Raw genomic sequence first — 72,089 nt, forward strand, 5'->3', positions numbered from 1 at the left:
GCTCAAGGAAGCAATTTCATGTTGTGACCTTAACATACTGAGTACTGTGAAGTTTTGAAAGCTTTTTAAACCATAATTACAAAACCATGTTTAGGTAAATGATTTCTGTATTAGATTTTGTCTGGATTCATGAGACTACACCGTGTATTTGATGCACTAAAAGTTGCTTTCCACTCTTGAAACATTCATGCGCCAGCTTGACTGGAAACCTGGTCTTTCAGTAGTGAGCTTGAAAATGATTTGATTCACTATGTCCTAAAGCATAGACAGCATGATACCCTTGAGTGTTTCATGCTATTCTGAGGAATGTAAATGTTATATTCATTTCAGCATAAATTATTCTTCTCTACTGATACCACTTGTTCTCTACCTCTTGTCTATATATTCTTTTTTTTTCTTGTTATCACAGGAAGTTAACACTAACAAGAAGCATACTCTGTGCTTAGGGAAGCATTAGAAGAATCAGCTGCAGTAACTAAGTACAGGAAAGCCCAGGGCCAGAAAATGCCTTTACCTTATTAACAAAAACTTAATATAAAAGAAGACTGAGTAAACATTTTTTTCATTAATTAACTGAATTATGATTATAAATTCAGGCTCATACTTCTTCTTGGATAATTCAGTGAAGAGGGGGGATCCTTAGCACCTGAATCTGGAACCAAATGGTCTCTGTGCTGGAATCACACACTTCAGCCACTTTGTCCTGGGGACATACTTTTGCACAGAAAACTCCTCTTTCTTACCATAACGAAGTGCCTGCTCAGCTAGAGCAATACAGATCTTTATATATTTTTGTGCTCAGCAAAATCTGCGGAGAGATATATTATTAAGTGCAAAGCCATTGGGTCTCAACCCTGACCTGAACATAAATGTTTTGCTAGTATATAACACCACCACAACATGAGTTGTACCACTCATGGTACAACTAGGATTAATTAAATGGGTCATTCATATTCCTTAAGAGGGGACAATCACCTTCTTATGCAGGGCAGACTGTGAACCTTTACTCACTCTGATGTACTCCGATGAGTACTTTCTAACATTATTGACTTCTGTGAATAATTGCAGAGGCAGAGGTTTTTGGGTCCAGCATTTAGGATGTGTTAATTGCCTTTAGTTTCACTTCTGCCAGCTGGAGCTGAGATCCCAAATGTTATAGAGAGGATGTTTTATGATTGGGCCTTACCCTTTTGTAGTTGCTATAACTGCTCCTTTTAAGGAGAAGCATATACTGTTTTATTTTGCTACAAAATATCCTTGTCATTTAATTATAACATATATGCAGAAAAAAAAAAAGGACCAAGTTTATGAAGGAGAATAATTTATATACTTGGAGCAATACTTACAATTAGTTTAAGTGCTGAACTGTAACTCTAGTCAGAATTGCAGAATAATGGGCAAATTCACAATTCTTTGACAGTTTTACATGAAAACCTTTCTCCATAGGTTTATAAGCAACATGGTGTGGAAATCATTATTTTTGCTTTCTTTAGTCTTTTTTGACAAATGCAAAAAAAGATTTTAAATTTCATCTTTGTGACCTAAATGCAGAAATTACTTTTTAAAACAGCTTCCAAGATTTTTGCTTTAGGTTCTTCTATGAAGCTTCAAATAAATTACTTTTTTTTGGAAAAACCTCTAACACTGTTGCCTAAAGTTTGGGGTTTTTTCCAGACATTAATTATCTCAAATGTCTAGATTTGTGCTCTTGATAATGTAAACAATTATTTCTGGTGTTTCAGAGGGATATTTCTAAGGATATGTTCCATAATGTAGGAGCTGTACCTATTTTCTTCAGGGACATATTTCCATGATATTATGCCTTGTGGTACAAATTAACCTCTCTTGAAGAATTTCCTTAGCTTGCTGGTGGAAGTTAGTTGAAAAGTGCCTCGGGTATGAGGAATGTTCCCTTACCAGAGATTTTTGGTGAGAGCTTTGCAGAAGAAACTTCCTGAAATTGAGGTGATTGATGTAATAATAGAAGCTAAATATTTTGGGTGGATTCTGCTCAAATCAGATCTCAGACCATGGCGGGGTAGGAAGAAGAAGACATATAGCAGCGTCTGGTGTAGCATCATAATGGCCAGGGCAGGGTAGTGGACAACTGTCCTACCTATAGTGTCAAAAATGCAGTAATTTGTAACCAGTGCATTTGCAAAAACAAATTTCTGCACATTTTAATGCCTGTGTGCTGGTGCTATATACAAGCTGATTTCTCCACACTAGACTTTCATAAATGAAATTTTAATCTTATCTTCTATATGGTATTAAATAAGACTTCATGTCTCAACCAAATCCTTTGTTTAAGACAGAAATCTGAAAAATTTAGAAAATTTTGATTGCTGAAGTAATCTATCATGATTGAGTCCGTTCTTTAATGTTGAAAGAATGAGTGCAGAATGGTTACTTGCTCCTGGTCCTCAGAAAAACAGATATTGACCATGGTTTTAATTTGATCAGGATGGTACAGAAAATTTAACAGTATTACAATTGCCCAGGTAGAGAATGGTTAAATCATAAAAACATGATGCTGTCCTCTCAAATCACTTCAGTGTACTTTTCAGATACATTTATCCCGAAGTCATCAGTGCTTGATTATCAATACAACAGTTTCATCATAGATGACAGACCTTCCTTACAACAATTGTACGTAAAAAATTAATCTTCACTGGTGTTCTGTGTGGTATTCCCATGCCCTCCGAATAGAGAGAGATTTAGCTTTCTCAGGATGCTCCTGAGAGAAGCTGTGAGAGAAACAGAGGAAAGAATCATCAAAACAATTCTTATCTCCTTTGCTGCTCCTGTGTTTGTGCCCATGTGGAATGTGTTCCGGAGATTGTTTACCGAGGTGATCGCTTGGTTGCATTCTGGTGATGGTGTTTTGGATTCACCAATTGGATCCACATGTGTCTGTCAGGACTCTTGGGCAGAGAGTCATGGGTTTTCTAGTTAGTTAGTTAGTGATAGCTCTTGTTAGTGGAATATAGTGTAATATAGTTATAGTATAATATAGTATAATGAAGTAATTAATTAGCCTTCTGATATCATGGAGTTCTGCACATCATTCTTCCCGACCATTGGGCATCGTAGCACTGACAGTTCTGCTTTGCCATGTATAGGATATTATGTTTATTCTCAGTTGAGCACAAAAGGAAGTGCGTCAGTATCTCTGTATACACACTGATGTATAGTTGCTGTAAAGATTGACATTCTATAGTTGGCCATGGCCCTTGTTCTTGAGAGATAAATCATCACATAAATTAAATAGCAGCACGTATTTCAGACCAGTTACCTCACCTTATGCTACAAGTGTTGTTAGCATTTCCTTTAGTACTTTGCCAAGAGCTATATTTGCCACGTTGCCTTGAGCTATACTCTCATATATCAGATACTTTTTTTGTGTAATACAACTGAATATTGTCCACAACTAAATTATGTATCTAAAATTATATTTACAAATATATATTGCGCAGCCTGATTCACAAGTACAGACATACTCCAGTAGTTATCATTTGTTCCTTCACCTTTCCTCTTTTCCTCCAAATCTAATGAATCCCATTTCTTGTTAATAAGTAAACTGTAGGAATTACTACATTACAAGAAAAAAATATATTCACAGAATGTTGAATGCATCGTTTTGATGCCATCATTAAATTTATTTCTCATATCTATGATCTTGTTTTATGAGAGAAGGGTCAATTTTAAATACTCCCTGACAAAAAGTAAATAAATATTACTGGACAACTAGTAGTTAATCCTTGTGAAAGTGCAATGTTATCTCCTCCTTTTGCAGTTACTTAGATGATAGAAATATTTTGAGCTGTTCTCATTTTAACTTGAATAAATGAGTAGCCTTAGAGGAATCAGTAAGCAAAAATGCTGCTTTGAAGACTGAACCATACTATAATGAAATATACATGTTAAGTAAAATAAATTTAAATAAATAAATAAGTAAATAAATAACAATAATAAATGACAATAACAATAATAATATTAATAAATAAAGACCTAGTAAACATTTTGAATTCTCTTATCACTAAGATCTTCAATCCTTCTCTTCATTTCCCTGGTTTATCCAGAATTCCCTTAGGCAAAGAAAGACGTAATATCATTTATTTTCTCAACGAAAACATAAAGCTTGACATCATTTATCTCCTTAAGAACTCACACTATTTTGTTTCAGTGTTATATGGATATAGTGAGTTTACGTAGCACAGATATTCAGAATATTTTATGATATGTGACCCTTTGACATGTGTATTCATGATATTCTCTATAGGAAAGAAATTTTTAGCCTTTTCTTTCATCCAGAGAGTTGGTGTCTGGATAGAAATTAGGGCATGGTCCATTGTCCAGTGCATGAAGAATAGTGATTTTGGGGTAAGCTCACAGAAGTCTTGTGATGCTTGACTGAAACGTGCTTTTCTGAAAAATGTACCTGCAGGGTGCCTTGGAGAAGGTATTTCATTGAAAGGGGAATTCACAAAAAACTTCAACCCGAAGAGAAATCCATAAATTCTGGTCAGTGGGAGGGGGAAGGAGGAATTTACTGAGGACAGTATATTCCAGTAGGTGGGATGGTATAAAATTCATGTTTTCCTATGTACTTTTGAGACTAAGCTACTTAATGTTATGGTTAGAGATTAGAGAATTGAATCTCTTGCAGAGATGTGTGGTGGGATATGACTATCTTAATGGCAACCCACAATTTTGCCATCAAGATATGCATCCAGAGAAGCAGGAGTTCACTTCAAGTTTTGCTCCATGAATAATGTCTACATGATCTAACAGTAAATTGTAGATTAAAACTACAGGAGGTTTTGGCTTGCCAAACTTTTATCCTACTCACTTTCTAATATGCAGAAAAACACTGGAGTTATTTATGTTTGCTATTGAAAAATGAAAGACAGTTTCACATGAAGTGTGCATGTATTTTCTATTTATGGATGCAGAAGAAAACACAAGAATTAAAGTGCTTTCTACATTGTAAAAAAAGATACAGAGGCTGGAATGGCAGATGTAATCACCAAAGACAAAAGAATCCTAATGATGTTGAGATGCTCGAGAGGAATCTTTGCTCTAAAGGGAGAGTGCTAGCAGAGAGATACAATGAGCCACTACACAAATGATACAGAGGTGAAAATGATGTAAGGCAGTGAAATGTCAAAATGAAGAGAAAGGAAAAAGAATATAGAAATAGCTATATAATAGTTTAACATTGATATTTACAAACTCCATTTTGTGCCATTAAAAACGTGGGGAAATAAATTTAAAAAGTGCACAGCAGACTCAGGAGAACAACTGACTACAAGCTGAATTTTTAAAGGAAGGAAGTGAAGGAATGAGGGAACTAAGTAATTATAGTTACTTAATTGCAGAAAGACGTTTGAGTCCTAGATTAAGGAAACGGAATAATACACTGCCCTTTACATATCAGCAAAATGATATCACAGTAATACTTCTGGATGTCTGAAAGAAAATACTTGCAATGTGAGTGAAGGATTCACACATAAATCCCTGATATGATTCTTTAATCATATCCACCATTTCTGGACCAAAAAAGGTCTTTTGTGCTAGGGGCAATGCAGGTGAAAAGAAACCATGAATGTCCAGCCTCTCTCCCGCGGCCGCGGGGCTGTGCGGGAGCCCGGCTGGGTGCCCCCGGCCCGGCCGAAGATGGCCACACGCAGTGCCACTCCCGGATTCCCTCCGGAACCCTGGGTAGTGGTTACCGTCTGCGGCGTGGGTGGCGCAGGGGGGATCTCGGCTACGAGGTACCGAAGCAAAGGAAGGAGGAGGGACGCCTGTATAAGTACCAAGGATCTTTTAATCGTCTTCGCCGGTGGGTTCAGGGACAGGTGACAAAGCGGGTGTGGAGCGGGGGGGCGCTGATAAAGGGAGTGGGTGTGATAGGAGGGGACACAAACCTTACCAATAGCAAGGACCCAGGGAGGAGTGTGGGTTACAGCTAAGCCACTGAGGATCACACAGGGGAGGGGAAAAACCCCAGGGGCAAATCATACATCAAATTAAGGAATGACTGACACAGAGAATTCTCGAGATAAGGGGGGTGGTTACCATGACAGGCAGGGCAGGGGAGAGGGTGGGGGGGGGGGGCAGCTCCAATAGGGAGAAACCATTGTGAGGGAAGTACATGGGGGGAACCGAGGACCGAACCATTATTGAGATACAAAAGGAACAACCGGTTCTAAAAACACACAATGCCGCATGAATGCAGTATCTAATGCACAACGTAAATGAGTATACAGATAATTTGGTAAACAAGCATTGTTCTTAGAGAGTATACACTAAAGCACCTTAAAGTAGTAGTATAGCAAAAGAAAACTAACGGTGGTATTAAATAATATTAATTATTATTCTAATGTTGAAAAAATAGCTGTAGTCCAGGTGCAAAGCTCCCATATACAGATGATTTTTTTTTTTTTGTGATAGCAAAATCTATGCATGAAGCAGACATTCAATAAAAAGTAGAAACTTGAAGAAATGCCGGAAATTATTCAGTGAGATGTAGAATAAGAAGGGAGAGTGTTGCTGAAATTCCAAGGGTGAGGATAAGTGTTCTTTCTCCTTTATTACTTTACTTGCGTATTTGCTAGTTACTATCAGAGATACTGGACAAATTAAAGAACTATTCAACAATAGGCAGCATGATAAAACAGAGATGGAGACCATGGGTGAGTTTTCTAAAGGAGAAAGGCTCAAATTTTCACACATAAATGGAGTAAACAGTTCCACTGTAAAAAGATGTTTGAAACTGTTGCTAAAAAAAAGTCTCCTCAGTTGGACAGTAGAGGTTGACATTTATGGAAGAAAGACCTCAGGCCAAAAATTGCTTTTCTGTTGTCCTGCAAAAGCACATTCAGACTTGCTGAATTGTAAATAATAGCTCTTTCCTACTTAGTTTAGAATATGCAAGAAATGTTTGGTACTTTGACAAAGTAATAATAATATGAAGCACACGGGGTTTGGGTTCCCACTGAAAAGCAATGTGGGTTCTCTTGCAAAGCAACCTGAACTAATAAAAAGCACACGAGGATTTCTTCAAATAGATCTAATAATTAGACAATAATCAGGTACATATTTCAGGTTTTCATTCTCAGTTGTGACCTTTGACCCCAAGATAGGTTCATAACACAACTTGTTTTTCTGCTTTAAAGATATCATAAAGATTTTTGGGTCATTCAAAAATCACAATGATATGGACAAAGGGGATTAGCATATACACGTGTGAATCTGGCTTCACTCCCATTTCAATTAACTTGTTCTTTTATTTTAAATAAAACCCAGACAATTAAAATCAGGTAAAGAAATGGAAAATTAATCCAGGAATATCTTGGGCATCCCAGTAGCTGTCTGATTCTCTGGGAAAGCAGGAGATGCATTTTCAGCCCACTGCTCCAAACAGGGTCAATCCATAAGATTTGAAGTGACCTCTTATCTCACCCGTGTGAGTACTTGGCTATCGAAGAGCTTTCTTTGTTGGAGCACAGTTAAAAAGGAGCTAGGGAAAGCACAGCTCTGCAGATGTGGGGTCATACAGGCAAGAGAGCTGATGACTGCATTTGATTTCAGAGCTGAAATCCCTTTGATGACGCTGATCTTCTCTTCACAAGTGTTTTCTTCTTCTTCCCATCTCCTCTGTGGTCTGACTGGGTGATGCTATGGCAGCATTACTGACCTAACCTTTCAGCAGCTGCAGCTGCAGGGCAGATTGCTGCTTCTGGTGGCCATTGCTAAACACTTAGGCAGACTGAGCCATGTCTCCTGATGAGCTAAACCAGCCCTTCAGTGGATAGGTTCCTCCTATTTCTCTTATTCCTATCACTTTGCTGTCTGTTATGTCTCCCTATGGAATTCATTTTGTTGGTTATCAATACAGGTGAATAAACATGCAAGTTTACTCTTCTCCATTTAACCTAACCTGAAGCTGACACTCTTCTTTAAAGTTAGACGAGTGTCTTAAAGAAGGTTAATTTTGAAATGTCATGGGAATACAAGAAGGTTGTGTATGACTGAGAGCTTGTTACACAGAAAGCTTCACAGGAAGTGGTAAAGGCAGAAACAAAACAGAGTAAAACAAACTGGATTGCTGAGTACAAAAGCTGATGGTTTGCCCTCTCTTCATACACTAATGGAAAAAAAAAAATTAGTTTTAAGATTTTGTCCCAAAGGATTGACTCTAGTTTACAGCATGAATATATATAACCTCAAATATAACCTATAAGCTTTATATAACCTTCATCCTGGAAGAAGCTATGATGTAATTTCTGCTTTAAAAAATTTGACAGGATTTGTCCATCATTGGTGTATTGGTACTTGAGTTGAAAGCGCTACAATAGTGCATCTCTCTATTGTCCCAACACTGATTTGTTTTGTATACTTGTGCATGTTGTCCATTGCAAAATAAATGATCCTGTAATAGGGATTTTGACTCTCCCTTTGAAAGGATGTCTTCTGCTTAATAGTCTGGACATTTTGTTAGTTTTTATAGTATTTAGTCCAGATTTTCTACACTCAGTTTCATTTAGAAAGTCTAGGATAACTTAGGGGAACTAACATTTGCACCAGCCTTAGATGTTAATTTGGGGATTTTAAAAATCCCCAAAATAACATCCAATAGATAAGAGAAGAGGCAGAGGAAGAGAAAGGAAAATATTTTTGATTATCAGTTATCTGCAGTCTCAGAGAATTAATGATGACAGATTCCTTTGAAACACTGCTGAGAAGAAGCAGTAGTTCATTTCTTTGCCATATTTTGGCTGAAACCTTCTGGATCAGCAAATATGATCTGAGGTTGCAAATTCTACTTAATGCCTTTACAGAAAAGCATGGGGCATAAGCCAGGAAATAAAATGTAATACTGTAGGGATTAAAAGATCTAAGGATGAGAATACATTTACTTTCACAAGAGTATTAATATTCTGGAACATAGTGAGAGATCTATGCACTTAGAATAAAATCCTGAGCAATAGCATACTTTAAGGTAGGTTATTGAAGCCTCTTTTTTCTTAAGATAGCCCTTTTAATCTGTTTTCTTTTTGTTCATTGGTGCCAGGATTTTCAGACATGAAGTCAAGAGCCTGGAAGTGTCTTGTCATGCTGTCGGGCCTCAATAAATAGGTGTGAAAATATGGGTGTAATTTTACTTAAAATGGTGGCAAATTTATTTAAAGCATTTAAATATCTTTCTCAGTGGTCTTCATGATAGAAATAGTATGAAAATTTGTCTATATAAAGATAGTTTATGAACTATATATGTTATATAATAGAAATTCTTAGTTTGCGTTCCCTTTTTGGGTGATAAGTCGTGTTCAGGATGGACAAATCATATCCTATATTTATGCTTCTAATTCTAAATACATGCCTGAGAAATGCACTTTAAGTTGGTACGTGATCCCATTCTAGTTTGAAATTTTCATAATAGATAATTTTTTTTCCCCTCGGTGTTTCACAATAATATTACATTTGTTCATTTCATGCCAGCTGCTCATGATAGAAGCAAGCAGTGAAGTTCAGATCCTCTTGGGAATATTTCTGGAAGAATTGAACTGTGGCTTTTGCCTTCAACTGTGATGCAATTTCTATTCCAGAGAAATTTAAATTCCCCTATTCACTTCTATGTGTGCCCACCGCTACTCAGTATTCAGCCACAGAAGAACTTCAACAGAAAAGGAGAAGGGAAAAAATCCAGATACGTACCTAAGCCACTAATCTTAAGTAAATTTTCAATTTTGTGGTGCAATTAGATGCTACCAGAATGGAGCCTGGCTGTGGCTTATAGGAAAGCCCTGTTCCAAAGCAGTTAGTATGCAATTTTCATCACATAGCTCTGACAGTAAAAATGAGACCAAATTTCCTGAACTCTCAACTGAAAGACTTGGGACCAGCTTTAAGTAAGGACTGACTGGCAGTCATCTTTAGGTGTTTGGTCACTCAGACAAGTGGAAAATGCTCAAATACTATTTCTAAATTTCCTGGTTGAAGTGCCACATATTCCAGTGCATCATGTCAAGTCATTTTGTAGCACATTGTCTAAGCGAATGTGACGGATGCTATGCCTCAGAAACAGAAGTAACTGACAGTGCCTAATCTAATTCATGGAAACATGACCTTCAGAAGATGTACTTTGAGATATATGACATGTAATATTTTCATATATCCTTTCCTTTAATTTCAGCTGACCTGACTGCAGACTTTTCTTAGGGGCTTGTTCCTCATGACAATGTATTCAGTGTCATTCCTTTTCAGAAATATCTTTTAATTTCCATAGTCTTTGAATTGGTATTTTAATATTTTTCCATGTTGCAATAACTTGAACAATTTATCTTCAGTATTTCAAAAATTTGGAAGTGGAATTCTTAATTTTTTCTTTGGAACTAGAAAAGTTTAGATGTGATAAACTAAGGGCATATAATCATTAAGATATGAATGTGTACTCTGCATACAGTTTTCTTTCATGCGTACTTGTAAGTTGTTATATCTTTAAAGAGTTCTTTAAAAATCTCAATGAGTGTGGTAAATCAATTCATAAACTGTAAAAGCTTTCTAATGATTTGGCTTCAAAGGGAAATGAAATTAAAAGAGTCTTGGTTAATATGTTTGATTCCACTGTATTGTGCTTATCTATTATCCTTTCAATATTTTGTAATCTTGAAAACATAAGTTAACTCGTGTGCTGTCACTTATATAAAATTGTCAATAGCTAAATTATTCATAAAATGAGATAGTAAGCACACAAATAGTTCATTCATTCTGTGTCCTTTAGTCTTTGATAAAAGCTGGTCAGTGCAACTTATTAGTCACAAAAGTTCAGTTATTCAGGATTTTATGAATATGAATAATAAAATTTTAAATTATAGAAAAAAATTTCCATTAAATAATGACAAAAGATAGTAATATGTGTTTTGGACTTTAGTATAAGATTTTTAATCTGAACATCAGGTAGTGTCAAGAAACTGATAGCTTTCTATGGTGACAGCATGTTATTTTGACAGTTGCACTGAAATACCACATTCAAGTACTAAGCGGACTGTAATGGCTTTGTTGATCTTCCTGTGGGAGAATTATTTCTCTGCATTGCTATAATCTGCTATTGTACTTTAGTTAGATCTCAGCCTTATGAAACATCACCCTGAAGGTCAAAAATAATTCTGTTATTTATTTAAAACAAGTGTTTGAAGGGAGAAAAAGTGGTTTGCAAGCATACAGCTCTGTCTCCTGCAAATCCCATGGGGATTCTCAACTGCTGACTCGTTATCTTAACATGTAACATAATAACCAATTACTGTCAATGTGACCAGACCCATCAGGCTCCTATTGCATTAACCTTATGAACTGGTTCAAGAGAAATGTAATCAATCCACTGATAAATTAATTACTAATTTTAAAGTTGTCATTAAATAATATGATTCTGAAATTGGCATAAATCTTGTGGTTAAGTATCGAATTAGGTTTCAAGAAAGGCAAGTCCTATTCAAAGGATTTCATTATATTCATTTGCTCATAGCACTGAGAGGTCATAATTTTAACCTTGTATGGGTCCAAACCATATGAAAATTATTCATGTCACCGAAGGCCAGCAATAATTCCTTTAATTCCATGGCATATTAATGACCAACAACGAATGGGCCCCTTAAGTGTTCCATTTATTGTCTTAAATATGAAAATGTTTTAGAGATTAGAGGGGAAATTGTTTGAATTAATTAACTGAACTGATGCTCAGGGGAACTGGTACAAGATTTTCAGACAAAGGCTGAGAATTTACAATAATGACATTTCTTTCATGGTTATAAAATATAGTACCAGAGGGACTTTGAGGCACTCTTAACATTTTAGCTGATGTCTGTTGAGGATTTGAGATTCCTCTGAAAGCATCAATTATGGCATGAAGACATCACATGGAAATAGCCATGAGGCCCACAAATTCCACCATTGAAATGAGATTGGATAACCAACACAATGAAAATTCAGAATGTAAATGGAAACTATTAAAGTAATAGGATCATTTATTAAAAAAAAAAATCTTTTTTTCAGGCAAGGTAATGTACAAAAGACAAGCAACACTACTGGCTTCAAAAGGAAAGCTACAGAGTTTTGTTCTGGAGTTACTCCTGAGTGAATGTACTCTCCCAAAAGCAATGGGGAAACAGCATCATGGATAGCAGAGACAGCCACCATCCAAGCTTTTGACAGGTCTGTGGGAACTTACAGCCCTCGATTGCTGCCTGCTATCTCTTCTTGGTTGTTCATGGATCAGCAATCACTAAATATCCTGAACTGTGTCCTGATTCTGTGATGTGAACTAACAAAAAATTACATCAACTTAACTTCAATATTTGCTGGCCTACATAGAGTGGTCTTTCAGCTGGTATTTCCAAAGGAAAAGGGCTTCAGTACTCATGTAATCACACATGTAACAGCATGATAGTTTTAAAAATGGAGTTTGCTGTGATAGTTTAGGAAAGAAAAAAAAAGAAACTTGAAGAGTGTAAAAATGCCCTCTTCTGCTCTTCATATATTTTTTTACTCTTTTACATACATTTTCTTTTTAATTTTCCTGTATTCTTCGTAGGAATTTCTTATGGTCTCAGTTTGATCCATCCCACTATTAACAAGGACATTTCCTCTTCTAGGACAGCACTGGCCAATGAGGCCTGCAGTGTCTCACTAATACTGATTGGCACTCACTCCTGAAGCTGGGTCATGCTTTGTTTCTCAGATCTGCTGAAAGTCCAGTCTCATCTGAATTTTAAAAAAAGATGGCTAAAACCCAAAAAAAAACTTTAAAACAAATGTATCTTGTCTGTGCTAACAGAGCAGCTGAGAAAGCGTGTGACAAGAGCATACAATTTCTACTGCAGAAGTCAATATATTGCAAATGGATTTTTCATGACTGGGTTCCTGATGACTTGTATAATCCAGGGAGCTATGTAATTTAGTCTAATTTACACTGAAAAATGAATAACACTAAGGATTGGCCACATAATAAAAATAAATGGAAATTCCTCATCACTGTAAATATCATAAATTCACCAGCATGATGTGGGAACGGAGAAGCATCCCAAATTTTGGTCATACCATAGAGTATCTAATTTATAGAAGCTTTGTATCAGACATCTGCTCCTATCATCCTACAGATTTTAGCTTTTCACATATTTTTTCTCTATGTTTCAGAAAACTGAAATATAAATTATTCAGTTTGGAGTTGCTTGCATATTCAAAGACATTGGCTGTGAATACTTATGAATATGATGGCTGCATGCACTCACAGACTAAATAGTGAGGAATACAGCTGATCACATATGCACAGGGATTTGCAATAGTGAGTTTAAATTGGGAATATGTTTTGATCAGATTATTAATTCTATTTATAAGATACAATTTGATATATCAAAACACTTTGGTGCATGAGAGAGGAAGAGAGAATCCAGAACTAAGCAGAAGAGAATATAATCTGTAACAATTAACCTTTTCCTAGTAAAGAGTAGAGTCCACCAGTAAAGAAATTAGAGAAATAATTTTCAAGAAATAAATTATTACACTAATTATATATATTATTACACTAAAATATTATGATTACACTAATTAATTATATATTATTATAATAATAATTTATACTATTAATATATTATTACTATGCTAATGTATCAATATGAACATTAAACATTTATACACATAAAACACTTCTATGCATCAAAAATTTCATTATTCTCTTACTTCAGTCTTTATGAAAAATTGCTGATAGATATCCATAGCAATGAGGGATTGTAGCCTCCTGCGTACATTATCCTCCAATAAAAATACTGAGGAAACAGCTCCTTTTACCCTATGAACTTTTTATTTTCATTGAGATTGCTTTGGTCTCATTTTTCAGTCCTCTGGTCCTTGAAACTTTGAATATCTATGCAGAAAATTTTAAAATTCCCTATGATTATCACTCAGGTTTTAGCTCTGAAATTCAGCATTCATTTGATTTCACAATACCTTTTTGCCAACTTGATTAAAACATATTTATATAAGAGTCAGGTTTGACATAAAAATAAATTACTAGACTTGGTTTTGAAATTTTCTTTGCAAAAAGATTTTTCAGACTCTTTTTTTAATCTAAATTTTTCTATTTTTTTTAACTGTTAGCTAGGACAGTGAGATTTTTAATTTCTTTTTGAGGATAAAAATATTGATCATTTCATTTCAGCCACAGTGAACCTTTGGAATTTCAATCAAATAGCTTTGAAACAAAAGTAAACATTTAACAGACTACAGTAAAATTACCCACAGCTGATTGTGTCTCAAGTTTCTATGCTTCCACTTTTTGAAGTAGTATTTTCAATAGCTTACATGATAGAATTTGCAATTGGGAAGATCCCATACTTATCAAATGTTAACAGATTTTTGAGACTGTGGTGGGTTGACCTTGGCTGCATGCCAGGTGCCCACCAAGTCATTCTATCACTTCCCTCAGCAGGATGCAGGGTGGGGTGAGAGAAAATAAGGTGAAAAAACCCCTTTTAGATCTAGATAAAGGCAGCTTACAAAAGCAAAAGTGAAGGTCATGTGAGTGCAAGCAAAGGGAAAAAAGTCAAAATATTTATTCTATGCTCCCCATCAACAAGTGATGTGCGGCCGCTTGCTGGGATGCTGGACTTTACCACAAGTGGTAGCTCCAGAAGGGAAAAATTGTAGGTGATGAATGCATCCAGAACAGATGCCACATGGTATGGAGCATCCATCCCTTTGGTCAGTTTGTGTAGGCTATCCTGGTGATGTCCTCTCCCAGGATTTTGACACCCCTGTCCAGCTGGTGATGGGGGAACACTGGAGAGGCAGGGCTGACACCACACCAGTGCTGCCCAGCTGTAGCCAGAGCACTGGTGTGCTATCAGCACCTTTCCAGCCATCCATGCAAAGCACTAGGAGGCAGACCCAGCACAAAGGGCAGCTTAAAAATCATACTGTGTAAGTCTGGAAAAGCTATGACTGGGGTAGCTTTAACTTAAATAAGAGCATCTGCCCTATTCTGTCTCCAAAAAGGGTCAAATATTGTTCTCATGTTACACCAGCATGGATGTGGAATGTCACAGGTAAATATGGCAAGGTTTGTTTTCGTACACACAAGGTAGGCTATAACAGGTTTTCATATAGACTACTGTAGACTTGTTGATTAAATATGGAAAAGCAGTTTTCAAATTTCTCATTTTTAATTTGTCTTCAAGACTCTTGTAACTGTGCAGTATCACAGTAACACAGTTTAGACTGAAAACACGTTTTGACTGTTGGTAGGGTTGATTGAATGCATTTAAATTTCCAAGATACTGCTGTAATGCCTGGAAGCAAGCTATTAATGCAGTGACTCATGTTTTGATCTAGTTATGTTCATCCAGTTTCTAGTGTATGTGACATGCATCGTATTTCAGTACTGAGAGAAAAAATATAAAAGAAAAAAAAATTATGAATTCTATGACTCTGAGATCTTATTTTGTAAAACACATACACACCCTGGGTAGGAAAACAAAGACCTAGAAATACATGTAACAGGGATGACAAATAAAACCCCCCAAAATTCCATAAAAATGAAAACCAACCAATGAACCAAAAAGCAAATTCAAAACCCCAAGCTTAAATGACTATACATTTCTTACCTGGCCACTGAAGAAGTTGAGTTTCTTGTCATCTGCACCAAACTTCAACAGATAAGGATTCATAACTGAAAGTTAGACCTGTGAATGCTGTTGTCCAAGCACCTGTGTGGCAGCTTCATCCCAACATACTAAAATGTACTTTATAAGAAGTGGCAAAATATTTGATCATATTAGCCTAAGACAAACTTTCTTATCTTTCCAATGTTAGGGTTCTAATCTTAATTTCTCTTGAATTATTCCAATGTGGTCTTCATCCCCTACCTGTATAGAATGAATTAATCCATTTGAGAAGCATCAATCTCTGAACAAAATATTTTGGACACAGCAATTGGGTTTTTTCCCCAAATGCAGCAAAACCTAAGCTTCGTGAGCAGAAAAACCATTTCTGTCAGCAAATTTCCATGTGTATTTGTGTACATACATACAGATGCACGAATATGCAGTCAATGAAAATGCCACATACTTTCTTCAGTTTCTATATGTTTTGATATATGTAAACTGTTTCCAACCAGGGGAGTCTGATCTGGGAAAAAAATTTAGAAAACTTCATATTGCTGATATTTTTTCCATGTGATAACATCACCCATTTCAGGAACTCAAGATATGAAGGCTCTGGAATCACATTTGTGTAGGGTTTACATTACCAAAATGGTAAAATACACCAAAAAATGCTGTTTAGTGGAAGCAATAAAAAAGAGCGAATAATTTACAAATGGTCCTCCTCACAACATTACTTGAAGACTTGAGAAGTAAAAGATAAATCATGTTGTTCTTCTTAACCTGAAATATAAGGTGAAAGTATTAGCCAGATTTTTGTAGAACCACTTTCAGTGTAAAATCACAGTTTTATCCAAATGGTAATCCACAAGAGATGTGGAAATCCTGTGTCTGGGTCTTGAAAGTGCTATCTATTTGTTCTGGATTTACCTAATATAAAATATTCAAATAAATTAGCTTGACAGTAATGCATACAGGGATCTTCTGTAGTTATGGTAGTTAAGCTATTAAAGTACTTTGCTGGAAATTTAATATATTTCAGAATCCATATTTTAATTTTTTTACTTGTAAACTAGTATATACTGAGAAGCTGCTCAATATTGCATCTACTGGTTTTCTTTTGTAATAAGTTAGATTGCATGCTGCATATCATCTTTGAAGTTAAAGAAATGTAATTAGAAGTGATGGAAATACCTTTTCTCCATTTAATAAACCTATTTTTTTAAATGTAAATAATAGAAGACCATGTTAAAGATAATTTTTAATGTGTCTTCTGTGTAGATTTTCAATGCTCCACTTTCCTTAAATAATCATATATTAAGCTTTATGAGTTGCAGCAGAAATTGCACAGATCCACTCTGAGAATTGTTAGCCTGTTTTTTAATCCTGTATCTTTCCAATAGACAGAAATAATGCTGGGTTTTTTCTTGGCTAATCCAATTACATCCTGGCAAATTTACAGAAGATAAAGGGTCAAGTTATTATTTAAAATGCTTTGTAGTGTGACTTTCAGGAAATAGTTTTAGTCCTTGTTACAGCAGAGAAGTTAAAATGATCCTTGCTGGAATGCAGCTTTGAATGTCACCTAAAAGCTGAAAACTGCTGTTAGGCTTTCACCTTCTGTTAATTTTTCATTTAAAGCGCAGCACTCACACAAGTCTACCTTTACTTAGTAGATGCCATTTTCTGGAAGTAAAAATAAGGAAATCAGACATCACTAATATTTGAAAATGGAATCTAATGGAAATCGAACCATCCCACAAAATCCATTTGGTGCTTATTTATAGAGTTTGCTATGAGGTTATTGACACTTAGGAAAATAGGGTTTTCTCACTGCCCTCAAATGTAAACTGAATGAGTATTTGCCAGTCCAACCACATATCTCTAGTTGCAATGGTGTTTTGATAAGGGCACATAATTTATAATAACACCTTATGTCTCCTGAATGTCTGGTTGGTACTTGGGAAAAAGCAGGCTTGGGGTTTTTTTCTTATTTGCCTGACTTGGGCTTGATGAATATGAAGATCTGCCAAGTGCAAGTCTCTTGCCAGGATCTTAGGGCATTCCCTACTCACCAAGCTGAAGCTGGAATTTATTTTGTGAATTAACAAGCAGCTGACTGGATGGCTTGCAGTCAAAAAAGACCACTGTCCTAATACTTGGAAAAAATAACTCACATCCACTTAAACCTGGATTTTTTTATTCTCTACTAATTCTGTGTAGATTTCAAGATTCTTCAATTAATGGAAAATGTATGAGGTTAGTACTTAAGAATAGGGAAATTCTGGTTTGACCCCTGTGATAGCATCTCTGTCACTGACTTGAGTGGACTTGGGATTTTCCATGTAATTTCATTGAAAACATCTCCAACCTCTCTGGCTCAGAACAATCCTGTCTGGCTGCTGGGGCCCAGCCCACTGCTCTTTGAACTGGAGATTTCTGACCAGGCTAAGGCATGTCACATTCCTGTTTGTAGGTCCAACCAGAAACAAACATGAGCAGGAATCTCAGAGACATACACAAGTGTACTTACAGTTTTGAGAAGAGGTAAAGGAAGCAGCATTTTTTCCTGTAGAGGTAAGAATTGAAGCACTGAAAGGTTTTGGTACTTGTCCTGCATATTTCACATCCCCAGGGCCTTCAGCAGCTGTCAAGGCATAGAAGATTTAGTGTGCTTGCTCCAGCAAAAAACCTCAGATCTTCAATAAGCTAGTCGAGTGACCTAACTATACCATACATCCCTCTTCTCACAAGATTATCTTGATTATGCATTTGCACTTCTCACCTTTAGTTCAGCACTAGTCCTCATATTTATTTTACATCTTTCAAAATATTGCCATTATTCTTGATGTCTCTTATACATTGGTCTAGTTACTAAGTTACAACTGTATGTCGCACTGCGATCTCCAAAAAGAGTTTCACATAGGAATAATGTTGGTTTTTTAACATTATTTTGTTCTGCTGATGCTAGAGCTTTAGAGTATTTAATACAAGAAATATTAACTACTTTTTCATCCTGAGAAGTCAGAGTTTTATTGCATCATTTTAATAACCAATGATCCATTTATTTCAGCCTCTTTCTTTCAAATTCCTATTTCTAGGGAAGAAAAAGAGTGGAAATTTTCTCCCTGGGTTTTAGGTCAAATAAACCTATGTCCATGTTATTAATTTCGGTCATTATATCTGACCTGTTTTGAGTCATCTATCCTTGATAATGCTTTTATATTTGAGGTCTGTGGTACTTCCTACTCCTGCATCTTGCTTTGTCCTGTTGTAAAGCTTCTTCTGGGCCCCAGTTAGGGTTTTGTGTTCAGCATTAAAATGACTAAGCTCACTCAGAATCCTTTTCTCTGTAAAAAAATAGCATTTGTGTTTTGTTTGTTTGTTTTTTTTTTTTCCTCGAGAGTGCTTGAAAGTCAGGGATTCATGACCAATGTGCTACCCTTCACCAGTGGACTCTTACGTTTTAGAATTATAGCTTCAATTCAGAGTTAGAGAGCTTCCTTGCTGTGGCAAGTTGGATGATTCAGGATGTCCAATGGAAAATTATAGCCATTCATCAACTAAGGCTAGGAAGTCACCTTATATTATAAAACCTTCAGTTTCTGGATGATTGTAAAATACACCAGACAGAAATACTCCTATTGTACTCCTAAGGGACTTTTTGGTTCACAGGAAAGAGAAACAGGGATACTGATTTTTTTTTTTTCTTTCTTTCTTCCCTGTCCTCCTTTTTTTTTCTCCCTCCTTTTATTTTTTCCTTTTTCTATTTTTTTTTCATTTGAAACCACATTCCTCCAGGATACTTTAAACAGGAATGGGTTGAACATACTCCAGAATATATTCTGTGTTTATTAAGTGCCTGCTTTAATTTCTGAAGAATTTGACAGTTACATTGTATACAGGCTTCCAAATGCGTAGGAAGACTGGGAGCTGTGCTCTCTCTATTGGTTGATTTGGACAGAGATGGAAGAGACAGTTGGCTTTAGGCTGTTTCCTAGTGAAAGGATGAAAAGCACTGGAAACAGGTTTTTTTGACACAACTGTTTGATTCACTGCAGGACAATAGGAGAGATTTTATATCAATTGCAATAAAACATACGGTTCAACAATCGTCCTACACAATGCGAGATGATTGTTGTTATCTTTGCTAACTCTTCATGCGTTTAATCTATTTCTTTGTATTTGTGGGGAAGATCACACAGAAAAATGGGAGAGCAGAATTTCATGAATTGAGTCTAAGAAGCAGTTACTTTTAGCTTTTGTCAGTCTGTTAGCTACTATTTTCATGGTTCTGCTAAAGCATTGTGTGGTTTTTGAAAACGTGTTTCAAGCAACTAGAATTCTGTTCAGTTCGCACTGTGTGTAAAATTTTAAGGATTTATGCATTGCAGGGAGCAGGACCTCAAGTAGTTACCCAGGTGTGAAAGTAGAATTCTCAAACTTAAGACAGTAGAGTGGGAGAGATGCTTGCATCAGTTAAAGTACATACTGGAGGCTTCCACCTAGATCCCTAAATTGCTGCTTGCACATAATTGGCTACATTTTCTTAGGTGGTATAATTTTGAGCTAGGACACATGTCTAGAGTAGGGACATGTAGGGATTAATGTCTTGTTTTCTTTATTTCATTCACCTTTTTTTTTTTTTTCAGTATACGCTAGTCTTTAGGCTTGCAGGAGTGGAACAAATTGGCACAGATGATTTTGTTCTACATTGCATGAATTAAGTACCTGAATGACAGAGGAAGGGAAAGGGAGGAAGTGTATGTGACTCTAGCTTTCAATGGGCATGGCCCTCTTTTGGCAGAAGACCCTTCTGGATTTATTGTCATCCTCATTTTACACTTCTGTAGTGATGTAGGAAGAGACATTTTCTCAATCCACGTCCTCTGCTCAGAGAGTTTTACAATACAGTAGTGAAGGCATTCAAATAGAGGGAAATTGTGGTGCTGAATCCCTGAGGGATAAAGATTCTAATGAAAGGAAAAAGAAAAGTAAATTCTGCCTTCAAAAGGCAAAAGAGTTAAAGCAGAAAAAGGAAATTGCTAGGAACTTTCTCCCAAGAGCTAGGAGAAAATTATCCTAAATAACTCCACAGAGATTAAAAATAACTTCCAATTTACTTCTCCCATATGCCTATGGTAAAGGTTACTGAATCAGTTATGTTAGGTGTATCTGGAATCCTGAAAAGGAAAGGATAGAGCCTTTTCAATATTTTGAAATTTCTTGTAATTTATTTTAATATATTTGTTTTTTATTTTTCTGGGTAGAGCTGTACCACCTCAAAGTTATGGCATCGTATTCATTAGATAAATGCAACACAGAGATGTTCTGATTATACTCAAACTAAGCTTGTGAATTAAGGATATTTAGACTTAAAGTATACATGTGAGAAACCCCAATATTGTCATGTGGAAAAGAACACTACTAAGGCACTGCACATGAAACACCAGAGACTTTAGGAGTCAAGTAATTATGATGAATGCATTAGTTCTTAGAAAATTTTAAAAATTTGGGCTTTGACTTTCGTACATCCATGCTTACCCCATTACATGAAAAACTGTAACTTCTGTCCAGTAAAAATCCACTTTTTTGCTGCCATTGGTGTTATTTTACTTAAAACTGTGTAAGTTTTATCTGTTAAAACACAAGAACTGTGTAAGTTTTATCTGCTTGTGTGTTTGAAAAAAGACTCACTTTTCCCTTTTCTCTTACCTTTTTTCCCCCCCTCCCTCTACTCGTGGTGGAACTATGTAAAGGAAAAACATTACTATTTTAATTTCCCATTTACAGGTTTTTTTATCTCAGCTTTCATTTGAAGCTTTAGTCAATAACTCTTTGCTGATGTCACATAAAATTCCTTAACGAAAACCAGAATAAAACCCCCTAAAACTGCCTGAAAATCTCCCAGAGGAGATTTGAAATATAAATTGCAGCTGAAAATTCTCTTAGATACATATTAAACTCACTTCTTTTACTTTGTAATTATAAGCTATACATGTTTCTTGTTTAGGTAAAAGGAAAAAATCCCATTTTCATTTGAGACTCTGAAATAAAGATGCTCAATATATATTTAAAGGTATTTTTTGTCTCAAATTATGTTTGGATGTTTATGATGGGACAGCATATCTCTCCTCTAAAGCATGATGATTGTAAAACAAATGAAAAAATTATGAAATCATCACTGAAATGTCTCTAAGCTGAAATTAAGTTCCAAGAAACCAAATCCTATAGCTGATTACATACATCCTATTATGTTTTTGTTAATGGTGAGTAGTAAGGTAATATCTTCTGGGTGTTGTTTAGCCACAAGTTTTTGTGCTCCAAATTTGTTTATAGGAAAAGGCAGCACAACTGATATATATATATATATATATATATATAAAGAAATGAAAATCATTTATTGCTCATATAATGGAAATCTTTAGAATCTAATATCTAATAATTTTTAGTCCAGGCTGAAGTATTGTTGCATAAAGAAACACTAATAATGTGCTTCAATTGTTATACATGCATTTAGTTTTTGTATCTTTTCCTGATGAGCTCACCCTTCTTCTCTGGGTTGTGAGGTTGGAGGTGTAATTCTAGCTGTGGGATTTTAAAGTGAGTCACTGGCATCCAGAGTCTTTCATCAGCAGGAGGAATGTGGAGTTCTTGCTGATGGTTCCTTCCTGACTCTAGGATTCACTAGGGGTCATTTTTTGTGTGTTTGCCTACACACTTTCACACATTACTCTTTCTTCCTTATTCTGAAGCTCCAGGTGAAACCCAGTTTTGCCATGATTAGTGACTTCCAGTAGGTTTGACATCAGTCTGATGTTCTGCTGGAATTCCTAAATGCAGTTCTGTGCAGTTCCAGGTCTGTATTTCTTTAACTGACCGAGGCTGAGTAGTTTCTAATTGTTTGGCCAGACTGTGCCCATCTCTCTGTGTTTGCACTTCTCAGTGCTCCACCCTGCACTGCCTCCTCTTAAGTCTTCTGATATCCAGGTCTGTATTTCTCTACACTAGAATATAATGTGAGACTCATAAACACCTCACTATGCATGAAGTAACTGCTTGCTACTGCTATGTGCATAAAAATTATATTATGATTCTACAATTCTACAATACAAAGATAAACGAAAGTTAAACAAATGAGGCATAGACACCTGCTCATTCAGAGAAACTCCAGTTGCAGGAAAAGCAAATAAAAACAAAGTTGCAGGCAGAGAAAGTCTAGCAATTCACCATCCTGGAACTGTGTAAATTAAGTACAAAGCTTATAGTCAATTAATAGCTTTGACAATACTTTATTACTGGCTATGTTCTTACAAAATGAATGGTATACCTGTTTTTTTTCATACAGATCAGCAGTCATCTTAGTATCTTTATCTTTATACATCATTAGAGTACAAAGTGAATAAAACTAGCACTTGTAATAACATGACAGAGGTACTGTAAGAAAGAAAAATATTTTTTCCTCCGAATATTTGGAAACAGTAGAATTATGCTTGAATTTCTTACCAATGAGCCCAACCCAGATTTTACATACTGTTCAAATGGACATGAATTTGCAGAAAAGAGTGTTCCTAAATGTCATCCTAGAGGATTAATCAATGCTGAATGATAATGACATGGCAGCACCATTCAGTATAACAGACTTTATATCATTGTTCAATGAGTATTAACCAAATTATGTTTAGTTAATCAAGATCTGTTAAGTAAGTAGGTTAAGAAACAGATTATTCTTTCTATAACTTCTAGTTGTCAATAATAAGCAAAAGAACTGTAGGATAAAGGGATCTTTTTATGACAATTTTGAAAGTGTAAAGATAAGCGGGAGAAAATTTGAACCATCCCTGTTGTAATAAAGCATAGTGGCAATACGTAGATAATTTTTTTTCTGGTTTTCCGAAAAATTGGTAAGAACAGATCAGCAGCTTTCTTTCTCAACATTCTCTCTGATTTGATGTGCTCAGAAGACCTGGTCTACAAGATATGCCTTGCTGCAGTGCCCAGAAGTATGCAGGAGAAAACACCTAACAGCAAAAGTTTTTCAAATCTAAGAAAACTGAAGAAGGTGAGTTAGGTTTGTACTGATGATTCACACTTAACCTTCGTGGTTTGCTTGCTTGCCATATGCCAGCATCACTAACAGAGGGCTGCAAAAAAATTACCATTGATCAATAGTTTGAAATTGCAGCACTTGAACTTTCACCTTTAATTTTGCTGTGCTGTAGCATGTGTTGAAACATCAGCCTTTTAGAATTATTCATTCTGGCTGCAGATAAGCATTACATAGACATCTGCAGAATGTTAAATACACATTATTTTCCTCCATGAAATAAGAAAGCCTGTTTCAGTACAGAAACATGGTGGAGCTCATATATTCTCAGTTTAAGCAGGCAATCTGGCAACATTAGTATCTCTGAGTGATCAATTTAAAATTTCCTTCAAATCTGATATTGCAAAACTTTTTTTGAAAAAAACATAGTTATCTATATGAGAGGTGTCGTAGCTGTGATTTGACCCAGAGGCTTTTGAAATACATGCAAACATTTACAGCGACCCCAGCAGGCTCTGGAAAGGAGTCACCAGACTATATTTTTAAAGAGTTTAAATCTTCAAAGACTCCAGACTTACCTTTGTAGTTCTGAACTGTAATGCTGGGCTTTTGCAAAGTCCTGCCTAATATGTGAATAAGATCAGTGAGTAACAAATGAGTTTGCATGGCTAAGGCAGAATTCAACTTCTTCAGTAAAAAAAGAAAGACAATTCTCAAAACAGACTCCCTATGAAACCTTATTGTTGTTATAAGAAGCAATGGTTGAAACATAAGGTGCACAGTATAATAAAAGTGATTATTTTCATCTTTTAAGGGATGTGGGAGAGGGAAAAAAACTCTCACTAAATTAAAGCAAATTTGGTCATAGAAACATTGATACTTCAACTTAATTTTTCCTGTTTAGTGTAGGTATTCTGTGTGAGATTCACTTCAGTTGTCTAAAATTTGGAATCTGGTCAAGCTATTTAATTTATTTTCTCTTTTGTCATTCAAAAATGTGAGGCATCTCTAGCTATTAATTTATCCCCAACCAATTTTAGACAGCTACACAGGAGTCTTCCTCTGTGTTTAACTCCTACTGACTCTGCAAATTTCTTAGATAACCAGATTAGATTGAGCACCTATGCAGGATAGAAGTAGATAAAATGAAGAGCCACTTTTAATGACCCTACACCTTTAATATGCATTGCTGTAGTAATTTCAGAAGAAGTTCAGTAACATTCAAGCACAAACTAACTGTGCACCTTAGTTGCTAGAGAGGAACTAATATCTCTAGACCTTTTTTTTTTACCTAAGTGGTTGCTTATTAAAAGCAAAAGAAAAAATAATTAAGTTCTTTGCTTTCCAATGGAGTTTAGTCTTCATATATTGCCTGTAGTCCAACATCAAGACATTCTTTGTGTGGTTGGCAGGCTTATTAGGAAAAGGAATTCCATGGATTCATGAAGAAATTTTAGAGAAATTTGTCAGTTCAAAAGTAGTGTTCTGCAATTAGAATTTTTTTTTTTTTTTGATAACTGATGCAGTGTAACATGCAGAAAGCAAGAGAAGACAGAGAAAAATAGTAAATACTAGCCAGAACAAGAATTCAGGACAAAAGTCATTAACAGTGCCAATCATGGGAGTCATTACTCTGATCCTACCTAGCCTGCAGCTTCACAGTGCTATCTGCTAATAGAGGCTGGCTGGCCTCTGAAGCACCAGTGCCTGGAAAGTTTCTATTTCAAAGAAAACAGAATCTCTGCAACAAGACTAGATATGCCAGCTTTTATCATCAGCACTGCTACTACTGCCTGGCCAAAAGAAAAGGCAAATAATTGTGAGCATTTGAAGCTTCCCACACACCTTTCAGTGTTTATGGTCAGTGATTGTTACTTTAAAAGTCTTTTATTTCTCATAGCAATCATAACTAGAAAAACCAAATTTTCTGAACTTTAAGACAGAGTGTACTTCATGATTGCAAAGTAAAGGGAAGAAAGATGGCAGATTATTTCATGTATAAGGAAATACATGTTATTTGTTGCTATATTTTAGTCCTTATGTCCCACAAAGCTGGAAATGTCATAGATCTAAATTCTAGAAGTTCAGTCTATATTTGGACCTTGGTAACTTTCTTGTATTTTCTTCTATTTCTTTTCTCCATTCATAAAATTTTTTCCCCTCTAAATAATATCCATTAAACATGAAACACAAAATTTTTCAGCATGAATTTTCTTTGTCAATTCACATTACTATTTGCAAGTCATGTAGACACTATTTGAAATGACATATTATTTTGAAGTATGCCTGGCATGGCACCTTTTTTAATATTTGAAAAGACAATAGTGTTTCACAGCCTTTCTTTAATAAGTGTTTTCATAATGTATGTTTGTCTTATTTAGGCTCTCATCCCAGCTCCCAGATATAAGTGGTTTCCTAGCCTGATCAGTTTTTAACTCAGCTTAATTGCATCACTAGTTTGGTACATTTGGTAGAGAACTTGGCATACCATACCTACAATAACCTTCTGTAAAGGACAAGCAGAACCTGATATTTTTAAAATCATACAACTCTCTTTCCCTTTAGAGAGTTTTCCTTTTCTTCTAGAATATTGTATTTATGTTTTTCTTTCTTTTCTCCAGCTGTCTGCTTTCTTTGGGTGTTATTTTAAACTGTGGATTTGTTTTCATTTCCCCACCATATGTTTTGTTTTTTCTTTTTTTGTGCTATATATATATTTTTGTGCTATATACTCATTCCTACTTCTTCCTTCTGAAGCCCTTTTACCTCTATCTTCCCCTGAGACTGTCTGGTAAGCAAAAAACAGTTTATTTACAGTACACGTGATATCTTTTGACTTCCTTAAGAGCCTGTTGCTTCTTAGGTTTCATCTAGCTTTTATGGTGGAAAGCCATCCTAACATTCACTTGAATTATCCATTCTTTAATTTTATATTTGCAATAGTTACCATGTGTTCAGGTTAGGTGAATAAGGAATTGCAGCTCAAGATTTGTAGAAGCAATGACCGGCCACTAGGAGTACTGACTGAATAAGTCTAGACACAAACCTACACACACACACAGAACATACCCCCCCTCCTCTGCTGGGTTTTTTTAATACTGTGTGTATTTTAATATAAAGCCAATTAGCAATGCTTGGCATGCCTATATTCCCAGGTCCCTCTTTATCTTTATCATTCACATGGAACTTCATGTCTGCAGAGCTCTACCAGCCTAAGATGTGGATGTTACAATAATGAAAAAAAAAACCCAATTAAAGAAAAAAAATTTTAAAAATTATTTCAAAAATAATTTTAAACAAAATATATATTCCATTTCAGTGCTTCTCTTTCCTAGATTACATTTCAAATATTTGTTAGACCTTTGGCATATCAGTTCCACATGCTAGAGAAAAAGATTTTCAGGTTGGAGGAGAAAAAAAATCCCAAAGCAAATTATTTCATCATTTTTCTGCGAGTGTTGCTCAGGATACTCTTTACTATGAGGCTTTTTTTTTTTTGGTTTGTTTTTTGTTTGGTTGGCTCATTTATTAGTTAGGGATTATTTTACTTAGAAGGTTTACTAGAAATTCTTAAAGGCCATTTCACTAATTAGACAAAAATAAAACAAGCCTGCAGTTCACATATGGCAACTCTGTCTTCATTCTGACATGTATTTTGCCATATTTTGCTTTATTTTCTTATAATTAAAATCTCTTTCACAGCCTTGCTGGCTAATATTTTTCTCTCTGCAGATGCAGAGATGTATTTTCTGTTGCACTTGACTTCTTCAATCTCCAGGTCCCTCTCAATTTCATCATATTCAGTGGTGATGCCAACTCTTCTTTCCAGGCCTCTCTTTATAAAAGAGAGGCAAAAGACAGTGCTGAAACACTGCCTAGAGAACCTTTCTGACAGAGATAAGCACCAGCCGTTGCATTACTCCGCTGTTTTTTTTTTTAAGGTTACCTCTGCTGGAGAGCTCAGAGTCTGACTAGAAAATATCAAAAGAGTAATGATTCTGTCAGACTCTGTCTGGTGTAAGGAGGTAGTGCAAACAAAGGGCTCACTTATGCATATTTTATCTAACCCAGTGGTAATACCCTTTCTGACCTAATAAAATCCAGAACTCACACTAAATCACTCTTTAAAGAATCTGATTTTAGGAGAAATTTTGAGATAGTTTATTAAGCTATTTTATAATCTTTAAATCATATGCGTGTTCATTATTTTAAGAAGAAAAAAAAAAGGCATGAGAAAAATATGTTGCAATTACTTGCAATTGGCAATTTAGATGTCAGTAATCTACTATGAATTCATTTGACTGTAGTGAAAGATCTTGACATTTTCATATATAAAACCAGCACTTTGGCAGGTGAATTTAATGTATCTATTTTCAGCTGCCTGCTTTCCTAAAACACTTAGTGGTAGGATATTACGCAAGCATTCCTGCAAGTCTCACCAAAGAGATGATTTTGTCAGTGAGTGTAAGTTTGCATTCCCTTTTGACAGATGAGAGAGAAGTTGTTAGAATTTTTAGCCATGTCTGAGGATAAAACTTCAAATTATTCTTGTTTCTCTAATTTGCTATTCTGGATTTTTTTACCTTTCACAAGTTTATTCTGATTTTCTTTAACAATTTGTTTTTTTCACCAATGAAATTGCTAATGATATTAGATGTTGTAAATGCAGATTTAGGTCTGTTCAAAACACTTCCGATTCACACACTTTGTCCTATTTCTATCAAAGTGTGGTTATGCATATCAGAGGCTAATCTGTCCATGTTTCTATTCATGATAGCCTCCAGGAAACTCCCTTTACTGGAATGAAAACATTTCAAACAGTGAGAAATGGGAAGCCTGTGACCCATATGGCATTCCTATTTAGTCAAAAGCCCAAATACTCTTACCAGCTGATGTGACAAGACTGTAGCAAACATGTTCACAGTCAGAAGTAACATGAACTGTTTCAATGGTTGCTGTTGCTTTGTGCTGAAAATCTTTCTAAATAAAGTGTTCCTAGATGCTGAAAGGAGTGGTTTGATTCTTATAACTGCAGGCATGTGCATACTTTTTTTCCTGCTGCTATAAAGAGAATACTTTCTTTATTTTTCTGATTATTTGTTAGACTGAGATTTTCTCCACTTTCAGGTTTTGTCTTACTGTCTCCCCAGAAATGATACAGTAAAAGAAATGGTAAACAACAAGTACAGTTCTCTGAGGTATGTTTTAGGGCTTACAGTAGTGAATATACATGTGGACATGCTGCCACTGCTATGTCCAGGAGTTGCCAGAACAGGGTCCCTAGTGTTACAATTCATTTCTTCATATATAGCCACTTCAGATTATGCAGTGTAAATCTAGTATATTGCTCAGCATTTATCTGTTTTGGCAATTTCTTAAACAATTTGATGGCTTACGTCTCAGTCTGCCAGGAAAACCATTTTCACAAAATGTATCAATCCCCACTACTGTTTAAGAAAGTTGTCAGATTTTCCTATGAAATCTATGAAGTCTAACTTAGGTTTTTCAGCAGGTGTGGTTAGATGTGAATGCAGTTGTGCTCTGTGATGGCATAAAATGCAGTCATTTCTCTGTTGCAAGCTTAAAATTGTTGATTCCATGGCTATTGGGGAATAGGTCATGACAAAAACTTCAGGGCTGCACATTTACTTAAAAACAACTTGAAGCCCTATAATCACTGAAACTCAGCTAGTTATTTTCCCATGGGACTTTCTCCATGTTCCAATACTGATGGTACTCAGTTAATTACCTAATTTAATAAAAAGAGTGCCACAAAGCTATGAGCAGAACAGCTATTCACTGTTATAGCCAAATGAGAGCCATGGAGTGTCTTGACACCCACACAAGTTACACTTGCTGCTAGTTGTGGCCAGCTCCATACATTTCATTTAATGTGGTGCTCCAGGATACCACTGAAGCTTCATTGACTCAAGAACTTGCTTGAAACATTACTCAAGTTTCAATGGAAAGCAGTAAGAATATCATTGGGTACTCTACAGTAGGTAATTTGCGGAACCTTTTAATATGGAAGAAATGTGAGTTAGGACTCAAAAAACATGGCTTTCACCTCCCTCTGTTTTCTTCTCAAATTTTTTTTCCTTATGTTTTTCTATCATGACCTTCTCAATGGGTATAAATATGGAAAAATAATTTAGTGACCCAGTTTTTACAGAAATCTCCATCATGGGGGAATAAATTCCTTGTGCTTGGTTAGTGTATGTATTTACAGGCATTAAAAAGGAGTTTTGACGTCCAGGTTAGAAAAGAAAATGCATGGAAAGCATAAAAAGTTTGATTCACCTAATACAGTGGCTATAATACATAAATCTAAGGCAGAAAAAGTTGCTTCTTGAGGGATAAATGAATGAAAAAATTTAGAAACCTCACTTTTGTGGAATACCAGAAAGGATGGTTTGGGGTTTTTTTCTATTGGAAGGTGATTCAATGGGTATCAATAAAATCTGCCCATGGCAAGATAATATTTATTTATTTATTTTTACTAATGAGAAGCTGTCTGCTTCAAGTTGGTCTTACCCATTAGAAAATATATGGTACTTGTCACTGCAGGTTTGTTTTGTCTAATTTTTTTTACTCTGAGGAAAAAAAAATTGATTACTTCACATTCATGGATGGAAAATTCAAGGTTTATGTAAAAGGATGGAAGCACTCTCAAAGATGCAGACTTTCTTTCTGGGTTGTGTTGTATGTTTGCAGAATATGCTGAATTTGGAATTGATAAAGTCAGAATGTCTAAGAGCACTTAGGATTTTCTCTTTGCTTTGTGAATTTCTTAAAAATAAAGAGCAAAGAAATCAAAGAGACAGCAGAAATTCAGAAACATGCTTAACAGGGAGGCTTTTATTAAAGTTGTGTGAAGCAGATGCAGTAGTTATGCTGTCTTTCATTGGAAACGGGAACTTTACGTACAAGAATGCTCAAGCACAGAGGAGCAATGTATGTTCCTTGGAATGTCCTGAAATTACATACAGAAGAAGTCAGAAAGGTGAATATGTGACATGGAATCAGGTAAACTATTGCCTTGACAATAGGCTAAGAGAATATTGCAAGAGTACTTTCAAATGGAAATGGGACTTGCTCTTAATTCAATTTTGTGTGAAGTGGAAACAAGAAGATATTCTTTTTCATATGGGTCCTGAAAGGCGTGAATGATAACGTATATTGGATGCAAAACAATACCTGTTTTACATGGGATCATGGTGATTTCTTGGATGCTCAGAAAATGTATACAAAATATAGAAGCACAACATAAAGCCTTTTCTCCTTTTTAGGACACATCTGTACATTTCTAAAACTCTGAATGCTGCTCACGAGTTCTTAAGAACACAAACTATTATTGGTCTCAGAGTGAAAATGTTATGAATTCTTAGCAGCTTGGAACCTAAATGTGTGGAATGTGTGTCTTGGTTTTTGTTTTGGCTTTGGTTTTGATTTGGTTTGGTTTTCTTTGTTTGTTGTTTTGTTTTTGTTTGTGAGGGGTTTTTTTGCTAGTTTTTTGGGTTTTGTTAGTGGTGTGGGGGTTTTGTTTCTGGGGTTTTTGTTTTTGTTTTTCCCCCAAAAACCAAAAATTCTGAATTGCAAGAATTCTATCAGGCTTATAAAACCACTGTTTCCAAAAGTGCTTGCAAGGGAACATGTATCACAGTCTGTCCCTCAGAGACCAAATACATATTTTTTCACTGAAAGCCTGAGAAGTCTTCTGGGCATCTTTGGAGATGTTATAAAGAAACAAGCAAGACATATTCCACTACTAAGTACGAACTTGTCTACATATTTTTTGATAGCTCTAATACCTCAGAAAAACCTGTGAAACAGATAAGATTATAATGTGCAAGATCAAGTACCTGTGAAAAAATAGGTTCAAAAAACAAAAATGAAATACTCCTACCCCAAAACCAAAAAACCGGAAACCAAAAATACATATCTGTGGATACACCAATAGAATATGATAGAGAAGGATGATTAATATTATGTTGTCACTATAAAGCTGCTATAAAAAAGGGAAATGTACTGTGAAGAGCTACTAGGCAAATACTGGTGAAATCATCAATGGTTTTTCAGGAAGGACTGATAAGAGCTCACCTGAACTCCTCTTTCTGTGACAAGCAGTAAATGTTTAAAAACTGAGAAAGTCAACCTTCACAAACTCTGCAAAATTAATTTTAGAAGATGATTTTAAACTGCTGTCGCAAAGGAGACTGAAAACTCCTATGACACAACAATAGGAAAATGAGCCTAAATGTAATTTTTCTCTACTAACTGGGAACAATGCTTGGAGATAGAGTTCAACACTGTAGAACAACACTTCTGTAAAAAATATAAGCTTGAAATAAACTAATTTAGCATATCAATAAACTGATTATTAATCTTCAGAGGGTGTTAGAAGTTTAACAAGTTTTTAAATAACACTTGTTTATTGTATCATGCAAATAGAAGGGATAATATGCGATGATCTGCAAATATAGTTCATAATTGTTAAATTTCTATTTATTTTTTTTTAAGGTCCTTAAATATTCCCAGAAATGTTACTATCCAATATCAAAATGTAATGGCATACATAGTTTACCAAATATTCATCCTGGTACAATTTCATAAGCATACATTCTAGTCTATATAAGACACGTTCAAATTAAATTCTGATAAAAGCTCTCTTCAATTTTATTTCTGTTCCAGTTGTAATTGCAGCCTATTACCTGGAACTTCCTATGCCGTCTCTGTGGTGTTCCTTCAGCACTTGTACAGCTCTTTCTCTATCACTCAGAACATGTGTGCTTGTGTGGGCAGGTCTGATGCCTGCACAGGTAATAAAGCTTGCCCAGAGGATTACCCAGCTTCTACAAAGTTCAGTAAAGTCCTGGCAAAGAGTTAGTCCCCAGTTCTTCTGCTCTATTCAAGTTAATTTTGAAACCAATAGTCAGGGATTTCAGAATTCTTCTCAAAGAGGGTAGATGTTATCTCATGTCTTTTTTTTTTTTTAATGTCAATGAAGTAGGAAAACAAAAAAAGTATCTTGTTTAACATCCCACAGCAGGTCCATAGGAAAGTTGTGAATAGTTACCAGGGATGTGAGTCTGGTACTGGAGTCTTCAGACTGCACTGTCTTTAACAGTTTGAGTTCATACATTATTTATCCTTACAAAATGACAGTATTCCGCAATACTGAAGAATTGAATTAGGCAACTTCCTGCATTTTGCAAAGATCAATTAGAGCAAGCATTTTGCAAGAGCTGGAAAATGTTTTTTTTTTGCCTGAAATACTAAATCAAGAATTTCTTGTAGAGTTATTCTGGGGTGCAAAAGAACAGATTAGGCTACAAAATGTCCCCTAAAACTCAAATTTGCAGCATCTAAATTGCAGTATATTGATTCTTCTTTTTTGTTAGTGGTTCAAAAAATTTGCAGCTTAATGTTTCAGTAATATCAAAGAATAATGATACAAATAATATAAGTAATATAAGATCATCAATAAACCTTGTGAGACAATAAAAATGTTTTAATGAAACAAGAAGGAATTTATGTATATTCTCATGCTTCCATGAAATTTCAGTGTCCTTTGGAGTGCATATCAAAGATGCTTTGAGAAAATATGCACTAAATGACCACTCAAGAGTTCTTTAAATAAGTCATAGGACAAAAATATTATATTTATTTATTTATTTATTTTATGTTAGAAGTAGTAATGCAAGAAGTAATGCAAGTGATCCAAAAAGGATTATTCTGAGTTTCAAATGATCTCTTAGGCCTAATAAAACACTGGAGGATTTTGTCCTTCTGAAGAACTGAAGAAGAACATTGCCTGTATTTCAGAATGGAAGAAAATTAAAACTAGGTTCTTCTTAAACAATAAAAATCCAATTCTTTTCTAAACTTGCTTTTTGGTGTATTATGCACTTTTCCATTGGAAGATATAATTTTTGACCATTCAGAAGAAAGAGAGACACATTTAAATAACCTAAATAAAAACTCAACCAAGTTATTATTGCCAAAGATGCTTACAGGCCTCAGAATTAAAATGAGATTTTGAAACACTAGTAAGCTTCCAGAAATCATGAAAGTGGCTAGATAAATTTTTGTCTGTTACCCTTTCAGAAAAAAACAGCAACAAAAAAAATTGACCTTGACAGGAAGTGAATGCTAAAAATATTAACACAGTTTACTGTGTTCTGAGTGATGAAGAAACATCACTGGCTCTTCCACTACCATTTTTTATTTTGTTTCACTGCACTTCATCATAGTGTTTAAAAGGGGAGGCTTTTATATTGTAAGAGAAGGCAATGGTTTATAGCTTATTTTTACTGCTATGAAGATTAATTTATCACTTGTTTTGTCGATTGTATTTGACAAGAAGCTTCTTACACTTAAATTTTATCATGTGGTGACAGACAGTTCTTCTTGTTTGTGCAATTTCCTGCTTTGTGGAGGCTTGACTATGAAGTGTCTTATTATTAATCACCAGCATTAGATATGATTTTTGTCCTATATAGGCTTAAAAAAGGGCAAAATCCTCCAGCAATAGTCAAACCTATTCATGAATGTGGAAAGGATGAAAGGAAAAATATCTTCTAAAATCACAGTGAAATGGTGGCAAACATTATTTCCTGAAGAGACAGGAAATAGCTACTTGTTGGAAGTAGAAATATACCGTAAATAGAATACCTACTTTTCACATTGCTGGACATGTGCTCCCATCAAAATTGCAGAGATAGTATATATAACACATTAGGTACATTATAAGCACCATAAAATAGCACATCTGAAAGTGCTACTATTTTTTGAAAAATATTTTTGGATTCATGAAGTAAAGCAAGTCATTATTGTTGGTGTACTTATACCTAAAGACTGCAGATCTGTTTGGATTTGTGGAATTCTTTGTTTAGAGCCAAGAGTCCCAAAATGTCTTTGCAGGGAATCTACACCAAATCCACAGGGCCTATTGTCTTTCCTCCAGTGGACCTCAACCTTGCTTTGATCAGTCATTCAACAGTGAGAGCAATCTCTGTGCTCGTTCAATTTTTTTCTCAATTTACTAGCAATGTCCGCACAGAGACCGGCTGCAATCATGCTTCTTTCTCTTCTACTTTGCCAAGAAAATTAAGGGTTTGTGCACTTTCTGTCTGTTTAGATGTAAAGAACACTACAATCTGGGAAAATTGGCTTATATCCCTTCTCTTTTGTCATGAGCGGCTAGACAGAGTAATAAAGGAAAGGCTTTATGTGGGCAAAACTGCCAAAATTATTCTGTTACTGACTTTGTTTTATAAAAAAACTTGATGTTTAATTTTATTTTGTTAAGGATGACTTTAAAACATTGCTATATTTTTTAAAAAATAATTAATATTGAAAATGTTTCATTCGTGTTTTGGACATAACTTGGGAGATTATTTATTATATTCACAAGAATTTAAATTTCTTACAGTGTGAATGTCAATTCTCTGGTATACGAAGATGTGCAACATTTATGTGAAATATTAGGAAAAAATCCATTCTTCTATCAATGCATCTACAAGGAAGAGTTTGCTGCTGTCACACTATTCAACTATTCACACTATTCAAAGGCTGTGACTTTGGAGAGGCTTAGCTGAGAAAGGTTTTCATTTTTGCATACAGAAAGATTGAGAAAGGAGAGTAGAGCTCAAAGGGATGTTAAAGGACATAGGTTTGCATGGAGCCAGCAGGCATTTGGGTGGGGAGGTCAATCGGCCTGCACATTCCCCAGAGAGGTTGCAGGGTCCCAAGAAATTTAGTGAAGCAACTTGTCAAGTTTAATTTATAGATAAATTTCCTATCTGAAGAACAAAAGTTAATAATTCCTTGCTGCTCTCTGCAAAGTCTGCTAGCTAATTACTCTTTTTTCTCTCTTTCTTTTTTTTATTTTTTTTATTTTTTTTTTCTTAGGTGACTTTACCGCTTGTAGCAAAATAAATACAGAAATATCTGCACATTTTGCATTAAATGACATCCAGTACCTAGTCTATCCCACATACTGAAATCTGCTTCAGGATATACACAATGTATGCAAAGATATCTTAGTTGCTAAAGATGAATATAAGAGCCTTGTCATTATAATGATACATATGCCCAAAGAAGAATTTCTCTGATAGACCAGATTTGACACTGATTTGACACTGACTGAACATAGATCACACACTGGTTTCCAAAACGTTGCAATTCTATGAACTGCCATAATGCAATGGCGAATTACACCTGCGATAAGACTTTGTTATAGAAAAAGTAGAAAGGTATAGATCTACATAATTTCATGTGAACACATCTATATGAAAAGAATCTTGAATAATTCCCATTTTTCTCATAAAAGATTTCCTAGGTATTCAAATAATAGCTTGCCTTTGTCATGTCTAGATGCTTACTAAGAAAATGAAAGAAGTTTATTACTCCCATAAATTGGTTTGAAAATCTCTACTGCTATATGCAATGATAGGTCTGGGGTTGTGTGAAATATTGCTACTAAGACCCTTTTCATTTTTCAGATATGGAGCATTAATTGGAATTTAAGACACAGTATCATGACTCTGTTCAATCTTAGACAAATTTTTCTAGTGGTTGCAGGGGAATTTTTTTTATGACATGCACTAGAGTTACTTGCTAATCTGCTGGCAAATACCTGAGAAGCTCTTTTGGGTTTACAAAAGGGAGCATGCCATGGCATGTCAGCACATCTGACCTAAAATCTGAAGAGCATCACGCTCTTTAGCAGTTTGAATAAGCTTTCTGAGCTGAGATAGTGTCATTCTGAAGGGTGAATAAGAAGTGTAAGACCTTTCAGAAAACAACTCTGCTGAGATTCAGCACCCATGGTCAGCAACTACTCATGTACAAGCTTCACTCTTTGTGCCACAGTGTAACAGCCATGTCTTGAAACGTGCTGATTATAATTTTATTGTATATTCTGATATTACCTCTAAGGGATAAAAGCCCTCTAAAAAGAAGCAGGTGGAATGAAGAACACAAGAAAGCAAGAACAGGAATTTGTAAAATAATTTTCTCTACTAATTTATGTAAGATTCTCTGTAACGGGTGTACTCTGTCAGGTAAAAAGCCACTGCTCAGCCACTGCTCTTTTTTATTAAATTTTAAATGTTTTCCGCTCTCTGAATTAGCAAGGCTCTCTTGTAGTACAAACCAGATTATAATTTCCTAATATCTCCATAAAATAATGTTGGTAAGCATGTGAAGAAATGGCTATGGAGAATACAACACAACCTCTTGTGCCTCTTTACAAATAGTGGACCAAAAAGACCTGAGTGAGTACCAAAGAATATCCAGTGATTGCTTCCATCACTAAATTATTCCACAGGCATCTTCCGAATATCCATGACCATTCTGTAACACCTCTTTGCTTCTGCCCTCTGTATAAAGGGTTCAAAAGGCATGTCTATGAGCCTAAAGCCCTAGAGATGTGAAAATACTCTCTAAAAGCAGGATGCAATTTATAGCTCTAAGATTGATGGGCAAATCTTTGTTTCAATGAAGTCAATGGATAAACTGCTAGTTGCAGGTTTGCTCCATGTTTAGCTTAAGACAGGTTGCTCCTTTGAAAATACAACTACAAATTGCTGAGGTGCTTTAAGATACTGAAATAAATAGAATTCTTTCATGACCAATACTGAGAGATTTAATTTTTTAGTATCCTCTTATATTCAGGTCTATCCACAGTCTATAAAAATAAGGGTAATAATTATAGATATAGCATGAAGATTTCCTTGATTTTTTTCTTCTCTTCCATTTGTGCCCTTGGCTCATCCCTGTTGACCAAAAAAGCCTTTTTGAATCCAGCCCCAGGAATATCTACTCAAACAGAACTTGGGAAAAGTGTAAAATTCATAAATTTTGCCTAGAACTGTGTCCAAATCATAGAATTAGAAGAAAGTTGTATCTAACAAAAGAGCTGCTGCCAGACATGGAAAGCTAATGCTAACCCTATTTCCAGATAACAATGGTAATGACACCTAATGACCTTTTTGGGAAATTAAAAGGTTTGTATTGATTTTTTTAACAAAAAAATATTCACATAAATACTTCTGAGTATAAGACGACAGTGGAAAATTTAGTAACGACATTTTATGCATCATTCCAATCTCACAAAGCATAATGTGTTTGTTATTTTTGGAAACCAAAGAATGCCATCTGATATTCACAAAGCGGGTCACAAGTTAATGAATAGCCTCAAGAAGTGGCAAATTTAATTAACACTAAGGACTATTCTCCCTTGTAAATACAGTTGTATGAATGGAGTTCTGTAGTTAGTGAGATGAATGTAAAAAATGCATATATAGCCCAAGAGCAAAGCAGAGAATTATTGGATGCCTTGCTAAACAGTGGCCTATTAAATAATTTTCAAACAGAGATGGAATTAAGAGGCATACTATATTGAAAATTGCACTTAATTATCGATGTTTTAAACTGTAATTTTAATGAATGAGGTCAGTGGTAACTTGAGCCATAAAGCAGAATGAAATCTGCTTTCCAGAAATTCAGAGACAAGAGAAAAAAATGCCTTACCCTGCATTCCATGCTATGTCATAGGGCTGAAATGTCTTAGGGGTAGGTGGATTTGGGGACTTTTCTTCTGCCTAAAAGGAACAGAGGATTTTTTTATACTCTTGCAAGAACGGTCATGAGAGATTTAAGGGGGATTTATACAGCAATTCTCCACTGTCTTAATGGTTCAAGTGTTTTTAGCAATGCCACACACTCATATAAAGGAACAAGTATGGAATGGTTGCTTTAATAGTCCTCATAAATAAAGATGCAGACCTCCTATTTTAGGATTTGAAACCATGGGGTTTCCTTCTTAGGACTGACCCTTCTCAAATGGAGATTATTTACCTTGCATAGGCTTCTTGCCTATAAATCATGGTTACATGCACAGTCAGATGGAAAGTAAAATCTTTTAAGTTATCTAGTACAGTTGTCTTTTTCTTCTGTATTTTAACCTCTGATACACATAAACAAAGTAGCATATTGAAGCCATACATTAGATGATTTAATGTAAAATTTAGAGATTTAACGCAGCACTGCATTTCTTGTCAGAGACTCAGCAAGGAACCCCTTTCTGCTGAAGGGATAACAATGCTAATGAGAGTAGAGGAGTGGGAGGAGTTAAAAAGAATGGCTTTTCTTTTCTACAAGTCAAAATTTGACAGAAAGATATGGAAGGTTAACAAATAAGTCTATATAACTGGAAAGCTGTAAGCAATGGACAGGAATGCACAATAGTAGGTGAGAAGCCAGATCAGCCGTGAATTATCATCATACTGCCCATAACACAGGGATTCTTGATCTCATGTTTCTGGAAGCACTGACGTTGATTTTTCTGGTTGCTTCTTTAAACCAAGTTCAGACAATCAACAGACAGATGCCGCAAGCAGAAGCGTTAGAGCCCAGTTGTGGTCATTAAAATGAAAATGGCAATGAGTTCTTGAGAATTCAAAATCTAAACTAGAGTCTGGAGGAGAGATACAGGATACCATTCAAATGAGATGGGTAAGGTCTTGATTCAAATAAATTAATAAAGGATAAAGTCTTGATCTATTTTTTATGCTAAAATTGTATCATACATGAAATGAACATATCTGTATATAGTTTAAGGTTTCTAACAACGGGGAGTAAAGTGTCTCAGTTTAACTATGAAAATGGATAAAACAACATTACTTATACAGCTTCTTAAACACTCTAACTTGCATGGCTGCATGCAAAATATGTACAAATGAATAGTTTCTGCATAACAAAGTTAAGCTGCAGTAACTTGCTCTGAAGTTTAAACCCTGGCATTTGAAAGTGATTCCAAGGGTGAAGGGTGGTGTCAATACACTGAATTGCATGAGTTAAAAGGGGAACTGCAGAAAAAGGGTGATGGCCTAATAGCAATGTCAGGTCATGAGACTGAATGAACAACGGGCATGTTGTTGGAAATAAAGCTTGTGTCAAATCCCGTGTCTTGGTTGGAAGAATTGATTCACAATTAAAGAAGAGTTAGAAGCAGAATTTTAGCTGTAAAAGTATTGTAAATTGATTGTGTTAATTGGGACAAAACTCAAAGTGTCTATCTCTGGCTCATGTAAAAGAATATTTCTGAAGAAAAATGTGACAAAGATTCCATTGGATTCTAGAAGAAAGGAATGTGCTATTAGATTATCAACAGATTGTAATCCAAACTTGATAGAAATGGCTACAGATCTTATCATAACAATATTTTGCCCTATATCTGGGAAAAAAACCTCAAAAGGTACTCAAATATTGCCTTTATGTCTGCTGGTGAGAACCTTGTATCTTTATCCCAAAGAACTGCCTCTGGATACACCTTCAAATAGAAGCCATACAGCTCCCCTGAGATGTCTGAAGGGAATTACAGGCAGGGAACTTTCTTCAGGGTGAAGTGAATTGTTATCAATCTTGCCACCTTGTCAAAGGCTCTGAAAAGACCCTACAGAGTTGTGCTCTGGTTATTGTTTCACTGAAACACTTCTCCTTGGAATGAAATTTGTTTCTGAAGTACAAACAAACTTGTGCATGTACAGCTAACCATATTTTTCTATCTGAGCTATTAGTTAAACCTACTTCAGGCAGTGTGATTTCTTCTCTTCATATTTTGTGGAGGTGTTTTGCTCCCTGTTTGTTGATAGTTCAAATAATCCCAAGGCAGAAATGAACACACCTCTAGAAGGAAAGATAATTATCATGACTATTTACAAGCTGTGTGTGTGTGTGAGCAGCTGCTATGTTGCATTTTACAATTTTCCAGATGTTATGGCAGTTCTGCCAGGACTTAGATGACAAATCCTTCTGCAACATTAGGTCCAATAATATGAAATATATTGTTTATAAAGCTTCCAAATTATTTTTTCTGTAGGTTTTCAGTCAGACTGCTACCATAGTCACCTTTTTAGAGCATACTGAAAACACTGAAAGGAGTTAGAGGTTAGAATAAATTTCATTAAACTCTATTTAATTAAACATAATCTATATGAGAAAAACCTTATGAATGAGCATAATTTAAAGGCTGTGATATGGTAGTAAGGCTTCAGAAAAAAATCATTCCTTGTCCTACCACATCCTTGAACAGGTCTTGAAAATGGTGGCAACCTTTTGCAATTATATCTGGATTTTTGAAAAATCACTTTCTGCTAGTGTTAGTTAGCAGAAAGTGATTTTTCTCTCTGCCCTTTTTGGAGTCTTTTAGTCCAGGTTATTCTGCAGTTTATTCTGGTTTATATGTTCTCCACTTTCATTGCTTACAAGGAAAGAGCCATCTCTTCCCAGAGGTCTCTTCTCCAGTTGAACCACATACCCTTCAGAGAAGACCCCTTTTCTTTTCATGCCCGGATGACTTTGTAAAAAGAACACAATCTACAGTCTCTAGTCATAAATACAATAATTGTTCTGTTGGCTAGCTATACAAACCCAGAGGCTTAAAAAAATTCACTCTTAATTTCATTCACTGTGCTGTGAAGCACAGGTATGAGATTTTAACATCTTTCAGGATCTAAATGCCTTTCTTGGGTTTGTTTTCAAAGAATTAACAGAAGTTATTGAAGAAGGAGAGTGACAGACAGAGAGGTAGTCAAACTCTTGACTCAGAGTCTGGAACAGCATAATGAAGATTGAATTTTTAAGCTAACCTCATATTTATCTTCTATATCTTAAAAATTTCTATTAATATCTACAGTTATTGTCCTACTGTGCATTTTATTCAGACTTTGCTTAATTCTTTTTGGATTCATATATTACATATATCATTTTCCTATTATAAAATTATCGTTAAAGTTTTGCTGTGTAGTGAGAAAAAAAAATACTGATCTGTACATACACACACATTGGTTTTCCTTATTTGTACCCACCAGTTAGACACATATAGCTACCACATAAACGTCTTAGTTTATATATGGATGAAGAAGAAGACTGCAAAGATTCAGCAGGAATAATTACGAGGTCTCCTTTTCTATGTGGAAGCTGTATGTATTTCTGTCAAATCACTGTATTGCGAATAACCAGTCCAGTTAGCTCACATAAGTTATGAATGTGACTTATTTTTCATTCTTTTTAGTGTAACTCAAATGAAGACTGCTAGTGCACTGTGTGATGGTCAGCCTCATCTATGAGGTTCTCAGTCCCTGAGCATTTTCAGGGCATGGAAACTCTCAGAGTCTTACAAAAGCACTAGGTGCTTTACAATGACACTTAAGTATTCCCTTTTATTCAGCTCTACTATGCCAAGAAGAGCCAAGTCTTGCTTTCAGGCAGTCTGGCACAGAATTCCTCTGACCCATCTCTGCAAACAGAATAAATGGTGGTTCTAATGCCTCAGGTCAATTTCTCTGAGGAGGTAGACAGAAAAAGTAAGTGCAGACATACAGAAAGCTCTTGAGTTACTCTCACTTGACAGGACCTTTGCTCTCTGCTTGCCCACATCAGGGTCCATGAAAACTTGGGCTTACTAAATAAAAGCTTGAAAGAGATATTAATATATATACAATAATGATGAAATCCACTTTAAATGTCAAGGTGTCTTTTGTAAAGATGATGTTTTGTTGCAAGAGAACGTTTGTTAAATGAGGAAAAAAAGTCATATTACTTAAAGCATCTACCCAATTTGGAACTTCAGAAATGTTCCTCAGTAGGCTACTGCTACTTTCTGCATTCTCAAATCTTTTAAAGGAAGGTGAAACAGACAGGTTTGTATTATGACAAAGACTCAGAAATAAGATTGCAGTTGTGCTTCTGTTTGCAGCAGTATTGACCAAGAATCACTTATTAGACATAAAAGATTTTTCCTTGCAAACTTTCAGATAATCCTTCAACCAGAAGTCAGCAGCAGAATAATATCAAATGGATCACTGCTTATCTAAACTCACCATCAGTAGTGGCTTACTTGCCTGTTCACATTATTTGTATTCGAGGTGTGTTTTCCTTTATATAAAGCAGGAGAGAACATTAAAAACAAATAAATAAATAAACCAAGCAAAAGTATCCCCCACCCTGCCAAAAACACCCTTCTGTGAATTACCTTTCCCTGAAACAGATGACAGAACTAAGCTGCTTTCACAGGCTGTCTCAGCCTACAGAGGCCCTATCTTCTGTTTGTGTGGGAAGGAGAGTCCACGCTCTTGAAGCTGTTCTCACCATCACACATTCAGCTCTTCTGTGGACAGAGAGTGTCATCAGTTCTTCCAGTTTTGTAGAAAAGGCTGTAAACAGCAAATCATGCAAGGTCAATCACCCTCTCCCTGGATGTTGGTAGGGTGTGAAGGTTGCTAGCTAGAGCTATTCATGCTCTGAGCTGAAACAGAATGGGTCCCCACATGACCGTTCTGGAAACTATTAGTGCACTAGAGTGTTTCTAATAAACTAGCATTTTGTAAATAATTTCTGGATCAGAGATGGCTTCTGTCTTTTCTTTCTTCATGCCTGGGAATACTGACATGGCCCCAGGGACTGCAAAAGCCCAAATATAACACTTATCTACTGCAGTGTTTCTCCCAAATGTGAACTTAAGCATTCACCACAGTGACAAACAAGGGGAAGTCTCTTTTTCTGAATGTTGTTTCTTCAGTTACAAAACTTGCTTTTGCTTTTTGAACTTTTAACTTTGAAGTGATGTCTCAGCTAAATCTTGAAATGTATTAGTTTAAAAAATCACTTCACCTCATCTTTAAAGAGGAGAATACCAATGCCAAAGCTTTAGATCTTTTACCTTGTATTTGCCAGTTCTCTAATTTCCCATGTTGCGTCTTGTCTCAAAAATCTTTGAGAAAAGTTTGTTGGTTTTTTTTTATTTTATTTTTTATTTCTCTGCAATCGACCTTTTTATTGTTTTCTTACCTTCTAGGCATACTGAATGTTTATCATTTGCTAATATGATGGCTTTCAACTTTGTATAAATTGATTTACAAAAGGAAAATATAACCATGCTAGTTACATACAATTATCTTTTATGCAGTTCTTGTTTGTTTTTCCCCCAGGATCTATTTCAGGGTTAGGAATTTGATAAGGTTTGTGTAATGAGAAATGGAAACATGCTGATTTAGTTCATCAATTATATGACAGTTACTTGATACTTGGCAGCTTCATGGGACAGACACTGTCACATCACACCCAAAACATGCAACATTTCTAGATTAAAAGCTGTATCCTTATAAAGGACTGCAGAATATGTGATAGACAGAGCTTTTCAGAAAACGCAATGCAGAAAATGCAATGCTATTTCTTGATTGTAGTTTGTGGAGATCTGTTATAAAAGCAAAGAAGCATACCACAAGGTTGAATTTTGTGGACCATTCAGGATATTATATGAAGTTCAGCAGTGTCTTCAGATTATTCAACCCAAGTGTCTGGGACAAGGACGTGCCTGTGAGGATATGTCTTCTGAGCTCAAGTACAGCATCAACCTGTGTAAATGCTAATTCTACAATGCTAATTCTACAATGCCAAATGTTGGTCTGTGAAGTAATTGGGATATTTTTCTATCTCCCTACGATTAACATGTTCCTCCTTTTCACAGTGGTACTTATTTCCTTTTAAGCGAAAATTCAGTATTTTTTATGTCTTCAATTTTTATTTTTTAAAGATCATATTGGTGGTTTGATATGTTAGGCCATGATAGATTTGGTGGGAATAAGAGGTAATGGTAGTTGTAGTCTTCAAGGATCACCATTCCTTAGTTCAATTCTTACCTTTTATTTTGAACAAGAATTATATATTTTTTTATTTCCAGAGAAACAAGAAAAATATGTTTAAAAATGAATTGTTCTTTACAGCATTGCTTTAATAAGCTATTACAATAATAAAAACATCTTAATTGTCACTCTTTTTGATCATTTTGGTACGAAGATCATTTTGGTACCGAGAGATGACTGTACTTGAGATATCCCAGAGGCTTGATTGCCTCTGTTATAAATTTCCTTACAGAAGCATTGCTATAGTAAAGGTTGTGTCAGCAGTTTCATTATAATGCCATTTTTCAAGAGGTGATAACTCAACTGTAAAGGTTGCTATGAGCTCAGCAAGGTCACAGTTCTCAAAGCCAGTTTATCTAAATTATCAAAATATTTGATAAATAAAGTAATGCAAATTATATAAATATTCACAGTTGATCATGAAGAACATATAGTTAAGAATTCAGAATTATCCATTGTAATTGCTTGTTCATTTTCTAATCTAACCCATTTTCAGATGTCTTTTATAACTGTGATATTTTTACATATTTTAATTCCACAGCAACACAGAAAAGTTCACTCATTATTATTGGTAAAATCACTTACAGTCTTCTAAACAGAAAACACTTCCAGATGGATGCTGACAACTGGTGTTCATACTTGTACATAGTATTTCATGTAGTTAACCTTCACTTTCTGATATTGGCTAAATATATAATCTTTCTGTGTGTTTTGACCTCCCAAGCATATAGACAGAATATTGTAGAGAATAGTGAAGAAATGTTTAAAAGCTAAAATTGATAATAATTCTTGGTTAGATGTCAAATGTCCTGCATCAGATTCTAATGAAAATTTTAATAGAATGAGATGATATTTGCAGATTAGTTTAATAAACATCAAAACACAGCCAAAAAAAAAGGTTTCAATGGTTGAACTCAGTTAAACCTGAAGTACATCCATGAGTCTCTATAAAGCTTATAACTGTACCTACTTTGGAAATTACTTTGACAAATGATGTCTGACACCTGTAAGAAATTAATGTTATCCAGGTGTGTTTTTTATTTTTGGTTCATCCCCTAATTGGTCTTCAAAGTAATACTTCTAGCTTCTGTCTCTGAGGCACCCTGACTGGGTCTTACCTTCTATTTCAAATATGCTTCTGAAAAGCTAATGCATTTTTTAATAAAAATTTGGTTGGACTGTTGTGACATTCTCTGAAGCTCCATTTGACAGATTGATTTAATGGGCTTTTGATAGTTTGGGGGTCTCATTACATGCACTTCCATATGAATATGGCATAAACTTTGAAACTTTATTAACCATGTTTGAAATATCAGACAAATTTGACTTTAGAGAAAATGCTCAAATTTACCGCCCCCCTCAATTATGTGACCAGAAATTACAGGAAAATGAGGTAGGAAAATTAATCCTTTTTTTACTTCAGTTTGAAACATCTACTATAAAATGAGCTTTCTATGTATCACACAATGAGAAATCTCATGTCTTATGTCTTATATCTGTGTAGTAAACTTGATTGATTCTTAAATCAGGTTTACTGCTTCATTTCTCAGAACTGATTGCACGTGGTCATCTCAGTTTCTTATTATTAGGATCTTACTTGTTTTAATCACTGTGTGTTATCTCAACTATATTTTATAGGACCTAATTTTTATGAAGGTTTTGATAGTTCCCAAGTGATAGAGTACCCCCACTTCCACACTTGCAGTGTTATCTGCCAGTAACACTCAGATATCAAGAGCCTATAACAAAGTGTCGGAAGGAGGCGGATGGACTTGAAGCGACGTGTGGAGATGATGCTGAAGTAGCTTAACAGTGATCACACAGACTTTAATCTGTAAAATATTTTATGCATTGCAGTTAAGTGTATGAATAATTCAGGCTAACGGTTTAGGCAGTTTAACCTTGTTAGAAAACCATATCATGCTTAAGAAGCTCAGCACATATGCTGGGTGTGCCCTACCCGCCTTGTTTAGGACAACTACTGTGGATGATTCTTCTGATGATGAGATCTAAATATTGGGCTTAAAGTGCTAAAATTGCCAAAGAGACATTAAAAGAAGAAACATGGATCAAGTAAGGCAAATTAATGATAAAGTGAATTAAATATTTGCATTCATTATAAAACATAAAACGACATTTTACATTTAATTATTTTTTTAATACTGCCTAATAGATGTGATGGAAATGTTGATAGATTCATGTTGGACTATCTCTTCACAGGAGCTTGCAATAAGAGCCTGAGTACTTTGAATATAGCTGGTTTTTTAGATAAATAAGATTATTTTCAGTGGTAGGCAACTGACTCCTGTTGAAAGCCGTTGGGTTCAGCAGCTTCACTTCTAGTTAAAACAGCAGGAGTCCACCTCACAGATCATTTTCTGCTCAGAATAAGACAGAGACAATGAAAAAATTTTTAATCCAAAAATCTTGACTGCCTCCATACCCAGTTATGTCTTACCTTCCATCGAGTTTTATTTACTGTTTCAGCCTAGACAGTTCATTATATCATCAGAGACTTTTACAGATAGAGGTCACAACATCTACATTTTGAACAATGCTTTGAATGTGTTATATCTTCTATTTTTTTTCCAGCAGTACCCCAATGGCCCTGTCTCATTGTGCTAGACAGTGTCATCCACAATATTGCCTTTTATCCTTGCCTCTATTGATTATACATCAGAATATATGGCATCCATAATGTAAAAAGCCTGTCTTTATGAAAGGCAGACAGTATTTGCTGAAGTTATGATCCTTTTAGAATGACCCACTGCATGCACACTTTGGCATTTAGGGGTAGCCATAAAGAATGGCACAAAGGTGTAATGAGCCCCTAAAGAATGACTGTGAGGTGTGCAACCCTCAGTACCCATACACACAGAGGCAACTTGATATAGACACAAAATATTTGATCCTCTGAATATTAAAGTTAAATCTTTCTTGGAGATTTTTTTCATTTGTGTTGGATTATTTAGTTTGAACTAATCATACAATCATTCTGTTGTTGTTGTTGGTATTATTATTATTATTATTATTATTATTATTATTATTATTATTATTATTATGCTATAGGGGATAGCAATGCATATTGGGGAAAATGTATTTTTGCTTAAAATTTATCTTACCTCAAGTAGCAATTTTTTTTATTTGTGTTTAAAGGGATTTTTAAATGAAGTATTTATCTGCTGGCTGCCATGTCAATTCAACATTAAAAAAGTGCTTTTTCTTTTCTCCAAAAAATGTTTCATTGGAGAAAATGAACTACAAGTACATACATTTTATTAATGCTACATTTGAAAATAATAGTATTTTATGTATAGATATGTATTCAAGATCCAATAATATAGAAAAGCAACCAAATTTTAATTTTTTTTTCTACACGGTCCAAATCACCTAATGTAATTTCTACTAAGAAATAACACATATTTCCATTTGAAAAACTTTCAGAGAAAAATTTGGTTATAAGGTTGTACTTTTTGGATGTTATATTATTAATTGTTTAACAAGAAAAATTCTTTTGCCAGTTATCATGAATTTTTCCATCAGGAAGCAATAGTTAAATAGAATGAAAGTGAAAAATATGAAGTTCAGCATTACCAAAGTGGGCTTATGTTTCTGTACAATAGTAACAGCTAGCATTACATACAGCACAAATATTTTATATTTTGTTTCTACTGCCTTGGGTGTGTCAAATGAGCTAATACTCAAGCCCTCAATTTCTGAATGAGAAGTATGATAATTTAATTAATGTTTAAATTATAGGAGCTGCTGAAGATCACACATAATCCAATTAATTTTTTTTCAGTTATTTTAATAGCAAACCACTTGACTATAATTACAGTTAATCCCCTGATTTTTCTCCTCAGCTGTTTATCAAGGGTCTGTATGATATCTTTGAGGAAATCATACTGGGGTATAATTATCAGCAATCCACAATGGAATTAATGCACTAAATAATACTCAATTATGAGCAACACTGCATTGCTGAATGGGTTAGTTTGGAAGAATGCAATGCATAGTTTTAAGTTTCTGAGCCGCATTCCCCAAAGTTTTTGGGAGGAGGAGACAATACAGTTATTTCTCCCACTAACTGATACTGAACAAAGAAATGCCAAGAGAGAAGCTAGAAATTATTCAAAGAAAAGCATTGCAACCGGGCCCTTCTAAGCACTGTGGCTATTTACTGAATTTTAAATATTAGAAATTACTTTCAGCAGTATCATATTCTCACATACAAGGGGATTGAGCACAGGCTCCCGATGGATGTGGTCACAACACCAAGCCTGACAGAGTTCAAGAAGCATTTGGACAACAACCTCGGGCACATGGTGTGGCTCTAGGAGATGGTCCTGTGCAGGATCAGGGGTTGGACTTGATGATTCTTGTGGGATTCTTCCAGTTCAGCATATTTTATGATTCTGTGATATAGCAAAGCGCCATTAGTATCCGTAATGTTGGAACCTTGACACACTAAAATAGTAATTTCATTGTTTTATAGATAAAAGAAGTACATGCATAATTGTGTCAGACTCATCATCCAAATTCCCTTTTCTCATTGTGTGTTCTTTGTAAAAAGAAAAAAGTGCATCATATGTAGGATGCTCTGTTTGCAGGAAGGTTCATCACCATTAAAGAAGATTGGTATTAAGCATGACATTAGATTATTAGGGACATCCCTTTGCTAGGTTAAATACTGTCTTCTTCTGAAGCCTTATAGAAACCCAGTATCTTGCCAGACTTTCAGTCATAAAACATAGAGAAGGAAAGAACTGAAATTCCAAACTTGAAAATAAGGGTCTATTGTTCAGATCCTCATGTTGCTGACAAAAGGTACAGTATTTTAGAAGGATGTTTATCAAGTCTTAAAAAAATCTTCTTGTAAAAATTGAAGTTTTTTTTTTCTGGTTTTAGAAGTGTTAATTCTTGCCTAATCATGTAATGAAATGTGCAATAAGAATGCCTAATGATTCCTATGTAAAAAATCAAGACAGAAAATGATGATTTGTAAGCTTTTCAGTACGCATCAAAAAGAAGCTAAGAAAGAAGTCACCTAATTTTCTTCTCACTTTGATAGCCTACGTGCCGTGTTGCAATGCAGCAGGAAGGAACATTTTTGTTTTTCTAAATGTGACACTTTAACATGTGCCTTTCTTTTAATTTAACAAATCAAGCAACATGCGTGGTAAAAGAAAAATCTTTCACTGAATTAAAAAAAATGTGGGTGATATAAAGGAAAACAGGCTCACATCACTTCAGATTTCAAACTTCCTTATGAGGGTCTGACTGTCAAAGTGGAAATAATATAACCTGCCAGTTTGGTGCCATCCATGACCATATTTTATTGAAGGAAATTTAAGCGTGAAAGAAGCAAACTCGGTATTGATTATGATCAAAAAGCTTCTGGCCAGAGTGGTGTTAGTTGGCTGTCACAGCAGCAATTACACAGCACTGGTCCCTGGAGACTTTCACCTACTTGTTAGATGAAATCAATAATACCCAGACAAGCACTGAAATGACATTTTAATGTTCACAAAGAACATATACACTTCAGGGCTGCCGTTGAAAAAGTTTCTAAGAGTGATGGAGAGGGCAAATGGAGGGTTCTGTGTAGCAGGCAAAGACGCTTGCTTTCAAACCAAGTTATTAGCTTTCATTGGAGGGGGCTTTGCCAAGGCTGAAATGTTATAACAGATAATAGATAGATAACAGATATAATAGATAACCGATAATTTTGACAGAAACAAACTGTTTGCAACTATTTTGAGGAGAAGCAGTGAGATATGAGAAAGGAGAGTAGTTGGAGGCAGCTGCACCTTCTCATCCCGAGAGAAGGTACAACCCAAGATGATGGGACCAAAATACATAAGGTGGCAAGTGTTAGGGACATTTCTCTCAGTGCTATTTTTGTTACTAGAAAAAGGTACTTTTTCAACTTCTTTTATGCAGAATGAAATCTGGCAGATAGAAATCTGACTTAGGTTGCTTTTAATGCCTTTATTTTCAGACAGCTATACTTTCTGCTGGAGATTCAGTCAGAAAACCACCTCCATGTTTTTTTCTCAAAAGCTGAGTGTTAAATAATGATACTGAGGCATCCAGGCATGTCAAACAAGGTACTCACTTTGTCTCTTTTGTGGCTTAACTCCAGTAATATCTAAGCCCCACAAAAGTGCTTGCTCACTTCCCCTCATATGGTTGTGTTGAGAATTGAAAGAGAAGTGAGAAAACTCATGAGTTGAGAGAAACCAGTTATATAGGCAAAAAAAAAAAAAAAAAAAAAAAAAAAAGCACATAAGGAATTCATTCACTGCTTTCCATCAGAAGACCAGTGCTTAGCCATCTCTGTACAATTGCTATGAAGAAAATTAACTCTATCCTGTCCAAAAGGAGTATGGAGTATATCCCCTTCAATTTCATCATGACTTAGGAAGAAGGCTGCTAAGTCCTTGAATTTTGCCTCAGTGTTTCTATGCTGCAGAAAGAAAGAAATTCTGGCAGCCTGGGATCAATTGCCTGTTCAGGCAAATATGATTTAAATCTATATTCCTATTTTTTAATGAAAGTACTGGAGTACTGCAAGAACTAAGGCAGTAGGCTAATGTCCAAACCCAGATCAACATTCTTATTGAATCTAGGCCAATAAGGTGTCTTAAAAATTTTGGCATTCCTGATGTAAAAAGAAATTAGCTGTAGCTTATTTTGATTATTGTAGTTAAAAATACATCACTACTTATTTCTTCTCTTAAAAAAATAAAGATAAAACTAAACATGAAAAGAAATTGGATTATCAGAATCTTTCCCATTGCAATGCAATATTATATATGTAATTTAATTCCTGAACATGATGAAAATACCAATTCAAGCTATCTTTTTACATATTTATACATCAGTATGGACTCTAGAGTGCATCTGCTGGAGAGGTAAATCTCCTATAATTTTTTTTCTTTCTACATATAGAAAAAAATACTGAAAAACAAAATAAAATATGTACATTTAATCTGCAGTAATTCAGATCTGTAACAGTGTTTGTCATGCATTAGCTCAAAATAGGAAGCTTTACAAAATAGAAGCAGAAATTCAAATCTCTGGCTTTCAAATGAATCTGATTAGACGGACAAGTGATATGAGAAATATGAGCTAATACCTAGCTGAACTATGTGAGCTCTGTCACAGTTCTGTGCCAGTGTGAACTGAAAAGATCCATTAATGATCAACCTCATGCAATATTCACTGCTGCTACATCAAATGGGTCTGTTTGTTTTACTAACACAGCCAGTGCCAAGAACTCTGCTGCCTTACAGTTTCTTGAATGATGGTAGATCAGCCAACAACTGCCCTCTGGAATTACTGCATCTACCAAAAACCTTTCCAAGCATCAACAGAATCCCAACTTTCCTAGCTTGTCCAGGAGGTGCTGTGGAACAGAGAACAAAGTAATTTCTGCTTGGTTTTTAACAAGCAATTGAGGAGGCAGGGAACAGATTCTCCTCTTCCTCACCTGTATAACTCACAAAGAAAGACTGGAAGGAGATCTCTGGAGTTAAAGTTTTCAATATTCTTCTTCTTTGCTTTTTCCCTCTGGAGGGGTTTAATCAACTATAGAGGGCTTAACATACTTATGCTTAAGAATTCAGTTTATCTCCTTCACAGAAACATGGGTATAAGTCTTAAAAATAAAGATATGTGAGGTTTGCATGGACTTAAACACAGTTGTGTCTTTAAGACCTGGTTTGAGCATGCCCAGTTTCAATGTCACGCCTGGGTACTCCCTTGCAGTCTCTTGTGGCACCTCTGCCATCACAGCCCTTCTATTCTGTATTGGAGTTGTACCACTCAAACTGCTTATGGCAAAAGAAAGGTTAAAACAATATCCTCCAGACCAACTACTCAAGAACTGTGTGTACAACTAGGAGGAGAATGTTCGTGTCACTGCATGTTTCAAACTGCATTTTATCTTTGTTTATTTATCACTTTGGAGAAAGAAAATATTTACGAATGAAGTAACAACAAACCCTTAGACAAGATTTTTAACACAGCACTATGCATGCTCTCTCACAACATATCTCTCTCATGTGTTGTGTGACCAGGGAAAACCAGAGCTGATATTTTCCTTGAAAAATACTACAACTAAAATGTATTTATTTCCCCTACCCCCAGTAGTAAGCAATTCTGGTTTTGTCATTAAGAATAAAGACTTCAAAATAGTAACTTTAAAAGGTACTGTTTTGACAGACACCTTTTTTGAATAAGTGTGCCATACTTAAATAAAATTATTTTTTATATAATTAAATTTAACCTTAAAAAAAAAGCAGTTCATAAGGATGTTTGTTATGAAGTCAATAAGACTATGTATTAATATACTTATAATAAATCTGGATGTGGATGCCTTTTCATATTGGGATATTAATAAAACAGTTTTTTGTTAGAAAATTCTTTTGCAGTTAAAATACTATTTTTAGATCTTCATCAAAGAAAATATACTTTTCCTTTTATGCATTATTTCTTATAAAAATCAGGATTCTATATTCGCTACAGGTTGCAGTATTTTGCATTTGTTTTGTATTCTAATAGCTGTAGGTGGTTGTGTGCATTAGAAGAATGAATATTAATATAGCAGCTATCAATGAACTAAATCCTCAGATCTATTGAAATGGGGACAAGGAACAGAACTGTTATTCTCATGTATGTGCATCATCAATACTGGATGTGATCCTGAAAAGTACTCAAGTCTGCCTAGCAAGAGAAAGTGTATCATTGCCAGTGTTTTGAGTAATATTATTAAAATAAATGTTTTGGGGTTGGTTTGTTGGTTTTGGGTTGGGGTTTTTTTTGGTGGGGTTTTTTTGCTTGGTTTTGTTTTGGTTTTTTTTTTTTTTTTTGTTTAGTGGTTTTTGTGGTTTTTTTTTGTTTTTGTTTTTGTTTTTTTTTTTTTTTTGTGGAAGACCAGTGCTTTTGTATTGTCATTGAGGAGCAGATAAGCTTCTTGCTAATCTAGATATGACCATCAGGGGCTGTTCAGAATTATTTAATTAAGTTTACAGAAACAATATTTAATTTTAAAAAGTTTTCCATTTGAAAATAATTTTTGAGGAGAAGAAGGCAGCACCAAACAGAAAGATTAATGTGAAAATGAAAAACTACAAGATATAAAATCCTAATTACATACTGTCAAGTGCTCCCAACTCTCCGCTATTTTTTTTTTTTTTGCACTGCCATTTATGTTTTTGCAACTTAAATGTAAATAAAATTTCAAAACACTCTACATAAGAAATAGAGGCAATAAATATTTCTTTTGCACCAACTTATATGACTCTGCAGGACATAAAGCACTTATGGCTCAAGCTCATTTCAGGGTGTAAGAGTTGTCATATTTTGCTCCTTGGGAAATACTCTGATGAAGTAACTAGTATACTGTTTGAAATTTTGTGCCCATTTTAAAGAAAGAAGCCTCAGGTTAAGTATTAAAACTTTATCATGTCACTGACATGATTTCTAGAACAAGATGAGTATGTCTTAAATAAAACCAACTGATAATAATTTAATGAGGATTTCTGTGTGCTTGAGCTATCCTGTGGTACTACGATTCATCTGTGTCCATGTGAGGGCATGTGAGTGTCCAGGTTTTGTCCCTAGAGGGCCTGTGGAGATCATTTGGTCTAGTTCCCTGCCCAAAATCAGACCACAGCTTAGAGTCAGAGCAGGTTACTTATTGCTTTGGTGAGTTTTGAATGCTTCCAAGGATGGGAATTCCACAATCTCTGCAGTCAAACTGTCCCAAGGACTAAACCTCTTTCTAGTGATTGTTTTTTTCTTTTTAATTGAATCAGAACTTCACTTGAAGTCTCTTGTCTTTCTACCAAGTGTCTCCAAATGTAATCTCTCACTGCCTCTTCACAGCTCCCATTAAGTTATTGAAAATAATGCTAATATCTTTTAATTTTCTCTTTTCCAAATTCAATAAACCTGACCTCCTCAATTTATTCTCATCTGTTATGTCTTCAGCCCTCTACCCATCTTGGGGATTTTCCTCTGAAACAGGTGCAGTTTTTCAATGTCTTTATTGTATGGAGAACCCCAAACTGGATACAGTTCTCCAGATGCAGCTTAGTGACTTGTGAATACAGGTGGAAAAATATTTCCTTACAGTTATTGTATGTATTCTTGGTCATGCAGTCCAGTATACATGATTAATCTTCATCACCAAAAGGCATTGCTGACACATGTCTGAGGTGGTGACTACTATGACTGCCATGTAGTTTTTTCCTAGTCACTTGGTACCCAAGAGAGTTCTGCTAGCTCAATCCTCTAGCTTCCTGTAGCTGCAACCCTCAATTTGTTTTCACTTACAAAATGCTGAGACAACTTCCATCTCATCATGTTGCTGAGACACTTTGCCCCCACACTGATCTTCTATTTTGAATGAAAGGGCAAATGCCTTATAGACCTTATATTAGACCAAAAGGAAATTAAGGCCCTACTTGCTCTATGAAATAGATGCTCTATAGATGGGGAGATAGCCCCTCAATGATTTCCTGGTGGAGAGAATAGAAGAGGAGTGAAGTCATACGCAGGCACACAGTGTGTGGTGATTGGGAGTGGGGCTGTGGCAGAGCCTCATCCCCAGTGGGTACAGCTGTGAGCAGCAGGTGAGCAGCACTGACAGCAGTGAGCCGTGGAGTGCCCAGGGGCACTGACCAACCACCAAAGGGAGCAGAGGGCACACTGGTGCAATGCATGGACATGAGGGGTATAAAAGGCTGGGCTAAAGAACAAGATGGGCAGACACTTTGCACCCTTCTGAAGTGGTTTGGTGTTACTCTTTATGGGTTGAAGCTTTCTGAAATTGTATGATGATGCTCTGTGTATAGTGGTCATCCCAAATGCAGCATTTGCTGTGACTGTATTGTCTTTATAAGGACCTGAAGGTCTTATGCTAGACTGGTACAGTTGGACATAACTCTGGGGAAAGCTACCTAAGTACTTGTCCCAGGTGTCCAGGAAATCCAGACAAGAGGTACAAATCCAAGATAAAATTGGTTTAAGTAGCTAAAAAGCTTGCAGTGCTACTGTTTTTTGAAGTTAGCTGTAGACTTCAGCAGTTCAGAGTTTTACCCAGGTAACTGAAATATTGAACTTCATGGCAATATTCATTAATTATTCTGGTGTCAGTTATCAGCTGCCTGTCACATCCAAAGGTCTTTATTAATTTTCTTTTAATTGATTTTAGGAAAACTCCAAGTTAATTAAACCAGTAACAATAAGCTGTATATGTTTTTGCTTGCTTTTATATTTAACCTCTAATCCTGGTGTGTATAGCATTTAGATATTCTAAGTTGTCCAATATATATGTATTATAGACTTTATACACATTTCTGAAAATGTTTAGAATGTTTGGTTTGATTTTGCTTGAGATTTTTGGGTTTTTTTTTCCTTATTTGGGGTGATTATTCTGCTACTTATTCTGTAGTGATTGCCTTCCCAAATTTTACCAAATCTACTTGAATTTTAAGTTTTCAGTCCAGATTCCATTTAGGCTTTTTGAAAGGTCTCTGATCACTTGCAAATACAGTAGGCTTCCATTAAATAGTTGGCTGATTTTATACTGTTCAGTCTTTATATAGCTTAAAAATACATTGGATTTTGTGTATTACCACCAGGGAAACTTCTCATTCCATATTAGAATTCTACTGATATGTTTCTTAAAATAGTATTTCTTTGAAAAAATCAGTAGCTCTAATAGAAAAATATTTGGGGTTTTCTAATGTTTTAAATATAACCGTAAAAATATGAATTGCATTTTCATTCTAAACTGAAAAGTCGCACTTTAAAAATAAGTTTGATTTGCAATATGAGCTTTACGTGATGTAAAAACATGGTCAATGAATAATAAATACTACTGGAAACCTTAACTCATGGGTGCAACCATCTCCTTCTGCTAAAATTTGTACTTATTGCAGCACAAACCTAGGAAAATCTTATTTGTGTTCTTTTATGGTAATTAATTAATTTTGCTTAATTCTGTAATATCTGAAAACAGATATATCTTTTGCAAAATAGAAAATAACCCTGTAATCAATGTTATCATGGTGAATACCTTATAATTTAAATTATTCCTTTTTTCCATATCTAAAGTTGCAGGAGGATAGCAGAACACCATACAGAGATGCGGGGTGAATTAGTGGAAAGACAACATTACACTTTAAATTGTTCATGGCAGAGTTGCACCAGCAGGCCAACAAATTATTCACCTGTGATATAGCAGCTCAAAGATGAGACAAAAATACATTGCTTTTTTGAGACTCCAAATCATCAGTAGAGTCAGAGAAAATAATATTCAAATGAAGCTTCATTTCTGATTCTTCTGAACCCATTAAAGCAAAACAAAACTTAACCTGATACGTGATCAGGAAGATTGAAAATGTGTGGCTCTTACATCTTGTGGTGCCTTATTAGCAAATATTTGCTTTTCTCTGATTCCTTGTCTCAGCTACTGTGAATCCTAAGATAACTGAAGAATGGAATTATGGATAGAATCCCCATTGCTATATGGAAATATTGTGTGGTGAAAGACCACCTCTAACTTCTTAAAAAGGTAGGTACACAGAAAATCACATTAATTTAGATCACTGAGATACTTTAGTACTTTAAGCTGTTCACAAATGCTGCAACTACACCTGGCCTGATCTCCTTCATCTTTGTTTCAGAATCTCTTCAGGAAAGATCTTCCTTTTCCTCTGGCAACTCAGTGTTTGAAACAAATGGTCATAACCAAGAGATGAAGAGTTTATCTGAAGTAAACAATTAAAAGATTGTTGTTTTTCTTCACCAGCTCTCAGAGACAGAAAAATGTTAGTTTCTGTCAGCCATCTCCTGCTGTCAGCTATCTCCTACTGTTTGAGTGGTGAATCATTGCTCTGTGACTGAAAAGAGCTGTTGTGTGCATCACTGAAGGAAGAAGAAATTATGGCATAATTTGTACATTCATAATTTATACATTCAAAAAACCTTTTAATTATTATTTAAATGATACATTAAATGGTCATTTGTTCTATCTTCCTATATTGTTCAAAGAGAATTTATGACACTGAAATCTGCACTCCATTTCCACACTCATCCTCTGAGAATTTGGTGTATCAGTTTCATTTGCTTGAAAGTCAATCCTCAGAGGCTATTTTCAGCCGTGATATTTACTCCCTCTTCACACCAACATACAACCTTGTGAGCAGGAACCTTGCCAAGCTAACAGCTAAGCAAGAATACATTTCTAAATGTGAGCCAGCAGGTGCTTCAGATAGCAGGAGTAAGAACCAAAGCAGAAACAAGACAACAGCAGCTCCTGAATATCTGCATCTGCATAAAGAATCATGTTCTCTAACAGTAATGAGGAGCTTAATTAACTAATTTTAAAAAATGTGCAGCCACAGAGGACACATTGGTGGCCTGCTTGAAAAATCTGCTCCATCCTGAGATGGAGAAAGAAAGAAAACAGTAATACCACACCTATGTTGTAAAAATTGCATCAAACGGGGGGGTTGCACAATACTGGAATATAACTGAATATATTAATAAGACCTGATTAGCTGCTGATGTTCTAGTCATAGTCATTATGCTCATCTTCTAGATACAGTAGTTCAGAGAAAGGTGAAAAATAATCAGAGGAAAGTGAACTTGTCCTTTTACATTCTTCCTTCACAAATGAATACCAAAGGTAAATCCTGCTAATATATTAGCTCCTTGGGTCAGGAACAACATTGGAAAGCTTAATTGTTTTATATGAATACAATAAAATACAAAGAAAAAAATTCACTGAGAGATTCATGAATGAATTGTTTGCAAAAAAACATATTACAGGGTTTGACTCCTCAAACCCCATTCAATGGTGGAGCAGAATAAATACATTAAATAGTTTGAAATGGGTATGAAAGTGTACAAATAATTTTCTGTATAGAAATAATGGAACTGATAATAATATGGCAATAATATGACTGATTAGCATTCTAGATATAAGATAAAAGTGAAGTAATTTGAAAATGTGTGGATTGTTTTCTTCCATCACATTATCCTTGTTAGATAGGATTAGTGTTGCTTGGGTGGTTATTCATGTATAGATCCTGGAATACATTTAAATTTCCATTCATTTTAATCATAATGATTTTCTGGGATGAAATACAGGAATTCTCTTTATTTCCAGAAGCCTGAAAAAGGCTCTTTTATGTTTAAACTGAGGGTTAGTTTTGTAACTGAAAATAATTGAAAATTTGGCTTGTTCATGCAGAATCCTGTACTATAAGTACAGGCAACTAAACTGTAGGTAATATTTTGAAAGTGCCCAATATTTCACTGATGTCTCCAATGAAAGTATTTCTGCTGATGTAGTGACTTTGTGTATGACTTATATCTCTACTAAGTGGCCATTTATCTAAAAACATGTAGTGTGTAGATAACATTTCAGGAAAATTTTAAAAGAATGGGAATTGTGAATAACATCTTATTATGTTCTTACTTGTGCTGTGTCTATCTTTTTTAGCTGAAAAGATTTTTCCTAATAGGTTTTCATTAGCTGTTATGTAACCTAACTGTGGAAGAGATATTAGGCAATGATTAAGTCCTCATAAATTAAGAATATATATTATAGGTTAAAAGATAGTAAAAAACCTTCCAAATTATTCAAATATTAAATCTAACATTGATTCATAAAGCGTGCCCAATAGCAGTCCATATTAATACCTTCCCTGGTAGCATTTTTATTCTTTTGTATCCAGCCTTGAAATCTGTTAATCAAGCTAGATACTGGTAATAAGTAAACTGTACTTGTCTGCATGATGTCCATTATTTTGAACCCAGAATTGCAAGTGCAATTCTGCAACTCTCTATAATCTCTGTAATTGTGATTTAAGGTAGAAATGTACTGCTAAAAGATAAGCTGATTTGGCTGCAAATGTACACATTGAAGTCTTAAAATATAATGCACTAGCTCAATCTTTTTACTCTTTTTCCATTAACACTTGAATAAAAAAAAGAAGAAACAGAATGGTTCATTTATGTAACCGTACACTCCTCCAGCAATATTTATACTACATATTTTAGTATGCAGACTTTGGACAACCTAAGCCATCTATAATGTTATGCTCTGGGTAAAACAGATGTTTCTGCTGATGTTTATGTGCAGTTTCAGCTTTTATCAACAGAGACATGCAGTTCCATTTCTGAAGCCCTCATAAATATTATTATTAACAAAGTCCAGTTTGTTTTGGTTTTATCTAGCTGTAACTGTTAGGGCAATGTAAGCTAAAAACAAATATTAAATTTGTTTGAGTAGACCAAACATGGGCAAAACACGGAGGAAATAATTAAATTAAATTTAAAAACCACCCAAAATAATAATAATACATTAGGTATATGTCACAGTTGATAAATTTTATAATGGCAAAACTAGAAGTGATTAATTTTCAATTTGTGCTTGGCTATAAATTACATTTAATCCTGATCAGGCACATTTATTTCTAACTCAGACAAATTCCTCACTATATCGGTTTCACAAAATGAAGAAGGAAAATACGGAAGATGGCCAGTGAAGCCAGCGAGAGTTTGCCTCAGTGAAAGGGGAAAATACTCATTAAAATTTCCACAATTCAGTCATCTTTAAAATGAGTTGAACATGCTTAGAAGATTTTTCTTGCTCAAAACTGGTTGCCATGCATTATTTTATAAGAAATCATAGACTTGACTGACATTTGCTTTTAATTTGACAATTATAAAGGAGTATCTTAAAATTGCTGCTCGAAACAATTATTCTCCCGAATTAGTTAGACCCAATTTTTTTCCTTTGGAAACCTAGAAAGTAGAGATAATTGGATCAAATCAGCAACCCTCTTTCAGTTATGAGTAAAGTAATTGAGAGTGGACAACAAAATTAAGTGGCTGTCACAATTTTCTCAGCTATTGGCTTTGAAATTCAGGAGATGTTCAACATACAATTTGCGTGCAACCTGCTGCTAGTGTGACCCAAGTAATATCACACTTTAGTGAATAATTCAACATGCTAATTAGGTAAACAGAATTTTATGAGGAAACAAAGGCATCAAGGTATTTATTTTTAATCTAGAAGTTTCTCCATGGTATCTCTATGTGGGTTATCAGCATTTCTCATCCTGTACATCTTTGCACATTCTCTTCTCATACAAAATTGATGTTATTTGTAATAGTAAGGTATTATGTCCATAGCATTTATATAGAAAATTTTTTTTTCTCATTTTACAATTTAGTGACTCAATGATACTGTAGTTAAATATGTATAAAAGATGATCTACACTGAAGGCTTGTACTGTGAATGACTGCAAAATTAGTGAGCTATAGATCCACATATAAAACTCTTCAGCTTTAAAAACGACACAAAGTGCTCTGACTCTTACAAATTGGAATTTTTTTGCTCATTCATCGTATTGTAAGTTATGAGCAGAATATTAAATGTGTGACCTTCATTAGTATCTTGTAAGCCTTGGGCACGAAGGTTTGCCCTTCTTCAGGATAATCCCCACTCCTGGTCATTTTGTCAGCAGGTGTAGTTAACACCTGTTGTTCTTCCCCAATTCTCTTTTCAAGATAGATTAACTGCTTTCTTTTCTGCTATGGTTTCTTTGCTTGAAATTGTATAAAAAGAGATTTTTGAGGGCAATTTAAATAATTTAAAATAGATCATGCAAAATAATGTTTAACCTGTGGCATAATTAATAGAATACTTGTGGGAAGATAAACCTGTCTATACTATTTTTGATTATTCCTTTGGGTTTCTGGGGCTAACATTTTCAAGATGTAAGTAATAAGATAATGTTTGGAGAACAAATTTATATACCATCCCTGTTTCTCACAGTTTACATTGCTGGCATTTTTTGGGCCTCAAATATTGCCAATATTAAAACCACTATCTTATTTTAGATGGTGTAAAGTCCTATATTTTTCTGGATGTACCCTTGCCATAGGCCACTTAATAATAGGGTGGATGAAGTTATAAATATATGGTTAAAATTGCTGCATAGAAGTCTTATTATAAGTATTCACCTTTCTGATTTCACACAATTACTGTGGCAATCCTGTTCTGCTTGGTAGAAAATCTTTGTAACTGATACATAAATATTTTTTTTGTACCTCTGTAAGAACCAGACATTGGGTGTTGCACAAAAATTAGACTAAAACCAGTTGTAGGGGACTGGATGATTTATTGGCTGGCTCAAATCAACTAGGTGGGAAGTGGGGCAGGGAATGCAGCGAGCTCTGACTAGGTGGGATGGCCACTGCTCCACACCCTTTGTAAGTAAGTGCCTTGTTTTGTCTGAATAAGTTAAAGTTGGCGAAATTTAAGTTTGTGACATTCCTTACTTTCTCTGGATGTTTTAAAATTTGCTAAATACCTTATTCTATCTTAATGTTCTAAAGTTTGCAAATGAAAGTTTGTTATTTAACTTCCTGAGAATTTTGTTGCTTCTTCCATGCAGTGTCCAGAGTATATCAAGCAACCTTCCCTTAAACCAGCTGAATGGGCCAGGGAATTACACTGATCTGGATAGATTGAATATGGTGCTGAAATATGAAGGAAATGGTATTTCTGCTGACTGCTCTGCAAATTGCAGTCAGCAGAAATCCTGGGAGTGGTCCCTTCTTCCTATAAAAGGAAAATGTAGCTACTGGAGAGCCTTTCTAGCTCAGCAGGATTTCAAAATATTGCATTATTTACCTGCTCCAGAACAGCTCACATCTGGTGACTTTCTGGCATAACATGAAGCACACTAGGAGGTTTGGTTGCCATACAGTAATTGTTTGTTCAAAGACAAGTAAGGGATGTCTAACCCTTATTGTACAGAAGTGACTAACTTTAGAGGCTTCCCTTTTATTTATTTCCATGGTATAGGTCAGATTTCTAAAACTCCAGAAAGTCTGCTTTTGTCATGTACCCTGAATGGTATTAAATGCACATGGGTCTGAAACTGCTTCAGCGTGTAGGAGGCCTACTTACACATGATTTCAGTAAGTAAGTAGTGTTTTGTGGGGGAGTTATACCAGGGGAGGAATATTTAAAATTATAACTGTGAATCATGGCTCCCAATATAGATAATATTTTGGTGACAGGAGCTATAGTGTGTATTCAGGAAAAGATGGAAAGACAATCCCAAACTAATAGCCCACATTAGTAAACTAAAAGCTGAATCCAGTAAGAATTGCATTTTTTTTGTAAGAAAGCAATTTTGGGAGTGCGAAGTGAGTAGTCTTCAAAAGTAAGCCAGGTTTTATTTTCATTGAAAGGGAAGTAATGAATTTGTGCTATTTCTTTTTTTTTTTTTTTTTTAATGGAGATTCCACTTTCTGCTCCCCAGAGGTTACCAGAATATTCAGCCTGTTTCAAAACTCATAACAATTTACAGGTTGCTTTCTTACAGCCTTTACAGCATTGGTTCTCTGTGGTTCTTAATGCTAATTGAGCGATTCTGTTGATTCACTCATCAACAGTGAAAAATAGACTAGCAGAGGTACCAGATGAGAAATTTAAAAACGTAGGTGTAACATGTCATGAAACAATTCTTTTCTCTTTATTTGGGCCCCTCTTCCTGAGAAAGTCTCCATTTCTGTATGAATGCATATTTGTACATTTCCCAGTACATCAGGCTGCTTTAGATGATTTTCCACTTGGAGGAAGGCCCAAGCCTTTATGAATCTTCCTATCTAATTGTGCACATGTGTTTGAAAAGGGGGCAACTGAATTAGTGCTGTCCTCAATGAATTCCAAGCATGGCAGTCTATCATGGGTGATAGGTATTAAAATGTATTCTCTAACAATGGTAACCAGTTCAGAACTACTGAACATATGTTAGCATTGTTATTTAAAAAGGTTCTTCATGCCAAAGGCTGGCAATGAAGCAGTAACTCGTATTGTTAAATTATTTTGTAAGAGAAGAGGAAAAGAAAAAAATGGGGGAAATTTTCTAATTTTGAGCTCTTCTGCATCTGGTTCCATTGGCTGAACACTTTGCTATTGTGTAACATTGTCTGAAACACAACATTTTTCAAAGTATGTGAGTGTGTTTAAAATTTCAATGTATTTCTTGGGTAGCTTGGAGGTTTTAGTTATTGCACTTGAGCATACTCCTGGACAGAATGTTAAGTGTAAACTTCTCAACACATTCAAAATGGATTGATTAGGACCATAATCCTTAAAGAATGATTTCCACCTTTGGTGGCTTTGATAACATGGACCCATTTTTTCAAGTATGTGAAGCCCTTTCTAATCCTGTACTTGTCAACATCTAGTGATGACAGACAATCAATACAAGCAAACATCTGTTTCAGGTTATGCATGTGCTTGGTAAGAGCAATTGTGCTGTAATACTTCATAGTATATTAAGTTGCTAAAAGTCCCTGTTTCCAACTTTAGAGAAAAAAACCCACAACTATATGCTTCCTATCCTCGTTCCTATTGATTACTGTATTTAAAAAAAGCCCAACACAACAAAACAAACAATCAAAACCAAATTCAGAATGCAATATCAGCAGTAAGAAGTGATCAGTCGTAATAAGAAGATGCTTTTTTCCAGCACCCAATTTCATTATTCTATTCTGATCTTTGACTTCAGTACTGGATGTGGTAGGGAAATATTCCCTTGTTCTCACAAAACCTATTCTTCATTCACCTTTATTTTGTCACACGTGATTGACTTTGCCCCTTTCTTTGATCATGCAATTCTCAAGAAATTTACTGCTACCCCCAGCCTTTAATCAACAGAACTGTGCATTAATGCATGGTCTATACAGAATCTTTCAGACTGCTGACAAATATACTGAGACATACTGGACCAGGCACTGACGCCTGAGGGAGGAGGTCTAACACTCAGAGTAAATGCTGAGTTTAGAGCAGTAATTGCAGTTTTAAAAGTAAGGTATATATTCTTTTTTGGCTAGTACTTGGTTCATGTGAGGGTAGAATAGAACGAGCTAAAAAATAGCTGCCTTATGGAGCTTAGTGAGCACATGCACTCAGTCCACATTTATCCATGTGCTTCCTGATTGTGCTTTTGAATGTTTGCACCTATAGAGACATCTATTTCTGTTTGAATGGTCTTGTAAAAGACCTCTGAAAACTGAACCCCTCATAAAGAGGAAAAAGAAGTGGAGTCCTTTTCAAAAACCACATGGACACAAAAAACCTCTTCCTCCATTTGCTCATTCATCAGCATGTTTAATCCATCTGTCACCAGCTATTGAACCTGTGAATTATGTGTATTTGCAAAAAGAGGGTAATAAAAATAATGCAGTGTCAACATGCTAACAGGGGTTGTCATTCATAGTTCAAACAATTTTATTTTGTGTTGCAGTTACTGGCCTTGCTGCTTTGTTCTGTGCAATAAATGTTAGTTTTGTGGTCTATTTGATTTTAGAATCTTGAGGGGAAGTGTATCAAAATTTGTGGTTTTTATTTATATATCCAGTCAAGCTGCCAAGCTGTGTAGGACAATATTTTTAAATCAAAGAAACAGCAATGTTCCAATTTCACTTATCTAATTCACCATTGATTATACCATCCTAGTTGTTCTGAGATATTGATAATCTTGAAATAATTTCTTTTGATGTTCCATGTTTCATAATCCAAAACAATATGGCATATACTATCCCTATGGCTATGGTTCCTAAATAAAAACCCTATTCCCTGGAATGGACAGCATCTGAAATAAACAAATGGCAATTAATCAGTAAACAGAAATATCAATTTTAAGGCATGACTCCAAGGACAGAGCTATTGGGGATTGTTTATACTCGATTCGATTAATATGTTCAACACTGGGCTGACATTTTCAGTGGAGATACAGAATGAAGTTGGCTCCTGAGGCCAAGCCAGAGCTGGCAGAGTTGGAGTGGCAGACAGACAAAATTCATTGGAGATTTGTAAAAGAAAAAATCCTTTTTCTTATAGCTTAAAATGTTGGGGAAAACAGATTAGAATCAAATGGTTTGTGTTTCAGAGACTGTGAAAGCTGTCAATCAAATTCTCAGGTCAAATGAGACCAGTAAAGGAAATGGGTAAAGGCATGTGACACTGAAGTAATTGTATTTAGGAAGTTTACATATGAATTTGTGATCTGATTATTGTTAGAACTGAACACTGCTTGCCTAATACAATGTCATTTGAGAAATCTATTGTCATCCTGTACATATAATGTCAATACAATCACTATCTAAAATAAGTTTATCCCAGGTTGGAGTTACAGAACCTGTGAACCTAGAGTGATGCCATTTGAAACTCCAAACATTCTATGCACCAGAGGGATAATAACACAATGTACAAGTGATCAAATTATTTTTTGTTCTCCCGGACCCAGCAACTGAAAGGGAGCAAGCCTAACCTATCAGCTTGTTTTCTTTAAAATATACCAGTGGTATATTTTAGTATCAACTATTCACACTTTTTTACCCAAAAAGGTGGTTTCTTTTAGTTAAAAATGTTTGTTTGGTGCCAAAACTGTTGAATAATGCCCCCTCAGTACTTGGTACTCAACATGTGGAATTACATTTCTGTGGAAAAAAGGTACCATAGTGTCAGTAAACACCAATACTGGGGAATGCTTTTCTCATTTCCTGTGTTTTTTATTCGGGAACATGTTGTATCTTTTGCTCTATGTCCACTTTTTGGTACTAAAAGATGCTGATTGTGGGTAAGCAAAATCTTTTGATTTTAGAAACCTTTAGGAAATTTTGTCTTCATCTTGTCTTGCGTGGGCTTTCTTGTTTTTATTTTTTTAAATTTTATTTTCAGGTTGCTGTTTTCTTTTCTGAGTAGTCTCTTGATATTATACAGGGTGTTGTCACTGCCTTAGATACCCTGATAATAAACAGTTTAAAAAAGCTGCAGTAAATGGACTCTTCTTGGAGTCTTCATGGCAGTAATAATTTTATAGCTTTGATTATGTCTTGTAGACATCTTTTAATCCTGCCTGAATCAATTTACTCAACCTAAAGATATCTCTGAAGATTCTAGGTAAAATGAATTGTAGACTATATATCTTTAAAGAACTGAGAACTAGATCTTCAGAGGGAATGATTTTATTATCTTTTTATGCTGGAACTTACATAAAACTTTAAGTGTTAGAAAACTCCTGGGTTTAAAGTGCATTTAAATATTGTACTCTCAAAACTCACTAATTCTGACTTGAAGTAAAAAAAAAAATAAAGAAATAGGAGGTACAAAGTGATAAAACTATAAAAAGAAAATATCTTTCCATTCTAAAGCAAGTTGTTAAAATTATTTAAAATACATTAACAGCAAACACTTGTTAAAATATATCTATATAAAGATTGTTAAGGAATATTTAGATTTTTCCAAGAGTACCTCTGTAGCGCTGTCCATTCATACATTTTTATGCTCATTTCATCATTGAAAATCTTATTTATTAGAAATGACAGCTCATCACTTTTTTCTCCTTATTTAAACCAAAATAATTGGTTTAACCAGCGATTACATCAGCTGCATTTTATTTCCAAATGATAATTAAGCCAATGATGATTATTACAGGCCCTGTGTTACTGCCCAACATCTATACAAAATGGTGATTTCCTTAGGATTAGGACTGTCAAAAAAAAGCAGTAATATTTGCAAAGACTAAGAATCTTACTTAAAATCCAATAAAATTGCTGTAGAAGAGGCTCACACTTGTGCTAAAAGACATTGAATTGTACCATATATAATAAATGCCAAACCCCAAGAAAAGGTGGAAGTTCACAGTGGGCTCTGCAGCTGCAGTCCAGGGTAGATGCACCTCTTAAGAATTACTTGCATGAGCTCACAGAATGGTCTGGCATCACAGCACAGAGTTCAATAGAGCCTGAAAAATCTTTACAGGCATTGAGAAAAATTATTAATGTCCATCTTATTGTCCAGCTAGGTGAGGAAGCTCATTTAAAAGTGATTTAGATATGCAGGCTACAATTAATCATTCCAGACTTGTAAAAATAGTTATGCATTAGCCATTAAAAATAAGTGAAAAGGAGTTTAACGGCTTAAATTGAGGTTTAAAAATCTCATTACTGCCCAAATCTATTTTAGTAGAGGAGATGATAGCATCCATTGATTCAACTCTAGAAGATTTACCAAAGTATCAGGAAAATTTAATTACACTGGAGGCAGTCAAAGAGAAAAACTCTCTAATGACACAATATAATCTGAAGCAGAGTTAAATATTATTAAGAAGCTAGTCCTCAATAGACTTAAAAGTAATGCAATAGTTTAATTTCATAAATTGAGGTATTCTTAAAAAATATTCCAGCTGGTAAAATTGGGTAGAATCATCAAGAGTGTTTGAAATGTTAAAGCATCTGACCAGGATTCAAGACTAACTCTACACTATTTGCAATTAAAAATGAGTCTATTGTTCAGGAGACAAAGTAAATGTCCATTGGAGAACCCAAAATTTAAAAACTGCGCTACTCTATAGTGCTATGTGGGAATAAACCCTGTATATGGGTAAACACTGGCAGTGGGTAGATTGAGCTGAATACATTTCTCTTGGGCTGCTGATATTAGGCTATCTGGAGTCACTAGGACTCCTTTGAATGATGTGATCAGCTTTTGGAACATATTCAGGAAAAATGGAACATAAAGCTTCTCTTAAATGAAATACAGTAAGAGTTATAATGTACATGCCCTCTTACCTGGCTTTAATTGCCTTAAAAATTGACTTTTTTATTTAAAAGTAGTATTTTTACTTTCTCTGCATTCTACAGAGACGGATAGGCATAATTAGAGTGTAAATCATCCCACCCTAAGGGAATTTAATTTCAAAATATCCATGGAGATATGGGCATTTTCTTTAATCTGAAGAAGAAACCATGGTTGTAAGCATATGGACCTAAGCACCAAGTGCTTTCATCCGCAACAAATTACTCTCTAGTATAGACATAGCTGAGTAAATTTAGACTCTGCTTAGAGGAGGTGCAGATCATAAGAGATGAACTTTTATATAACTGGTTCCTAATGAAAGGCTTCAGAACTTACATGGGAAAGGGAGAAAAATTTGCTAGAAACATTAATTTTCATATCCAGATTCTGAGTCATTTTGGGAAAAGGGTGAGCTTATTGTTATAGAGCAAATCTCCGTGTTGATTCCCTGGATCTAGTAGATGGAAAGAAGGAGTCAAAAATCTTAGAAAACATTTTAATATAATAGTAAATTTTCTAGGAGATGGGATGATGTAATGCCTTAAAACCACTTTTTCTCTGATGTTCATTTTTAGAGTCATAGAATCCATTGTGTATATCCAACTAAAATAGAAAGGGAAATGCTTGGAAATATATGTGTGTATTAATAGATACCGAGTTGACATGTGTAATATAAACATTCTCACTGCTTTAGCACATCTTAAAGGCCTTTTTGGAAAACAATGCATATTTTTAAATCTTTAGAATGCTTTCATGAATGTATTTCAACATTTTAACTTATTTAGAGTCATCTTCCACATATCTCTCTGTCTTATGCAAACAAATAATCTCAAAATTTGAAAAAAGTAATTTGCTCATCTACACCCATGTCCACTAGTATATTTTTTAAACAGTGAGCTCTTTAGGTATTTGTCTGGACAGTTTAAAAATCCCAGTCAGAGGTGATTTCATATCTGTAAATGACAATGTAATAACTGTAATCACTATTATCCTGTTTAAGACAGTTCACCATGTGGCTAATTTTAAGCATTTAAAAAGCATCTTGACTTCAGTCAGACTGCTAGACCTACCATTATGCCTGTTTTTAAATGCCTCATCAACTCAGACAGCTACCAGGATGAGACACCTTGTCAGTCTAAGGAGAAGCAGATCCTGACCAACATCATTTAAATATGTATTAAAATTTAAAATTATTTTTCCTGAGAGTATTATACATCATGACTAATAGTTTCTAAATACTTTTTCATGTGCAGAGGCAGTAAAAATATCAGTGTCAACCTTAAATTAAAATAATCTCTGATCATTATAGTTTAACTTGCTGATTATTATAGTAATGTTGCTTATTATAGTTAAACTAAAGCTAAAGTTCAAACTAAGCATTTCAAATGAGTTCACTGCATAATTAACTTGATTTTTAAACAGAGGCAGCATATAGCCAAAAAAATCAGTCATCTTCTAAATCTGAAAAGTTTAATCAAATTTTAAGTATGTGTTAGTATACTTTGGCATCTATATCAGTCTAGTAAAAAACTTTTCCAACTGACTGAAATGATAAAAAGGAATATTGAGGGTGCATAATGAAAGCAGAAATAAGTAGATCAAGGATTAAAGGAATGTTATACTACATTTCTAATATTCCCAATTAGTGAAAAGAGTCCATGACATATTGTAGGATCACAAGGAAAAAGTTTTCAAGTTCTGTTTTTACTATCTTGAATGCCATATTTTTGAATATATGTTGAAGATGTCTATGATTTCAATATCTTCTCAAAATCCCAAACTTTATAAGGAGCTTTGTTCCTGGAAAAGCTAAGCTGTTAAAATGTCGACCAATCAAAAAAATAATTCCTTTGAGTATGGAAATCTGAATTGGAATGATGACTGAAATGTGTATTTTGTAGTCAAAAGTTTTTACAGTACAATTTCCTCAGAAAGGAACAGTTTTGAAGTTATTGTTTTGTTGTTTTTTTATAATAGACTATGCATTCTGAGAATTAACCAGTACTACTGATAAAGATACAAAGGGTCTCAATTTGCCATTCAGGGCAGTCTGGCCATACCATAGTAATTCATTCAGCTTGCATTTGTGCACTGTCTGCTTAAATCCAGAGTTTGTCAGAAAATGGGAAAAAGATGGTTGGTGCAATCTGCTTTTGTTAAGGGGCTTTAACTAGAAGGACTACAACCGAGTGAGGCAGAAAATTTATTCAATATTCAGATTTTTTTCTAAAATATTGATTGTTGAACGAGCATGTAGCAATTGGAGTGGGGTGGGGAGGCAGTTGTTATGACTGGTAACAGATAAATGTGGAACAGGGAGATGTGACTGAGAAGGATAAAGATACTGAGCGAGGTTTTGGCTCATATGACATGAATGCATGAGGGGATGGCTGAGCGATTGGGTGTAGGAAAAAAGTTTTTGATTGCTTTTGGATTTCCAGAGTCTCGTTTTTGAGATTCCTTTTTAACAGGGTGCCATTAAGAACTGCTTTGAGTGAAGCAAAATGCTATTTATTAAAAATATCGGCAGCTTTTTGACAGACTTTGCCTTCTAAACTGTACTTGAAGGAACTGTGCACATTTTATACTGCTTTAAGTTCTACCAAAACAGCTGAGACTTAGTCACAACATTGGGCAGGTTTTTTGTCCCTTTTTTTGTCCATAAATCCTGGAGTTGTTGCAGCCCCTTCAAAAAAATAATCTCTGAGAATAACCCAGTAAAACTGGGACAGACTACTTAGTTATTTGAAAGCTTCACTTTCCCCATAGTCAGTATACTTTACTGGCCTTCCTGGAAGGAGACTCAAATGCACTGCCATGTTAAAAAAGCATGTGTAAGTGTGTAGATGTTATGGAACAGTGTGGCAACTTGCCAGGGAGTGTCTTCCTGCAGTGGAATTGCGAAGTGCACCCAGATGCTAGAAGGAAATTAATAAAAAATGTATAATATAATTTATTTGAGGATCCACAAGGGGTTCTCAGGAACATGCAGCTCAGAGCTGGACAGCAAATTTGTTAGTTTGCTTAAAAGCCTGTCTAAATGCTACAGTCAGGAAATACCTTGAGTACATCTTTAACAGAAGTGCTATTTTGGCTTGCCCAAGTGCTTTAAAGTCATTGGCCTGGACTCATCATGCCTAATCTTTAGCAAGGAAGACATGCAAGATGATGAAAGTGACTTTGATCTGATGTAGTAGGATCTGTCCCATTTCACCCCCTAACTGCAAAGGATATACTATAACAGACCTCTCAGGCGTTTCAAGGTGCATGGGACAAATTTGAATGAAAATATCTAAAGCTGGTGCCTTGTTTACAGCTGAGCTGTCTTTTTAAAAGTGTTTAGATTCCATTCACATAGTGCTTTGGAATGTCTCAAAGTCCTCAATGTTACCTGTGCCATTTCCATCCTTGCCATATCAAAATCAGCAGAAGGTGTCTTGACAGAACATGGAGGCAAACTTCACTTCATTTGGAAAAAGTCAACTAACAGCCAGGCCTTCCTGTGAGGCTGATCCTATTGTGCATAAAAGTAAACAGATAAATCAATGAGATTACAATTATAATCACTAGGAATTGCAGGTCAGGGTATGCACTAATAAAAAAAAAATATTTTCTAATGTGTGATTTTCAATAATTTTTGGAAACTTCACGACAGACTCAATCAGCCTGTTGTCTCTTCTACCCCACAGACAGGGTGTTCATTCATGGGGTTCCTGCTTGTTACTGCCAAGCACAGCTCACAGTTTAGAGAACATTCAGTAGCTGTCGATATTAAAACAATGGTTAAATCCAAGCCTCATCTAAGCGATTATTTTCACAAAAACTCTGCTAAATAAGCAAAGCATAAAATTAATTACATTTTAATTAAATTTTTGAAGCTAATCACTGTAGAGAGTCCCTGATAATGTAGCACATGAGGGGCACTAGATAACAGATTACAACAAAGTGGAAGTTGAGTGGCTTTTAATTGACATAACACT

The sequence above is a fragment of the Haemorhous mexicanus genome, chromosome 5 (assembly GCF_027477595.1).
Source record: "Haemorhous mexicanus isolate bHaeMex1 chromosome 5, bHaeMex1.pri, whole genome shotgun sequence".
NCBI lineage: Eukaryota > Metazoa > Chordata > Aves > Passeriformes > Fringillidae > Haemorhous > Haemorhous mexicanus.